Source organism: Coptis chinensis, chromosome 7 (genome assembly GCF_015680905.1).
Source record: "Coptis chinensis isolate HL-2020 chromosome 7, ASM1568090v1, whole genome shotgun sequence".
NCBI classification, from domain to species: Eukaryota; Viridiplantae; Streptophyta; class Magnoliopsida; order Ranunculales; family Ranunculaceae; genus Coptis; species Coptis chinensis.
The window spans coordinates 63,465,158-63,537,246 of NC_141462.1; the positions used below are offsets into that span (position 1 = coordinate 63,465,158).

General features: G+C 36.6%; 2 protein-coding genes, 1 long non-coding RNA gene and 3 pseudogenes across 14 annotated transcripts; 5 read left to right on the top strand and 1 right to left on the bottom strand.

Annotated features, from left to right (window-relative positions):
• The first annotated feature begins 3,035 nt into the window (after positions 1-3,035).
• On the top strand, positions 3,036-14,251 carry LOC147488360 (protein INCREASED PETAL GROWTH ANISOTROPY 1 pseudogene; annotated as a pseudogene). Of its 3 annotated transcripts, XR_015202043.1 has the most exons (5): positions 3,036-4,520; positions 4,885-5,045; positions 6,712-6,872; positions 10,472-10,510; positions 11,386-14,251. The product of XR_015202043.1 is annotated as a protein INCREASED PETAL GROWTH ANISOTROPY 1 pseudogene, transcript variant X2 (transcript). The 3 variants fall into 3 exon arrangements; XR_015202042.1 differs by lacking the exon at positions 11,386-14,251 and having other exon boundaries at positions 10,472-10,703; XR_015202044.1 differs by lacking the exon at positions 11,386-14,251 and having other exon boundaries at positions 6,712-6,839; positions 10,472-10,703.
• Positions 14,252-25,149: 10,898 nt separating this feature from the next.
• Positions 25,150-28,908, top strand: LOC147488361 (protein CLT2, chloroplastic-like). Of its 6 annotated transcripts, XR_015201973.1 has the most exons (6): positions 25,153-26,036; positions 26,690-26,835; positions 26,962-27,067; positions 27,132-27,169; positions 27,608-27,723; positions 27,833-27,944. XR_015201973.1 is itself a non-coding variant. In XM_086572410.1 (5 exons), the coding sequence occupies exons 1-5, from the start codon at positions 25,972-25,974 to the stop codon at positions 27,837-27,839; spliced, it is 369 nt and encodes a 122-aa protein (XP_086428536.1). In that variant the 5' UTR covers positions 25,150-25,971; the 3' UTR covers positions 27,840-27,938. The 6 variants fall into 6 exon arrangements, 3 of the variants coding, with proteins under 3 accessions (XP_086428536.1, XP_086428535.1, XP_086428537.1); XM_086572410.1 differs by lacking the exon at positions 26,962-27,067 and having other exon boundaries at positions 25,150-26,036; positions 27,836-27,938; XM_086572409.1 differs by lacking the exon at positions 26,962-27,067 and having other exon boundaries at positions 25,151-26,036; positions 27,833-27,936.
• LOC147488362 (uncharacterized) lies at positions 28,537-32,456 on the top strand (annotated as a pseudogene). The gene is made up of 13 exons (XR_015202819.1): positions 28,537-28,572; positions 28,877-29,073; positions 29,185-29,260; positions 29,356-29,439; positions 29,517-29,598; positions 29,693-29,832; positions 29,989-30,048; positions 30,138-30,188; positions 30,290-30,862; positions 31,131-31,477; positions 31,582-31,809; positions 31,964-32,106; positions 32,186-32,456. The product of XR_015202819.1 is annotated as an uncharacterized LOC147488362 (transcript).
• Positions 32,457-36,891: 4,435 nt separating this feature from the next.
• Positions 36,892-40,895, top strand: LOC147488363 (lactoylglutathione lyase-like). Of its 2 annotated transcripts, none has more exons than XM_086572815.1 (6): positions 36,892-37,044; positions 37,108-37,187; positions 37,271-37,341; positions 38,522-38,611; positions 40,027-40,150; positions 40,635-40,895. In XM_086572815.1, the coding sequence occupies exons 1-5, from the start codon at positions 37,012-37,014 to the stop codon at positions 40,125-40,127; spliced, it is 375 nt and encodes a 124-aa protein (XP_086428941.1). In that variant the 5' UTR covers positions 36,892-37,011; the 3' UTR covers positions 40,128-40,150; positions 40,635-40,895. The 2 variants fall into 2 exon arrangements, with proteins under 2 accessions (XP_086428941.1, XP_086428942.1); XM_086572816.1 differs by having other exon boundaries at positions 40,617-40,747.
• A 3,896-nt stretch (positions 40,896-44,791) lies between these two features.
• Positions 44,792-47,471, top strand: LOC147488364 (heat shock 70 kDa protein 6, chloroplastic-like; annotated as a pseudogene). Its single transcript, XR_015202555.1, has 4 exons — positions 44,792-45,022; positions 45,185-45,374; positions 45,508-45,906; positions 46,835-47,471. The product of XR_015202555.1 is annotated as a heat shock 70 kDa protein 6, chloroplastic-like (transcript).
• Positions 47,472-49,088: 1,617 nt separating this feature from the next.
• Positions 49,089-50,111, bottom strand: LOC147488365 (uncharacterized). Its single transcript, XR_015202192.1, has 2 exons — positions 49,683-50,111; positions 49,089-49,600 (listed from the first exon to the last, which is right to left on the bottom strand). It is a non-coding gene; the product is annotated as an uncharacterized LOC147488365 (long non-coding RNA).
• Positions 50,112-72,089: the final 21,978 nt, after the last annotated feature.

Consider the following 72,089-nt stretch of genomic DNA (forward strand, 5'->3'; position numbering starts at 1 on the left):
GTCCAACTAACTCCACCAACTCATATAACCACAAACAATGGGTATGTATCAAATCGAAAATTGGTTTCTATCGTATTTTCGATGTGCATTCCGTAAGCATCATTATGAGTTATAAGCTCGTTTATGTCCCAGAAAGTTCTGCAAATTCATATTTATGAAATAATAATTAAAGATAGAAGCAGTGGTGTGCAAATATTAAAACTTTGATTTATCCCAAATAAAATTAGTTTGGTTTTCATTACTCAATATTTGATAAAGTTTAATTTCATTCATGAAAGATATTGTTATGAGAATAGGACTTTGTAAAATATTATAGTTATCTGTTTTTTCAAGATGTATTGAGAGATTTAGCCACGGTATCACTAACGAATTTAAACTACGAACAACCTCACCAATGTGGAATTTGGTAGGAGCAAACCATCATAGAAATTTGTTTATTGTTTATGTCAGTGTATACAAAGTTGCAGGTGCATACCTCATGCAGTATGCACAGATGTTTGGTATTGCCTTATGCAAGTGTTTGTTGTAAACTAATAGTAAGTTCTTTTTTTGGTGTTTTTCGCTTTTGTAGTGCTATGAAGTTTATTGTGTCTTTTTGGATACTCTGATTGTGTGATGTATAGTGTGACATATGTGATAAGTGGTTTGATAGGTTCGTCATCATTTGGTGTATATTTATTCCATGATGGCAATGATATCTTGATTCAGATTGATGTGATGCATGATAGAAGTCATAAGTGCATAAAACCTTATTTACCTTACAACTATAATCACAAGGCGCACATGCCATGAAGGAATGAAGCACTTGCAGTTGTTCTTTTTCGAATTATTTTTTGTCAAATTGTATGTTAATAAAGACAATATATATATATATATATTTGTCGTCTATTCTTCGTTATTGGATAGTTGGTTAGAGATCAACAACATTTGATTTTAGTGTGTTTCATTCATTTATATTAATTAATGTTTGTAATAAAATTAGTTTTTGATGTTTGTAATGTTAGAGCACCACATTTTATTTGTGTCCATGGTCAGGGTATATATGCGACGAGTGGCAAAATTGTAACGCACAAAGAACTAATTTTACATGCATTAAATTCTAACACTAGTACATGTAAATACCTAACTCTCTAGAGATAGTCATGCAATATTTGAGATAAATAGAACTGTTAATCACCTTCTAAACAAAGGGAAGAGAAACAATTAAGTAAGAGAAAACGAGAAGAGACAATGAACTTAAACTTGGAAATTAATAACTTGAAAAAACAAACTGGTCGGTGAGCTTCTTGAAGTTTTCGATCGAGTTCGGTTCTAGCGTGTAGAACCAATCCCGGGCCCCGTCTTTCAAGCTCACTGGGAACAGGCGACATTGCAATTGATCCCACTCCTGGGCACTATAGAGTGCTAAACTTTGAATGTAGCGAAGTTATGTGCTGACCATAATACGTACTGCCATCATACATGGTGAACCGAGGTTGGATGAAATCTTGCGGGGAAGGTTTGCTGAGTACCTCTACTGTGAAGGGGGAAGCTCGGTACGTCTTCAACATTTTTTGCACGATCTGAGTGGCGTCGTGCTTCACAATACTCTGATCAATTCACTGGGAGAGCTCGTTGGTCTGCTGGTTCACTTCATTAATGTCATCCTCTGCGGTGACACCATTTGGGTTATGAGTTGCAACCTGATGTTTAAGTGCAATGTTTTTCTGTCGGAGAATGACTTTTTTTTTTAGGGTTGCCCAATCCAATTTGATGAGTGCCCAATTAAACTAACTTGTATTATATTAGACTAAAATACTACAAAGGGCAATGTACTATGTCCAGTTAACCAATTGGAACAATATACTATTTTTTGGACCAATTTATGCAATACACCATCTCAATTTGAGCAATTGACATAACGACTGTAATTCAGGCCAAATTAGATTGCCGGAGTGATGACGTGTCAAGTCAAGAAAAAACCTTAAATTAAAAAAACTTTAAATTAAAGGCTAAATCTATGGTGCGCAAACACAAAATTGTAAAGAGAGGTAAAATAAGATTTGAATACAATGAAAATGTGAAAACTTGAATTTCTTGTCAATTTAAATTTAGGGGTTGTTTGTTTTTTTTGAATTCAGCATTCAGAGCCTCTTAAACTTAAGTTTTAAGCATTCAGAGGCTCAAAATTTGTTTGTTTTTTTTAAGTAGTTTAAGCATTAAGTGGTACTTTTAGCATTCAGCATCCAGCATCCAGCACCAAAATTTCTTCTGAATGTTGAATTCTAATACTTGAAACAAAAAAGTCCCTTCTTGCCCTTTCTTAAGAACCCAATCTTAAGAACCCATCTACTTTCTTACCTTGACTTTTATGGTTTCAAAATAGGTTCTTCAAATTTTGATGTTGGCGTCACGGGTTTTTTCATTTTTTTTGGGTGAATGATATCCACTTTGTTAAAAATAGAATTACATATATATATTCTGAAAATAAACAAAATATGAAAATAAACCGTTAAAATATATTTGTGAAAGCATATTTTAAATAAATTTATTTATCATTTATTTTTTTCGATAATCCATCTCTTCTCCTCAAATATAATATATATTTTGTTTAACAAGAAATCAAGTTAGTGTTTAAAATAGATAGCATGAGTAAAATTGTCCTAATGATTTATATTCACCTTGAGCCGTGGTTATTCTAACGAGAAAACAAACATGTTTTTAATTCTTCTCGAAACATTCGAGAATGAGCCATTCAAAATTCAAAGATTCATAGTTTTTAAAATTGTCCAATTATTTATATTCAAATTTTCGTGAGCCGTGTTATTCTAAGCAAACATGTTTTTTAGAATTCAGCAATCAGCATTTAGCATTCAGAGGATGAGCCATTCAGCATTCAGCATTCATAGGCTCAGACAAACAAACGACCCTTAGGGTTTTTTTCAACTTAGGATCGGTTATCGGGTTAGCCCTACGCGTGACTATACAGCTGTACCTACTATTTTGATTTTGAGGCTTCTATTTCTATTTATTTCCGTTGGCGGGGCTCTAATAAATATAAGTTGTCGAAAGTCTAAACAACAGTTCACTTCAGTCTGAACCAAATTAAATATCGGCAATGGGGAAGAAAATTTTCTCTCGTTTGTCTTTTTCACGTCCAAAAACAGATATTGTTGTGGAAGAGTTACGCGACAAAGAAACTAGACTGCAAAAAGAGGTTCGAGATTTGAAAACTGATAAAGAAGATGAGCTCAAATCGAAAGATGCTAAACTCGAAAATTTTAAAGAGAGAATAAGGAGTTTGGAAATTGAGAATATAGAGTTGAAAAGGAAACGTTTTGAGGAAGAAAGGATGATGATGGATGACAACAAGTTGAGAAAAACTGATCACTGTTTCTCCCAATCACAAAGGTTTCAAGGTAAAGTGTCAAGCTTTAGGAAATCTAACAACATTGCTCTTTTTGTTGGGTCTAATAATCCAGAAAAACTCGTCAGTGTTGATAACCCAATACACACTCGTTCAACTTCTTTAGAACAAGTTTATGTCAGACCAAAAGTGGCTAGGCTCCCAAATCCCCCTCCCAAACCTTCATCCACTGTATTATTGTCTTCTGCGTTAAAAATACCACCAATGGCCAAATCATCTGCTCCGCCACCGCCACCGCCACCACCACCAATGCCGGTTAAAGGAGGGAAAGCAGTGGGGGGTGGTGACAAAGTCAAAAGAGTGCCAGAAGTTGTGGGATTATATCACTCTTTAATGAGGAGAGATACACAGCAGAAGGATTCTGGTGGTGTTGGAATGTTGTCTGTAGGGAATACTCGCGATATGATTGGTGAGATCGAAAACCGGTCTAGTCATCTACGTGCTATAAAAACAGATGTTGAAGTACAAAAGGAGTTCATTGAGTATTTAAGAAAAGAGGTTGACAATGCTGCATTCACTAATATTGAAGATGTGGTGGCTTTTATGAAGTGGCTGGATGAGGAACTGTCTTATTTGGTGGACGAGAGGGCTGTTTTGAAACACTTTGAATGGCCAGAGCATAAGGGAGATGCTTTGAGAGAAGCCGTGTTTGGTTACTGTGATTTGAAGAAAGTTGAATCTGAAGCTATATCATTTAGTGATGATCATTTGAGACAAAATTGTGGTTCAGCACTCAAGAAGATGCAAGGCTTGTTAGAGAAATTGGAGCATGGTGCGTTTCACTTATCTAGAATGAGAGAGTCTGCGACCAAAAAATACAAAACATTCAGCATCCCAACAAATTGGATGCTTGATAATGGTATCAAGGGGGCGTCTGTAAAGTTAGCTATGAAATACATGAAAAGAGTTTCAGCTGAGTTGGAATATGTCGGTGGTGGTTCTGAACGAGAAGAATTGATACTTCAAGGGGTAAAGTTTGCCTTCAGAGTACATCAGTTTGCAGGGGGTTTTGATACTGAAACTACGAGGGCATTTGAAGAACTAAGGAACAAAACAAGATCATGTCATATGCAGTGCCAAAACCAGCAGCAACAGAATTGAAGATCTTTTGTAGGTATACTACAACTTGCTAACCTGCATCAAATCCCAGCTACAGAGTTTGCTACCAGTTTTTCCTGTAAAGTTTATGAAAACATCATTGTATTATTGTTATCATGTTTATAAAATGCAATGCATGTTACTGTTTAATACAAATTCTTATTCATCCAAAAAAAAAATGTTAGTTTGAATGTTCTTGGTTTTTGAAGTGTGATTTTTGGTATCTTTCTATAAGATAATGGTTTGTTTATCATTACCTAACCGGTTTGTTTGTCTTTTGGTTTGTCTGGTTAGATGGTAGTTAGGGGCCGTTTGTTATTTTGATAAATCCGAGTTATTTAATTTCAGTTACAAATTCCCTTTTCCGTTCTTGATTACAGGGCGAATTAATATGTGGATGCACGAGCTATTTTTAAGTTGGGAGATGGAACTAGTTTTGGGGCTGCATACATGAGATTTCGGAGAATCTGGAGCAAGCACAGACTCTGGGTGCTGAACATCGTGTGTTGTTAGTGAGGCACTGAACATTGTGTGCTGATAGGTAAAACACAAAAACATTCTCTGTTTCTCTAATTCTTAAATAAGCACAAAACTCAGAAACCAAAAGTTTGAAAATTGAAGAGAGCTTCCCAAACAAAATTTCCGAACATCTCCCAAACCATTGACACCTAATTGAAGACGGGCACACAATTGTCGAACAAAACTTTTGCGTATACAAAGAGTAATATTTTTTGTTTGCATGCATGCCTTGGATTTGTTGCTTTTGTTGTTATGTTTTTTAGGGTGGGGGGTGGTGGTTGTGTGTGTAGAGATAGAGAAATGTGGGGGGCGCTGGCTGGCTGGCTTGTACCTTCTCTTTGGTCTCTAGTATCTTAAAAAACCTAGGTAGTATACTATGTGACTTTAGAGTAGTATATTGTAGAAGGCTTGCACTAACTGAGCGAGTTACCACAGTTGAAGTCATCTAAGGTGCAATTGTTGTGGAGTTCTGGCATTGGTTCTAAACGTTGCTACCTAACCCCTGGGGCATTGACTAACTTCCCTTCTTTGTTGTCAATGTCATTCATTATGATATATTTTTATATTTATATTTTGCAAAAGTGCAAGCTGTGGGTACATTACTTTGAACCGTGAAGTACAAGATCAACTCAGGCAAAAACATATACAGTTGGAGGATAGGAGCTACAAAAACTATCCACCATTTCACTCTATAATATAGTATTCCTAGCCTGTCTTCTTCAGCAGAGTTTTGTTGCCGAGAGCTCGTAAAGAGATTAAGCCAGTAGGACATTCTAGAGCAGCTAAGTGATCAACTACACTATTAGTTTCCCTAAAAACATGTATAACTGCAATTTGTTCATCGTATGACAAAGTTCCCATAATTGTCACTGTATTTTCTGGTATTCGATGGCATTTGTTGCTGCATTCTTGATGCCTGAAGCTACTAGTTACCTTATTTTAGCCTTCTTCTGTATTGATCTGCACCCTGTTGAGTATTGCTAATAGCTCCAGTTGTAGCACATGATTCAAATTAAAGATCCTAAAGTCAGCTTGGATTTCTTTTCTCGCATTTTCGGGATGTCGTACGTTATTTCCTTCAGCGAAATATTATTTGCTCAAATTCTTGCTTTAAGTTGTTGTTTAATCAATTGACGACGATTATGTATTCTAATAAAATTAGCCCAAGATAAAAACATCACGAAATTAAAGTCTCTAAATACTAAAACTAAATCAAGATAGGACAATTGATTTATATTTGAAATTTCAGTAAACACAACCCAAAAGATGGTCGGAAAAGTTTGCTAAAACTAAGATGAGAATCTTTTGTAGGCATATACAACTTGCTAACCTGCATCAAAGCCCAGCTACAGAGTTTGCTACCAGTTTTGCTTGTAAAGTTTATGAAAACATCATTGTACTATCGGTATCATGTATATAAAATGCAATCCTTGTTACTGTTTAATACAAATACTTATTCATTAAAAAAAATGTTAGTTTGAATGTTCTTGGTTTTTTAAGTGTGATTTTTGGTATCTTTCTATCAGATAATGGTTTGTTTGTCATGACCTAACCGGTTTGTTTGTCCTTCGGTTTGTCTGTTTAGATGGTAGTTAGGGGCCGTTTGCTTTTTTTTTTTTTTTTTTTTTTTATAATTTCCACGTTATTCAATATAAGTAACAAATTCCCTTTTCCATTCTTGATTTCAGGGCGAATTAATATGCGGATGCACGAGCTATTTTTAAATTGGGAGTTGGAACTAGTTTCTGGGCTGCATACATGAGATTTCGGAGAATCTGGAGCAAGCGGAGACACTGGGAGCTGAACTTCATGTGAGGTTAGCGAGGCACTGAACATTATGTGCTGATAGGTAAAACATCCTCTGTTTCTCTAATTCTTAAATAAGAGCAAAACTCAGAAACCAAAAGTTTGAGAATTGAAGAGAGCTCCCAAAACAAAACTTCCAAGCATCTCCTAAACCAATGACACCTAATTAAAGAGGGGCACACAATTGTCAAACAAAACTTTTGCGTGTTGTTTGCATGCATGTCTTGGATTTGTTGTTTTTGTTGTTATGTTAATTTGGGTGGTGGACGTGGTGGTGGTGAGTGTGTGTGTGGTGGGGGATTGTAGGGGGTTTGTATATTGTAGAAGGCTTGCATCTGAAGTGAAATACTTGTGGCCTTATGGCATTGATTCTAAACGATGCTAACTAACCCCCGAGGCATTCTATCCTGGCCTGTAAGAATCGAGGCACCCTCCATGTACAATGTTGTATGATAGCGTCCTCTGAGTTTTAGCGTCTTGTTCTTGTTTGAATCTTCTGTTGTTCCTAATCTTCCAGATCCAGTTCAAGGTTGCTGCTAATATAGCTTTAAATATTTCTGATGCTTGAGTCCCTTTTGTTGAGTAGTTGATAATCCATTTCCGTTCTTCTTAGCCAGTGCTGATCTGTGTATTAGCATGACCTAAGCATTCCAGTTTCTATGTATAGTAGTAGCATTGAAAGAAAAGGTGTCTAATATTTTGTCTGCTGGCACTGCAAAATGCACAATGATTCTTCCAGTATCTTGTGATGGACAATTTTATCCTTGTGTTTTCATGCCCGTGGGAAGACCTACCAGAAGAGAAACTTGTCTCTTGGCAATGCCCATTTACTCCATACCAATTTGTGTTTTTTACTGTGGTACTATATCTCAAAGCCCATAACTAATTGTACTTGCCTGAGCTAGTAGGAGTCATTTGCAGTCTGTCTTCTCTGGTTCTATGGTAGAGTTCAGTTTGTAATGTTGTTTACCAGGTGAGAAGGCAGATGTCCTTGAGATAAATCTCATGCTCCATTGCTAATTATTTTACCGACCCTGTCATGTTCTCCAATACCTGATGCTTCTTTGATTTGTATTGAACCATCTTGAGGAATCTCCATTTTCTTTTTATTTATTTGTTTATCAATTTTTCCCTCAGATTGTCTTGCTTGTTGGCTACTCTATACACTAGCCACAAATCTCTGCTTTGTTCCGTTGGTAAGGATAGTGATGCCTAACCCTCCAGTTATCTTGCCTTTACAGAGGATTTTACGGTTGTCTTGATGAATTTTCCTTTGCCTAGCTGGTCCAGCCAACATGTTTTAATTAGGTTGTGTTTAAACTTACTCATAAATTAAAGACTACTTTTCCAAATAGTGTCCAGCACCTGTCTGAAGGTGTCAGAACTGAAAAACCATAAAACAAATATGTATTTTTTAGTATCTGCCATGTATCCGAAGAGTATAGTCTATGCCAGTCTTAGGTTCAGGCTCACCCTATCTCCTCAGGCATCCTAGAATCTTGCCGAGCCCCATCTCCTACCTAGCGCCATTAACTGCGTAAGCAGAGAGTATAGGCGTAGCATACATGTCTGTCACAGATATGAGGACGTCTAAAGCGATCCATGCTTCCTAAATGATAAATTTCATATTTGCTCAAATGTTATAGCAACTGAAGTTTTTTCTTAAGCAACAAGGGTAAATGGTCCCTTTCTCTCTACAAATAAGAACCACTGGTTTTATGTCTTAACTATATCTTATTTTAGGTCACTGAACCAGGGTCATGTTTTTGGTGGTTTATGCCTTAATTGTTAGATGCGTTTTGTTAACTGAGGATTCAAATTTCTAGTATCACTTGAATAACTGCGCAGCAGTGGAGAGAAAGAAAGAGAGGAGTTATTGAGTAGAAGGAAAAGGAGAGATTTGAGTTTGGGCAAAGAAATGAGAGTGTGAAGAAGAAAAAACGAGATAGTCAGACGAACATGTGACAATCTGAACCCCCTAGGGGCCCGAAAACATTCGCTCCGCACTTGATTAAATCCATGTATAATGACTAAGATATTTCATGGGAATATCATTTGAGTTTGAAATGGGTTCGTCCTGCCTACTTGTCAACATCTCCATTTCAATATCTTGATATCTTTTTTCTGTTTTTGCTTTTTTTTTTTTTTTTTTGGAAGATGATACTGCTTGGGCATACATGGTCTAATCTAACATGGGATTGTTTAACAATTGTACGAAGATGCTGCTATGCTGCTGGTGAGTGGTGAGTGGTGATGATTTTGATTTTTGTTAGTTCTTACTTGAAGTGGTAATAACTGACTCACATGATGGACTGATGAAGTTTAGCCATCTGATGTTCCTTACTGGTACAAGAGGAAGTTTTTCAGGCCAATGACATCTCAAATTCTCAATGTAGGATGTGGATCATTCACAAAATATATGGATGTAGATTCAGTCCATTTCTTGTATATGAAACGTACTTTTGTTTTAATCCGTGAGTGGTAGCGAACTCTTGGGTTGACTCGACAACTGTCACTTCCTTTCCGACTGTCTCCCCCCCTTTCCATTTTTTACTTTCAATTCTTTTTTGGGTTAAGTAGTATTACAACCACACCCCCCACCCCCCCACACTAGATGAGCCAATTAGGATTTCCCCCCCACTAGATGGGAAATTAGGGTCCCCCCCCCAAACACACGGTCAACTTGGTTTGACTGTTAACTTTTAGGTCAAATGACTGGAAATGACACAATTGCCCCCACCTAATTAAAATTGAACATTTTCTTTTTGAAAACAATGAGGGCATTTGTGTCATTTTCAGTTGTTTTACTTGAAAGTTAACGGTCAATCCAAGTTGACCGTGTGTGTAGGGGGGATACCCTAATTTCCCATCTAGTGGGGGGGAAATCCTAATTGGCTCATCTAGTGGGGGGTAATACTACTTAACCCTTCTTTTTTCTCTTCCAAATCCTCACTCACTCATCTATGCAATGCTGATGCTCATTTCTTCTCCTCTTCCTTCAACATCACTTCCATACAAAAACTCAAACATATCATCTCATTTCCGCTTCTACTGTTGGTTTTCCACTCACTAGTGAAACCTTTATACTTCTACATGGTTGAATTATTCCCCATATATGTATTTTCTTTTTCTTTTCAATATTTTATAGTATGTTAAAGTACTGCGCTGGTTGTTGTTTTTGCGAAACCAGGTTGTCGGTATGGCATATCTGTAGATTGTGCTGTTCTGGTTTTGTAGGTGAAATAGGCCATATTTAGAATGTTGTTAATTGGGTAGTAAATATATGTACGTTAATTGTTTGAAAGGGGAATTCTGTTCTTGTCTGTGTACGAAAAGGTTGTGAAATTGGTTAGTCGAAAGTGGGGAAAGAGATGAGAAAGTGTGGACTGTATTGTATAGGTACTTATGCCTCTATGCCGTGTAAGGGTTTTTCCCTCGATGGGGTTCATCTGTGGCTTTGGTGGATTGTGGGAGGTAGAAATTGAATGAAATATGTACTAAATGACGTAGGTTGAATAGTTTTTTATACGGGTTTGCATCAAATTTGTCATTACTTCATATTTCTTTTTGCTTTTTGATGAAATACTGATTCCTAAGATTATATTTTAGTTTATTTACTTTTGTTTTACATTTCTTGAATAGGTGGTTCTTGTGGTTTCAGTCTAAGTAAATTTGGCAAAGGTGAGTTTCTTATATGTTGATCTGCCACACTCAGAATCTCTGTTACCAATGCAGTATGTAGTCTCTCTATTACCTCTTATTTTCATAACTTCAATTCACATAGCTTCAATCCTCATATGTTATCTTTTGAATATTGTGTATTCTTTGTTTTCTTTTTATTGCTGTGATTTTAAATGAAACTGTTTTAAAGCCATGCTATAGTTATAGTTGTTTCACGGCCAAAATCCTGCAAATGCATAAAATCTTTTGTATAATACAAATCCAACGGGTTCTGTAAGAGAAATCAAAGGTTTACCATACTCAGTGGTACTTGTTAGTGATTCGGTGATGTTAGAACTAGACAGAATTTAGACGTTGAGTGTAACGTAAGCTAATTGTAGTTATTTAGTGGGCATGTTCTGTGTCGGTTAACTGGAGCCATTGGAGGTTATCTCTGACTGTTAATTTCTAGTAGATGTCAAATTCAACTACTGAACAAGTGCTCAAATTTGAAATTAGCTTGGGCTTTATGGAGCTGCAATTGAAATGCAAGTCTACTGAACGATTACATGTTACCCTGCTCTCTTCTTTACCTTTCTTAGCATCATGTATATATAGGGCATGCAGAGGTGCTTGTTGTCAGATAGAAGGTTTTATCGGCAAAGGCTTTTACAACTAGATCAGACTATATTTACCCTGGTTACCAACCCCACATTGGACAATTTGATCTTACTAGATTGACTTACAAACCCCAGTTTGGTTGGTCTATATGTGCATGCATCTAGAAATATAAAACTGGTGCATGGCCAACTTAGTCGTGATATTAACATAACAGCTTACTGCGTATAGTTGTGCTGATTTTTTTTTTTACGGGTCTTATTTTTTGGACATGCCAGAAATCTGGCATTTGGTATTGGACATCCAGTCGGCTGAAGCACCACTTAGAGCACGTTTCTGTCCAATTTGAGTTGATCACGTTGTTTCATGACTTTGTCCAGTTCAGTGTTTGGTTTTTGGTTTATCGTTATATTTATTTGCTTGTTCTCATCTTTTGTAGTATGGATAACCAACAATAGTGCCAGAATTGAAACCATTGTCTGTTAAGGTATTTGTTATTGACAGACCCATATTGTGTTGGGCAGACCCAAAAAAAAAACAATTATTACAAGTGTGTCATTGGTCCCAAAAAGTAAAAAAAAAAAAAAATTATTACAAATGTGTTATTAGTCTTAAAAAGTTGAATTCGAAAACTCCAAGCGTAAACGACTCGACTAGGTTGTTCATTGTGCAAACTCAACGATATGGCCACACCGTTTGGACTAAGTCTTCAACAATATGGCTACATCGTTTGAACTAACTCCCAAATGACTTGGCCATACCGTTTGGGACTTAGTCCAAATGATGTGCCCACACCGGTCAAGAGGCCAAGAAACAGAATTTTATATTTTTTCAAAGTTCAAATCCCAAACGGTATGGCTACACCGTTTGGACTAAGTCTCCAATGATGTGGCCACACCGTTTGGACTAAGTCCCTAACGATATGGCTACACCGTTTCGACTAAGTCTCCAACGATGTGGCCACACCGTTTGGACTAAGTCCCTAACGATATGGCCACACCATTTGGGATTTGAACTTTGAAAAAATATAAAGTTCTGTTTTTTGGCCTCTTGACCGGTGTGGGCACATCGTTTGGACTAAGTCCCAAACGATCCAAACGTTGTGGCCATATCGTTGGAGACTTAGTCCAAACGGTGTGACCATATCGTTGGGTTTGCACAATGAACGACCTAGTCGAGTCGTTTAAGTTTGGGGTTTTCGAATTCAATTTTTTAGGACCAATGACACACTTATAATAATTGTTTTTTTTTTTTTAGACCAATAACACACTTGTAATAATTGTTTTTTTTTTTTTTTTTGCCCAACACAATATGAAGTCCATCAGTAATAGGACTCGTTGTTAATAACACATATTAATACTAGCCATGCAGCCAGGCCTGTTAATTTAAGGTCTGTTACTTTATGTCTTTATGTTGGGTCTGTTATTTGTGGGCCTTTTTTTTGCAATAGTTTGTACGGATAGGCCTGTTAATTTAAACTCTGTTAATTTGTATTTCAACTTTTTATGTGGTTGGGTCAACGACTTTCTGATAGATATAGCCATATAGTGCATGCTTTTATGTATTAGATAAAGTAGGTGTTAAGATTAGATAAGTAAGAACAATAAAACTATTAATAAAGGGTTCATCTCCATTTACATCCTCTCAAGTGATCGATGTGTTGCAGTTCATTCAATGTGTTACATAAGATATTTATACACCTAATTTGCTGACTTCAACCTCAGAAAATAGGTTCACTTTTATGTATTAGCTTAAGTTGGTAAAAAATATCCTAAGTTTTCTCGTACTAAGCCCATGCAGATGGGGAAAAAAATGTATAAAATAGTTGTCAAATAAAAGGCAATCAGGACGATGCAATCATCTCTATGACTAAGCCTATGCCCAAAAAATCTCTATGGTTAAGCTAAATAGGCCATTAATCTAAATTAAGATGCGAAAATATCTAACCATATCTATTATATTCAACATGATTTTGGTGTAATATGTTTCACCTCTGCATTTTCAACTTAAATATATTCTTTGATATATGTTGTTCTAACCTTGACATATATGTTATTACTATTCGTTGGAAACTACTATTTAAGCCACAAAGAGCAAAATCAATGGGTAACCCGGCCAACTTTCCTACTATGTGAAGGTATTATAAAATTTAGTCATTTATCTACTTGAATCAATAAGAGAAAATATGGCAGATTGCACTTTAAAATCAATGTAATAGAAATGTGTTGTCATTAAAAACAATAGTTTTAAATCCACACATACATATAGAAGAACACTATAAGTGAAACATCATTTTTTGAAATATAATATAAGACATAAAAAATAAACATTGGTCGCACATATGGCAGACTGGCCTGCATGCTATTCCAGCAAGAAAAGTTCACAATTGTCATATGCATTGTAATTTGTACATCCGATATACCAAATTATTATGTTTGCCTATTTTGGCCATATATATAATATAAGTTACATTCCAAGGTTTCAATATCAGGGAATTGGGTTTTGAGATTACATCACACAATTGATTGAAGCATTGCTATACTAACACGTAATAATAAGGTTAATTCACTTGGATGGCAAAAGAGTGAACATATTCATATAGGTGTGTAACTTTTTTTTACTGAAATTTGATCAATATAATACAGTTTCCGGTAGCAAATCAAACACGTCAACTTCCATGGTTTATTAGCACCTTTGAAGGCTAGCCAACGCGCACCAACCCTAACTATGAATTGACATATTCATATATCAAATCTGGTATGCATGACATATGACCAATTAACCAAAACATTCTCACATTAAAACCGACATAAAAATCAAAACATGAGTGAGCATTAACTAACTAATAAAGATCGAAAGGATGACGACCACCTAATATCCTCAACACACGTATGTTCACTCTACTTGGTGTAACATTCAAATCTTATAAAGAAAGAGATTTATCATCCCCGGCCACTTGTCAGTAAAGTCCCAAGCTCATCATCTAAAGGATGATTCTGACTGTGCCCTCCAGAAACAGTGCTACTACCACTAAAAAAGTTATCACTGCCACCTCCATTAGTGACACCATACTCTCCACCGCTTCCACCATAACCACCAGCAATAGCACTTCCATCAAAATTGCTTCTACTACCATAGACACCACCTCCATCTGCTTTGCCACCACTTCCACCACCACCACCATAGTCTCCGAATTGAATTGTGTAGTCCTCCTCCCAATCAAGGCAAAATTTACCCTTATCTTTCTACTATGATGTTCCTGTTGGTACATGGTCCAGATAACACTCGGCATTCTCATGAGATCGTGACTCAATGAAACCAAAACCTCTGGACATGCATAGTCTCACGATCCATGATAATTCTTGTGCTTGTTCAAACAACTAACACATCGAATATCAGTTCTCACAGTGATAAACCAACAAAAAAAAAATCATAAAATCAAATAAATACCCCAGAGAAAATGATAAAAAATATATAACTGCATTCATATCATTCTCTTTGACATCAATCAAATTAGTACAACTCAGCTTACCCATATAATTTACACGCTCTTTTATAAGGTAAGTCCCAACTAACCTAATGTGCAAATAAAAGCTTCTTTGTGCTTTGTCCAATGTCTAAACAATTCAACAATGAATTCCAATCACAAACCAATATCATTAGTTCATTACCTTCGTAGATTAATAACAAACCCAATGCTTAACTTAAAGGTGGATAAATGTACCAATCTTCAATATAAATTTTCTAACAATGGCATGAGAAAATCAAACCTTCTCAAGAAATTGTAACTCCTTCTTTCGTTCTTTTCAAGTAGTTGCCTCGTTTGCATTATATGTGCACTAAATGAACGATATAAAAAATAGATTAAGGTACTGGTTAAAAAAAAAAAAAAAAACATTCCTTGGTACTGTTGAACGCCCATGATCAACTACAGTACATTGCCATATAAGCTCTTGTAAGGATAATGCCTACAAACTATACTTATAAAATGTATGAACATGTTTAGACTTTAGACACATACATCAATATACACTCCATACTTATAAAATGTATGAACGGGTTTAGACTTTAGGCACGTACATGAATATACACCGGTTCCCACTCACGACCCTATATTGATTCTCACCATTAAGCCTTTTCTTGATTATCAACAGTTCCCACCCTACCGTTATTGTCACCATTATCCCTTCCTTGATTCTCACCACGACCTCTACCTTGATTATCACCATGAGTTCTTAATTGATTCTCACCACGGCCCTTCCTCGTTCGTATGGGGTATGGGTAGATAAACTTAAGAACATTTTATGATGCGATACCTTTTTCACTTTATCGCCTTTAGAATTGGCATCCTCTTTCCGCTTTGCATCATCTTTTTTCAGACCACAGAAACCACTATTCCATTAGAAACCAACCCCGATTGATGAAGTTCTCGAAAAGTGACAAAATGACAAAGGCAGCCAAAACAAAAGTACATACCAATTTCACGAAAATTTCATGATTTCCTTTCTTGAGAAGCTTCATAGATTCAAATCCCTTAGAGTCAACTGTTCTTTCCTCAGTAGTTTTCGTTGAGAGTACTGGTTTCTGCATCTTCTCATATTCGTTTAGAGTCATCACCTGTTCCAGAGGACCAATGAAATATTAGCCAAGGATATATAAATAACATGCTAACATAGACTACACCTAACAGAATGACACAAACAGATAGAATAACTTGAAAGAATTAATTTCTGTAGTACTAAAACAATATGTAGATAGGATGGGTTAAAATTAAAATGTGATGAGCGGATTTAATTGGAATTAGAGAACAAATAGGGGCGTTAATTACTCTTTCTGATGACAGGAAAACATAGAAACCCAAGTAATATATATACGACATACTACAAATAAACCTGAAAACACCCATAATATCGCCTACCATGACTTAGATTTCAACTTTCTAATCAATAGTAAGAACAAAACTGTTCTTTCCCTTTAACAGGCAAACGATTTGGTAAAAACTAAGAGAACAGAAGATCCTTTAGAATATGCATTCTTCAATCTTTATCAAGCACATACATTGAGTAAGATATGTTGAATGCACATTAGAGAAAACACGCTTGAAGGAATCATCAACATATTAACATATACAACTCAAACTAAACATGATAGCCAGTTCATACTTGATAGTCTTCAATTAGGTTACTTGTGGTCTTCTTATGAATGACGATGATTGGCGAAGGTTTGTTAAAATAAAATCATTACCTTAAAGTTCTTTGAAAGGAAGACCGGAGGAAAAGGAAAATTCTTCAAATTAGGTGAAAGCTATACGAAACAACTACCTTTCCATGAGACAATGAGAGTAAGGTTTTGGCTTTGGAGGAAAGAGATGAAAATTTGAGAAAAGGGTTTCCATGAGGGGTGGGATTGACAATGGTTTTTGCTCGGTCATTTTATAGTCCTAACCCAAGGGTTTTCAATTTTTAGGTTTGTATTAAACGCGAATAGTAGAATCATGCGTGAGTTTTGTTTTTTTTTTCTCAAAATATTTGAAAAGACCAAAAAATGTTTTAAGAAATTACAAATTACACCAATATTAAAGTTAGTTTGGTAATTATATAGTTAATTATTTTTTAAATGGAAACTATTTTAGAATTTTGGCTGAGGTGGCACACTATGAGCATCCTGAGAGAATGGATATTAATGTAGGTAGGATTTCAAACCTATGATGCACGGATACTCCTAAAATGCCATTGCTTCTGTATCGGTCGGGTACAATACCGATATGGGTACTGAAATCCTTGAAATAGACTTGATCCGATAGTTTTACTCCATTGAAATATAAATTGTTCTTGAGGCTTCAAGCTATATTGACTTTGACATGTGTTATAATAGTTTTTCACATATTCCTGACTAACTTTACTCAAAGAACTACTAACATAATTTTTAAAATACACATATTTTAAAATAGGGTTAAAATACACATAGAGCACATATTTGACAACGTATTTGACAACGTGATCTGGCATTTGGTATTGGACATCCAGTCGGCTGAAGCACCACTTAGAGCACATTTCTGTCCAATTTGAGTTGATCACGTTGTTTCATGACTTTGTCTAGTTCAGTGTTTGGTTTTTGGTTTATCGTTATATTTATTTACTTGTTCTCATCTTTTGTAGTATGGATAACCAACAATAGTGCCAGAATTGAAACCATTATATGTTAAGGTATTTGTTATTGACTGACCCATATTGTGTTGGGCAGACCCAAAAAAAAAAACAATTATTACAAGTGTGTCATTGGTCCCAAAAAGTCCAAAAAAAAAGCAATTATTACAAGTGTGTTATTAGTCTTAAAAGTTGAATTCGAAAAACTCAAAGCCGAATGACCCGACTAGGTCGCTTCATTGTGCAAATCCAACGATATGGCCACACCGTTTGGACTAAATCTCCAACAATATGGCCACATCGTTTGAACTAACTCCCAAATGACTTGGCCACACCGTTTGGGACTTAGTCCAAACGATGTGCCCACACCGGTCAAGAGGCCAAGAAACAGAATTTTATATTTTTTCAAAGTTCAAATCCCAAACGGTATGGCCACACCGTTTGGACTAAGTCTCCAACGATATGGCCACACCGTTTGGACTAAGTCCCTAACGATATGGCCACACCGTTTGGGATTTGAACTTTGAAAAAATATAAAGTTCTGTTTTTTGGCCTCTTGACCGGTGTGGGCACATCGTTTGGACTAAGTCACATTTGGGACTTAGTCCAAACGATGTGGCCATATCGTTGGAGACTTAGTTCAAACGGTGTGGCCATATCGTTGGATTTGCACAATGAACGAATTAGTCGAGTCGTTTAAGTTTGGGGTTTTCGAATTCAATTTTTTGGGACCAATAACACACTTATAATAATTGTTTTTTTTTAGACTTTTTGGGACCAATAGCACACTTGTAATAATTTTTTTTTTTTTGGGTTTGCCCAACACAATATGGAGTCCATCAGTAATAGGACTCGTTGTTAATAACACATATTAATATTTCAAACCTATGATGCACGGATACTCCTAAAATGCCATTGCATCTGTATCGGTCGGGTACAATACCGATATAGGTACTGGAATCCTTGAAATAGACTTGATCCGATAGTTCTACTCCATTGAAATATAAATTGTTCTTGAGGCTTCAAGCTATATTGACTTTGACATGTGTTATAATAGTTTTTCACATATTCCTGACTAACTTTACTCAAAGAACTACTAACATAATTTTTAAAATACACATATTTTAAAATAGGGTTAACTAGTATTACCCCCCCCCCCCCTAGATGGCGAATTAGGGTCTCCTCCTTTCTAAACACACGGTCAACTTGGATTGACCGTTAAATTTCAAGTCAAGCAACTAAAAATTACACAAATATTTTCATTATTTTCAAAAAATAAATGTTCAATTTTAATTAAATGGGGGCAATTGTGGCATTTTCAGCCATTTGACTTAAAAGTTAACAAATCAAACCAAGTTGATTTGTGTTTGGGGAGAGACCCTAATTTCCCATCTAGTGGGGGTAATACTACTTAACCCTTTAAAATATTCATATTAATTGTTCGCACTGCATTCTAATATTTTTAAAAGGCATATCGCACCCGCATGCGGTACCTATACCCGTAACCGTGCATCATAGTTTCAAACTATTATTTAAGAACTTTAGCTTGGTAGATTTGTTAAAAACCTATTTTATGTTTTATCATTTTCTTATTATGCTATTTAAAATTCTGATGCATTCCTTAACTATCACTGTTTTTTCTTATTGTATTTAGAAAATATTACCACTACACGATTTTTTCAACATGGGTTTCTGGATTTGATAAGGTTTTGATCAGTGTAAATTTGATAATCATAAAACATTTGGTTTCTGGATTTGATAAGGTTTTGATCAGTGTAAATTTGATTAAAGTAGCATTTTTGTATATGTGTAAATTGTCTGTGTATATATTTGTGTAGGGGTCCCTATAAATAGAGGTGCATGATCTTTCTTGATTATTTGTCGTTCTCATTTATATTTATATGTGAAGTTGGATAAAAAAAACTGCCTTGCTGAAGAAGCTCTTGTTGACTAGGCAAAAATGCAGGTCCTGGAAGTGAGTCTACTTTCAAAAATAGTTTTTGAACTCTTAAAAACATGCGCTTGTAGCTCGATGGCGCACAACCTTATTTATCATGTTTTTACATATTTTTGTATACGTGGCCCTTCAATGAGCATTTAGATTAATGGGTTATTTAGGGATTGGTCCTACTTATTTAGGGGTATTTAGGGATAGGTCCTAAAATTATCGATTATTAGGGATTGGTCCTACTTCTATCGATTAACCTTGAGTCGCCTCAACGACCGTGGTCAACCCATTTTATAATAATAAAATTTTCGTTTTTATCAAAATGGCCAAACTACCCTTCACATGTGCTTTGCATGTGACTTTAGAGAGACGTTTAAAATGGCCACGTCAAAAATCAAGCATTTGATCCAATGGCCAAAATTATAGAGTCGTTGGAAGTTGTCTCTTTTGTTGTACTATAAGAGAAGGCGCTCAACACTCACACTCTTCACTCAACAACCCTGAACACAAGCAAAAACATGGGTGGAGCTCCCCGCTCAAACTTTCATTGTACCAAAGGTATGAAATCAACTTAAATGGTAAATTCACCAAAAGTATTTCACGAAACTTAAATTGAAACTCCTTTAATGGCGTAAAAGTAGGATGAAAGCCTAATTAACTCAAATACGTGAGAGGGTTAAATCCTTAAAGACTAATTCTATGTTGTATCAAATTCTAACTTTTTTTTTTAACTTGGTTTATTGACAGATCATCACCTATGTGAGCAAAAAGGCCACAATCGCCCAACTTGTCCCTACCTTAATAGGAGATGCAGGGAGGATAATTGCAAGGGGATCATGTATTTGTTCAAGAGTTGGGATAAAACAACGAGGCAAAGTCATTGGAATGTGGTTGCAATGCTTAATTGGGTTGGATGTTTTAGTAGAGAGATGCAATACATTGATCGCAACCAACCTATCTTTGCCCTCAAAAAACAAGACTACACTTGTCCTAGATTGTAATCGTGTGGCAATGAGTGTTGTTGTGTTATTGAATAGGGTATCCCAAGTGAGGTTCTATCCGATGTAAGGCCTCATTGAAAAGGATTCAAATAAAGGTTCTTGGTTATGAAATAAAAGTTCTTGGTTATGAAATATAGATTTACCTACAACAATTCAAATCTTAAACTCAGCAATGTCACTCAGACAATATTCACAAGGGTACCAAAACAATGTCAGCATCTGATAACAATCAAAAGATATATATGGACACATACATAAACCTGACCCAAAATGAACAACATCATATAGACCATTTCTCAAGTATATGTAACACAACATAACCCAAACAACAAAATATGGACAAATATTCACTGACAATCCCCAAAAGGATTCAAAAACCAACTATTGTGTAAGTAGCTCTCCTGCTCCCTGATTTGCATTCACTGGAGGAGTTGATGGAGTTTCTACATTGTCATCACCAAACAACAAGCCATACAAGCCAGAGAATTCTCTACTCCTTCCCCTTCCATTCCCTCCTCTTCCCCGCCTCCCTCTTGGTCTTCCTCTCCCTCCCCGCTTTTGGAGCTTGTGGTTCTTGACCGAGCTACCTCTTGCACTGGGGCTCCTCTTCCTCTACCTCCCTCTACCTCCCCCCCTCTCCTTCCCTACCTTGTCTTTGGTGCCTCTTGTTGTTGTTGTACTTGGGGTGGTGGCTTTTGTGACTTACTTCTTGCTTTCTGTTTGGGCACCTGCTCACTTATTGAATTAGTGTTTGCATAAGGTAAGGTTTATGCAGTCATGCACTAACCATACTCATGCATTTTGCTTTCAATATTCAACTAACATACCTTTACTTTTCTTCCCTTTTCTTTCTTTGCATTGGAGGTGCATCTTCTTGCATTGGAGGAGCTTGTTGTTGCATCGAGGTCCATCTTGCATCCGAGGTCCATCTTGCACTTTCAACAGTGGACATCATGAGTATCATTAGACATTGAAGGATACATCACAATCACATTATAACCAACTATGACATCATGAGTATCATTAGACATTGAAGGATACCTTTTCTTTTCTTCTTCTTGCCAAATTCTCCTTTTTTCCTTGCATCACATGATCCGGAATTGTGACCTTCTTCTTGACACTTTGCACGTTCTTTTTTGACTTGGGCATTTCATCATCTGCCCTCTAATTCTCTGCTTTCTTGGTCTTCCCCGGTTTGTGTGGAGACTTCGGGCGAGGCATGCAATTCTTTGTCCAAGGTCCGTTAAGAAAAATACATTACAAATTACATACAAATAAAATAAATAAATTGCTAAATAACAAAAAGTATTAGGAAAGGGGCATCACTCACTATTTCGCCAATCCTCTATATTATCAAGTGGATACAAATAACTTGCGTAAAGTTGCTTTGAAGGCCTCAAAGACTAAAATAAGGACTACAATACCGCCATATAATGAAAAAATGTAAAGAAAGTACCCCCAGAGAATGCACATATAGACACAAGTATAGACACAAGTGATTTACCTAGACCATGATTCCTCCTTGACTGAAAGTCTTTTCGCATTGCATGCACACACGGGGCACTCTTGACATTTTGCCACTCAATGCAAGAGCATTCTTGCTTTTGGATTTCCACATTATACTTCTTCCCGGTTAGGTGGCTTATTGCTAAATCTTCGAGTCTCCCGCCACACACCTCGATCTCATAATTGTTATACCCTCTCTCTCTTAATCATGTACAAAACATTTGGAACAACACCATGTTCAAAAGACTTCATTGACAACATTCTCCTATCATAGATGGACTTCAACAAAAGCGGGTTATACATGTCTATAAACCGGACCAAAGGTTTATCTCTTATTTTCAAAATCCATGAGTTGAAAGACTCACTGAAATTGTTAGTCAACTCATCACACTTTGATGTCCAATCAAAGTGTGCTCTAGCCCAACACTCCCTTGGCTCATTATCTAACCAATCCAATGTTTGCACTATCGGTTTTGTTTATGGTTCCTAAGATCCTAGTCAATTCTCGGTAGCTTGTATGTCATTCGCGAGCTTCCCAAGCAAGACTCTCCCATAATTCACTGTGAAACTTAGCTTTAAAATTTTTATACATATGTCGAAACAAAATCTGCAACAAGAAATACATGTACAAGTTAAAACAACATTATAACAAAGTCTGAAACAACATTGCAACAAGAAATACACATGTCTGAAACATTAGATATGGCTTGATGAGATTTATAACAAAATACATGTATAAGTTAAAACAACAACCTGTGATTAGAATCGGGAAGTATTCTCAAATACCGGTACCAATCCCTTTTTTCACTAAATGAATGTCAACTTTTCCTTGTGCTTGATGAGATGTGGCTTCAATTCGCACAAAAAAGCCTCCATGTATCTTTGTTCTCACCTTTGCACACATAAAACCAATAGGGAAAAGCCCATTCATGGCATCCAAATCCTATAGCAAATCAAACAACACCCACCATACTTACCTTTGAGAAAACAGCCATCAAGCCCAATCACCGGTCTACACCCAAATACCCACCCATCCAAATAACCCTTGAATGCAATGACTACACCAACAAATGTCCGATTGCTATCTTTCACAAACCATTTAACAAGGCTACCGAGATTGGACTTCTCTATCCGCTACACATCTCTGGGGACTACTTGATACCCAACTTCATAATTTCCATTAATTTTTTCTAGCATCAAAACTCTACTAGACCAGCAAATCCAATAAGATATACTAACTCCAAACTCACAAAAAATCTCTTTCAGATATCCCTTGGTTTGTAATCGGGATGATCTCTCATTTTGTCAACAAGTGTTTTAGCTACCCATGGTGATGTAGCTGTGCGTACTTGTTTTATCATCACCTCACATGTATCTTTGGTCCAAAACTTCCTAAGAATGAATGTGTGATTGTCTCTTTTTGGTAGAGAGGCACTTACTTTCCACGACAATTGAAATCTTTACATTCTAAAATGAGCCTCTCCTTGTCATTCTTCGGATGTCTATAGCTAAACTTCTTTCTAATTGCCAAATTTATGAAAAAATCCCTACAAGCCTCAACCGTTGGCCAAGACATTTTAGGCTTCAAGTCAGTCACACAAAAAACATTCTCAACTTTTGGTCCCCGCAAGTTTAGCCATCTCCTCCGCCTCAAATATGTTTGTCTTGACCCCCTCACAACACTAGAGTCACTACCTTGTATCTCTTCTTCTAAATTTTGTACTTCTTCCTCCATTGGCTCCATGTCACCCAAGGCCTCATCATCAAAGACACCACATACTTGAGTAGTCACTATCGAGAAGGATTGTAGTTGTAATCTTCTTCATCCTCATCTTCAACACTCCACTCATCATTATTTGTGATGATTACCAAAAAACTGGTCCAAAACTATAACCATATTTATACATCTTGTCACCTCCATCATCACTTCTATCCTTGTCATCTAATCATCACCATCACCATCCGTAAAAAGTCTCACCTAAAGTAACCTCATCAAATGTTTCTAGATCAAGTGAACCCAATACATGTTCCCAATCATCCACAACATCATTGGGATGTAAGCAACTTCGGGTTCAAAGAACTTCCACAACATGCTCAACTTCAACTATTTTCTACTTCATCATCACGGAAGACACAAGGTCCAACATCAAAGTCTCTCCATTAGGGCTCATGTTGGTTGGTTTCAACTTCAGAGCTACCCGACCTTCTTAAAGGTTTTTCTTGCTTTTGGTAGGGGTTTCACAAGAGGGTTTCACACTAAGGGGTTTCTCGGTAAGGGGTTTCTCAAGGTTGGACATTATTTGAAGAATTTTGGTTGTCTACGGGGAATCTGGGTTCCCTGAGGATCTTCTAACTCTAACCGCCTCACCCATTTTATACTTTTGTTGGGGTTGTTGGAAGTACAAAAGGGTGATAGTCTTACTTGGTGGTGGTGGTATGGGACTTGGTGGTGGTATAGGACTTGGTGGTGGTATAGAGTGGTGGGAGTAAATCTAGGGGATTTTCTAACACTAGCACTTACTTGGACACTTTTCTTTTTAGGGGTAATGGGTATTGGGTGGGCCTTTACCGGTGTGGACTTAATCAGTGGGCCTTTACCGGTTGAGCTTTTACCGCTAGGCCTTTTTACTTGGTTGGGCTTTTACCGGGTTGGGCCTTTATGGTGACTTCATTGGTGGGGAGATCATTGTCGGGGCGATGGTGGGATTATAGGAGCTCTAGTGGGTTTAGAAGTTGTTGGAGCCGGAAAGACATACAGTGGTATTTTTTGTCTCTATCGGGTTTAAGCTCATGCCACATATGTAATAGGTGTTCATCTTTTGTTAACCCTCGCAAATATACCCTTTGAATGATACTTGCCATTTGAAATTCAACTCCCACACCAACCAAGTTTTGCACATCCTTTTTCAAATCAAACATACGAAATTCATCCCCATCAAATTCCATAGATCTTGCTTCTCCTACCACCTTTGTAATCACTACCCTTTAATCTTCCTGGGGTAGTTGTCCCCAAGAACCCCCATAATGTACAACAAACTGTTTTTACACCTAGCACCGTCTTGGCCATAGTTCATAATAATACTGGACATAACAAAGCAACAAAAAATGCTGACATTATACACTTATCACAATAAAATAGTCCTACTTTTAAGAACATGCAATAACAAGCACTACACCATAATAGGATATTTGCAACACGCACCTTTTTTGCTTTGCAACGCTTATTTACCGTTAGTAAATTGCCAACGCTAAATAAGCGTTGGCAATGTTGTAAAAGCGTTGGTTTATTTGAGTGAATTTCCGAATTAATTGCTAACGCTTAAAAGCGTTGGAGAAGTTGTTACAAATCCAAAACCAAAACAACTTCGAAATTTCAAAAATAGAGAAACAAAAAAGAAATCGTCGTCGGTATGTCAAAATAGAAAACCTCTCTTTCTCTCTAACAGCCGCTGGGTTAGGTTAGGGTTTTCTTATCTTTATGTCCTTTTCAACAAAGAGAAACCTTCATTCTATTTTATAGATTATAGAGAAACCTTCATTCTATTTTCAACAAAGAAAACACACTTGTGTACCAGAACCACCATATAGATTATAGAGCACGATGAAATGGAGAAAGAGAGACGGGGTTTGGAAGCCACAATATGCAATTTTACCACCCCTTTTTAGTTCTATTTTATAATTTCTAAACCTAGGGTTAGGGGGTTTAGTATATGAGAAATGGGGTTTCTTGGTTTTACTCTATGTTGGCCATTCAATAAACTGTTTCAGTGGTTAATTTTGGAGGAAGTCGTGGTATGATTATTCTCATCAGGTATGGATTGAAAGAGATGAAAGTTCGACTGCACCTTATCCTTGCTTTACTTGCACTTTCAGATCCTGAAAAATAGTGGATTTGTTCAAATTTGCTCAAGCTCCGTCCTTTCTTCCTAACTTTTCAGTTCTCAAGGTAAGACCTTTTCAGTTAGTTTATTTGTTCATTTTTATTGTTCAAGCTCTCACTCACTTGCTGTAGCCGCTGCCTGCTTCACTCCCTCTCTCAAATTCTCTGATTTCTCTCCTAAATAGTAACAGAAAAATCTAACCCCAGTCAGTAGTGCCCATCTTCCTATTATGTTTTTTAGGGTAAAAAAAGTTTTGAGTTGAAGAGGGGTTAGGGCTGAATTCATCTATGATCTTTGTTGCTTTGATTGCACTTTTGGGGGTTTGATTTCTACTTCTAGAATTTCAAATTTGAGAAATGTGCCAAGAATCTTGTTGGTTATTATGGCGATGGATGCGAAGAAAGCTATGGTTGCTGAGATTTTGGCATCAGATCAAAACGGGGCCAGGTATGACTTTATTTTTTGATAAATCGTCGTCGACCCTTCTCCCTCCTTCTCATAAACACTTGCATATAAATAACAACTCCATTTTTCATAACAACTCACACTTTCCACTCATCTCAATCAAACCACCTCAGAACTTCAGCTCAAAACTCTCTCTAACCACACCATTTAATAAACCATTTACTGTTTAATAAACCATTTCATAGTAAAAGAGTTGAATGTTTATCATCATCAGAAGAATCAGGAGGAGGAGTTAGTAGTGAGAGTATTAAGGGACCAGTCATTGTTGGTTCTGCAATTACCGTTGTTTTCACTGTCGTGAATTGAGTTTTATATAAACTTGCTCTTGTTCCTATGAAGGAGTACCCTTTCTTTCTTGCTCAATTCACCACATTCGGGTAATCTGTTTACGTAATTGTTTTTTTATTGTAGTGTAAAAATTGTTTGTGCACCAATGTATATTTGTGCTCATGAGATTTGTTTGAGTTTTGGGACTTGGGTATTTTTCTTTGGTTGTGAAAATTAAGTTTGAGTGTATTTGGTTTCATAGACAGCTAGATTGTACAAAGTGTATTTGTATCAAGGTGGGAATTGGAATGTTGGTTAAGATAAATGTTGCACTGCCCTTTCACTAATGTTTTACTTCTTATATGCAGGTATGTTGGTATATACTTTTCCATCTTGTTCGCAAGATATTGTGCTGGACTCGTGACGAAGGAAATGCTATCCCTTCCCAAATCTTCTTTTGTGCTAATTGGTATTCTAGAAGCCCTTGGACTTGCTGCTGGGATGTCTGCTGGAGGTATATCTGAAACTTAGATCGTAGTTAGTATTACACTTAGGCGAGGCAGTTACGATTAAGTAGAGATCATTATTCAAATTCAATGCTCCGGGACGAACTGAAATGTATATTCCATTTTGTTCCCAGGGTTTATTGATACAAGTGAAACTTTGCTTTTATATAAGTCAGATATCGAGCACCATAAGCAAAGACTGTGTTGTTCTCCTTTGTTGAGCTTTTAAAGGGTGGAAAGGTACAATTAGTTGGTGCATTATTAATTTTTTGTGTACTAATGAGTTTTGCATACCCCTTTTCAGCAATGCTTCCAGGACCAGCTATACCAATATTAAGTCAGGTGATGTTGATTTGTAAAGTTCAATTCACTTTCTTCCAATTTGCAAAGAAGACTTAGATAGTAACATACTCATTATGACCGTCAAAGAGTACCTGAGCTCCATCTTCATTTTATGTTTTTAGCTCTTAAAAACTGGCATAATTGTTCATACTCTTACCTGATTACGAAAATGAACAAGTGTTACCCAATTATACGGCCATAGTTAGACTCAAAAAAGTTAGTTATGTCTCGATTTATCATATAAAAAACAAATGAATGAAACCTGGTATATCTTTCCTGTACCAAAAAATTGTTGAATAAACTTGGAATCTGATTGCTCATTCATTGCTTACTCCATATAAGTGTGATGTTCTATCTTTATTGTCTAATGGGCCTTGTTAGACCAACTTGTCATATATTGGTTTGGCATCCTCGTCATTTTGTTTTCTTACCTCGCAGACATTTTTGGTATGGCAACTGCTGCTCTCTACAGTGATTTTGGGAAGAAAGTATACGTTTAATCAAATTGTCGGTTGCTTACTTGTGGCAGTTGGTGTAGTTGTTGCAGTAACAAGGTATGCATTTGGATCTCTTTATATAGGCATTCGTGATTTTGACTGAAAAGGCTCTGAAGTTTGAACGCATTTGCTTTTCCTGATTTTTTTTTTTTTGGTGTGATCAAAGAAGTTAATTCACGAGTGAACTTGAACCTTGAACTCCTGGTAATCACTAGAGCTATAGGAGCTACCAAAATAATCTTGGTAATATTGTGAATTTCTGTAGATAGTGCAGACATAATCAGTTGATTCAAGTCATAACCAACCCCCTCTCTTTATCTACTTCTTCTTGTATATTCTTTATTTTGTTACCTCATTCTTTTGGCTTTTGAGTATGTTTGAGAATTATAGCGACATATCTGGAACATTCTTCATTTGAAGCATTTAAACTTAGTTGTATGATATTCCTAAGGTGTCGTTCTTGAGTAGGTGCTTCAGGCTCTATTTTACATCGCCTAATTTATTATCGATTTTGGGTTTGCAAAATGCTGATGATGATAAGAACAATACTTTTTGTTAGCTACATTACTTGTTTGTCACCTATATTTTATTAGTTGTAAGGCTTACAAAATGATAAAGTTGAGAAGAACGATATGTTGTTGGATATCTCATTTATTGTAGATCTTTGTTTTTGATTGCACTCTATTAGGAACATGTCTAATAGAAAGTTAGAAACTAATACGTCGGTGTTCAATGTGATTTATACGGTCCAGAGACCCTCATTCATTGTGTTGGGACTTGGACACATACTGTAACTGGAGTTTAGATACCCAAATCCCACGTTTTAACTGACAAGGGTTTTCACATTTTTGTCTGGAGTAGCTTCTGTATATGCCTGAAAAGGATAGCATGGACACGGCCCTGAAGGTTTAGTTTATCTTCAAACTGTATTAATATTGCAAATGCCATGCTTCATTAGAATTAGTATCTGGTGTAGGAACTTTCAAATCTGTCCTGCCCTGTAATAACGACTTGAACACAAATTGTTGGGATTAAAAGCAATCATGGATCGTGTCTACAATTCTTGTTGTGTAGTATCTTGACGTGTTTCTGTGATAAATCATAACCGAAGTGCCAATAACACATTTCAATCCTGAAAAAAAAAAAACAGCAATTTCTTTCATTCATTCTCTACTTGTCGCAGTAAAAAAATTCCTTCTTTGCATGTTAGATAGACAGGTTTGGACATTTCAAATTATGGCATGGTGCAGGATCAGCTGTAGTCGCTATTTCATTTTCTTCTGTGTTTGGTGGTTGCCTTCCTTGCAAAATCTTCGGTACAAATTCATCTATAATGCGAACGGTTGGATACAGCGTGTTTTCAGCAATTTTCAATGTGGGTTGGGCTGCTGCACAAGTCTCACATATGTACTGGTCCTTCATTCCTTGCAGTTTTAAATCAATCTGTCTGTACATTTTTCCTTTTTATGTTTTTTCTTATCAGTAATGTTATTTAGTTTGTAATTCAATACATTGAAGGTCTATGGTGAATTGCATCACACTAAATCCAACAAGCAGAGTTGTCCTAGCTAGCTGCCGTAATGCTTTTACAATGGTTAGCACATCTTATTTATGATTTTAATTGATTTTTTTGTTTGGACATTATAATCAAAGCCACTAATGATCCTTTTTGTTTTGTTCATCGAAAAGGTGGCCAATCTTACCCTCTATGCTGTTGCTTTAGCTGTTTTCAGTGCTAGCAAGTCTAGAACACGTATTGACATTGAAAATGAGGTATGTTTTTGGTGAACTTAACATATTTAGAATTCTTATCATTAGGTTTTAGTCTTACCCTTTTGTGAATTGAGCAGTACCGTTGGATAGCATACCTGTCAATTTTTTTCGGCTGCTGTTTTGTGGGCATATTTCTGATTGGAACAAAAGAACCAAGGTGTGTTTACTATTCTCAATCGTGTTCTCCGTTCTTGAGCTCTTCATGAACAAGCATTTAAGTAGTGAACCAATTTGATTAAGTGTGAAAAAAAAGTGTCCTTTTCATAGGTTGAAACAAATGTTCCAGGGAAAGTTCGTCAAAGAATTTCATGGGCCCATTGGTTCAAGAAAGTTTTGTACTACCAAGTTGCCGTGCTTTATATGCTCACCCGACTAGTGACCAACGTATCACAGGTAATAGCTCTCTTATTTTCATATTCAAAGATGAATTAAAACTTATTTGGTATCAGTTTTTCTGTGCAATTACTGCAGTTGATATGGAAGAGAAATGTAGTGAATAGGTTTTTTCAAGTTGTCTTTGTGCATTAATGCTACTACTTTATTTCACAGGCACTTCTTGCATTCTATGTCATTAATGATCTGCAAATGGGTCAATCATCAAAGGCTGTTGTAAGTGCCTATATGTCATAAACTTGTTATTTACAATCTTTCACGTCTTTCTTTTGTGTCCTACCTTACCATTTAACGAATGTGAGTAGGTACCTGCCATCATATACATATGCAGTTTTGTGGTATCTGTCATTCTACAGGTTTGCTTTTCGATTTCAATCCTTTCGTTCAACATTTTGTTCTTATGTTTTATGTATCATTTTTAATCCATTCATTAACCCATTAATAATACACTTTGTAGGAGATGACGTGGACTGGTAATCGTCTCAAGGTCTTCTTTACTGCTGGAAGTGTTCTATGGATATTCTCTGGTGCAGGGATCCTCATTCTTCCCAGCAGCATGCACAATATAATGTACCTTTTATCGGTAACTATTGGTGTCGCCAATGCATTGATGACGGTAAATGCTCTGAGCTGAAAATTATAATTATGCACACACGGATCCTTCAATTTAAACTCATTGGATTGTTTGAAAAGGCTACCGAGAAAGAATGAGATGGTATTTTTTGGAGGAAAAATGAAATCGATCGGATGAAACTAAAACACTTTATATAACACTTGTGTGGGATACAAAGAGACACACAGATTGAGAAGATTTGAAGTTATATTCTCTTATCCCACAAAGAGGGAGGTAGAAGAAAAAAGAGGAGGAAGAAGAAGAAGATTTTGGTTCTTGTATTTCTTCTTCTTCATCATCTTCTGGTAATAATAATGCTGTTATTAATCATCCTTGTTCACTTAAAACTCCTGTTTCTGGTACTAAAAGACCTGCTGCTGATCCACCTGGTTCTTCTTCTCCAAATGGCGGTGTCAGGTAAACTCATTTTCCATTATTGGTTTTCTTTGCTTGTCAAGAGTGTTACTTTATCATCTGTATTTTGCTCAGTGTTCATAAATTATTCTTATTTTTTCTCGTCTTGTGTGATTTGTTGATAAGATATAATAATTTATTTTTATTTTTGTTTTTGTTTTTTTTGCCTGTCTGAAATTTCCTATTTTTGGTGTTTGAATGGACTTTTTTTTAGGGTCTATTGGAATTACTAGTATTACAATATTAAAGACTCTTAATTTGTTGGTAGCAGTCAGGTTGTGGGGTGGCCACCTATTAGGACTTATAGGATTAACAGCTTGGTTAATCAAACCAAGAATTCCTCGGTCGATGAAGACAAAATGGTCATTGAGACTAATAAAAATAAGGATGTTACAAACAAGAAATCTGATGAAAGAAACAACAACAATGGCAATGTTCAGAAGAAAGGTCATCTTGGGAGTTCTCTGTTTGTCAAGGTTAACATGGATGGAGTACCAATTGGGAGGAAGTTGAATTTAAATGTGCATGCCTGTTACGAGACTCTTGCCCAAACATTGTAGAATATGTTCTTCTACACAAGTACGACCACTGCTGCTGCTACTACTACTGACTTCATAGGTAAGTCATTGTTGTGGCTTGTAACTGTGAAATTATTATGCTGAATCACTAAATTGCTAGCTCTGCTAGTTTTGATTTTGAGTTGTTCTGTTGCACCATTTCAGCCTGGTTCCAATAGGCCAACCAGTGTATATCCGGAGCTTTCTCTGCCGGGTTGCGCCCTGCATCCTCATGGACAGCAGTGCCCTCATGTACCACAGAGCCCTCATGGACAGCATCAACACTGCCCTCATGCTCGTGCTCAAGATCCTCCTGATCCTCAACCACAGCGCTAAAATTCGCAGCAGCCCCCTCATACTGAAGCAACCCGTGTGGTTGTTTATTCCACACGGGTTAGTATGCAATGTGCAGCACGTGGTCTGTTTATAGTTACAAAATTGGATGCAGTGAACGTTATTATGGAATTGCCTGTAAACTACTTGAAGTCATGTTTGATTTATGGCATCTTCGTCTTTTTTCATTCTTTTCATTGTTATCTTCCTGTAGGGATCCTTCAACAGTACGGGGTTGGTGGTCTCTTCGAATCTACCAAGGTATTCTGACCTATATACTCTCAGAATTGCCAGTGCTGACCCTAAATCTGTTTCTGCTAAGGAACCAGTAGAGTTTACCAAGAGTGTTACTGGATGGTATGTTATATATATTGCGCATCTTTTCTTTGTCTATATTTCAGGGCAGTCCAAGACTTTCTTTGGTAACATTTTGTAGGTTTACGAAGGATGGAATATTGGTGGAAGGTTTGTTCTGGAAAGATGTGGAGCGACTAATCAGTAAGTATACAGGAGAATCAAGAAAAAACAAGTAATCGGAAGCCTTCTTTAATAGGGCACAGGAGAGGCCGGTACAAATTTGATTTCTTGTGACGCTATACGGAGCAGAGAATTCTCGGTATTATGGAGATTGATTTCTAGTTGAACCTTAGAATTTTGACTGATATGATACAAGATTTTGCAACGTGCTCTATAAACTAACTGCACTAGAATTTTTTTTTTGGTAAAAAACTGTACTATATTCAAGTAAAAAGTACAGCGAAGTAAACTACTTGAATTGGCGGGAACTGAGATATCAAAACTTAGAACTAATGTTCTCAAATTTCAGCAGCAGAATCAGCTACTTGCTCAAACAAATGCACAGATAACAATAGTCAGTATGCTTTACCCCTTCTTTTTACTATATGTGCTGGATTACTACGTTTGGCGATGGATGTAACTCTACTTTTTATTTGATTTTGCAGGAACGCACTCGTGATAAAGACAGGGTAAGCATTTAATGTTCTAATTTCTCTTTCTTTGGATCACATGCTTTTAAGAGATGGGTTTATTAATTTTGTATTTTTCATTTACAGATAAAAGTTCTCCAGCATGAGCTTGGCTGTAAAGGAGCTTTGCTTATAATAAAGGATGTGGAACTTCAGGTCAGTCTTGCTTATTATACCCCTCTGTTTTATGCTTTTCAGGATCACTGCCAATATTGTGTAGTCCCATTAACATAGAATGCTTGTTTCACAGGAGAAAGTAAAGAAAGAACCAGGTCAAATGCCTCAAACAGCTAAGGTATTTGTGATTTTAATAGAAATTAAAAGTTGCAACAGCTACGGGGTCGATATAAACACTGGTGGAATCATAGATACATTTGCCAACTTTGTATGGGAACCTACTGTTGTTAAGGTATTCAATGTTCTTTCCCATGTTGTTTTGTTCAGTTTCTTTTTACCTACATTGGTCGTGATTGCAAATGTCTCAGATAAATGCTATAAATGCGACAACAGAGGCAGCTTGCCTAATTCTAAGTGTGGACGAGACCGTGAAGAACCCGAAGGTAAGGTTTTCTCCAGCTAGTTGTATGGCGTTTGTAGTGTTATCTATCAAACATGTTACACTCGGCCAAAAGTTCAGTGTCTTCATATCCCAAGAGTTCAGTTGTTCAGCCTTCTGTTATTTCTTTTTTCATTCCACTGTGCCATCCTTGGTAGTCATAGTGTTTTTAATTTTTCTTTGCATTGTTATTTTCTAATGGCTATTCATTGTATTGATAATCCAAATGGAGAGTGCACAAGGAGATGCTACTTGCTAGAGCGATGGGTTGAGGGCATGGCGGGGCAGGTTTCTGTGGCCGTGGAAGGGGAATGCGAAGGTGTTGAGCTTTTTGGGTTTGAAGATGCCAAGGACTTCCTAGAGTGAAAGGAAGATTTTGAAAGCAAGGGTGGTTTGTTTCGTGGGAAGTTTGTTTCTGTCCTTAATTTTGTTTGTTTAAGTTTGGAGTGAGTTTGTAGCTATATATATATTTGTCTAAACCATTCTTGTATTCATTGGTTATTGTAGGTTTAGCTGGTCTCGCTACAAAATATGAGAAATTATTTTTTTTTTTATTAGCAACCCATCAGCAACGGTTTATAACCGTTACAAATGAATTTTAAATTATTTTTTTTTAAATTAATTAACAACTTTGCAACGGTTACAAACCGTTGGTAAAAATTATTTCTGTTTGCAACGCTTTTTAAGCGTTGGAAATTTCTGTTTGCAACGCTTTGAATTTCTGTTTGCAACGCTTTTTAAGCGTTGGAAATTTTTGTTTGCAACGCTTTGAATTTCTGTTTGCAACGCTTTTTAAGCGTTGCAAATATTTCCAACACTTTACCGACGCCATATTTGCAACGCTTAAAAAGCGTTGCAAAAATTATTAGCAACGCTTTTTTGCCGTTGCAAATAGCCTGTTATGGTGTAGTGAAGAGTACCCTAAGAACAAAATACATGCATATATATCCACCCAACCATCCACACAGCAATCTTCTTACAAAAAATGTTTTTTAAACATAGGGTTGAATCAATACAAACAAATAATGGAATAAAAACACGATTTTTATAAACAATCCTAAAGATCCATGCTTTTCACTTTAAAAACGCATGTTTTGACATGTAAACGTACAAAGTTTGAACTGACTACAATGAGCAACTCCAAAAAAATCCACGACCACCACAAGAGAGATGTCCACGAACAAAATTCGGCGACCCGACTAGCTAACACTCACAATTCCAGGTTGAAGTTTTTCAAACATTTCCAAATGAAGTTTTTTCAAAGCAAACAATTACAGTTGAAGTTTCTTTCTAAGATTAGGTGAGTGAAGATTAAAGCGTTTGGTAGCAAACAAGAGAGATCTTCAAGTTATCATTTTTAATGGAGAAGATTAAGACTAAGATTAAAAGTGGAGTGAAGACGAACTATTGTAACTAAGATTAAGTAAGTGGACAAAATGGGGGGAGTGCGTAGATTTTTCCCCCTCTATCTCACTTATTTCCTCGAGATACGAATACGAAATGATCGAAAGACTTAAATTTCATTCCTCACTGTTCGACACATGGTGTTCACAAACAATTCAATATAATGTAGCGTGTCAAGCACGCTGAAGGGTAGTTTGGCCATTTTGATAAAAAACGAAAAATTTATTATTATAAAATGGGTTGACCACGGTCAACTGAGACGATTCAAGGTCAATCGATAGAAGTAGGACCAATCCCTAATAATCGATAATTTTAGGACCTATCCCTAAATACCCCTAAATAAGTAGGACCAATCCCTAAATAACCCTAGATTAATTGAGCATTCAACTGAGTAACTATTTGATTTCAGCCTTTTGTTAGATTTGCGATGTCATCCGGCTCATTTGCAGTGGTTTATTTACTTGTATTTTCTTTGTGAGGTTGTCTATATGCTCTGTTTGGTTCGTGCACAGACTTGCAAATAACAAATAGTTGCAAATGGTATGTGATTGTATTGCATGCATTGCATCTAAGGAAAAGTCTTTAGCAACACACAAAATGAACCGAAAATTGTGAACACAATGACGTGGCACTCATCAGGCAGGGGGTGCGTGTGTATTTCTCAAAGAAGTACTGCAAATCAAGGTCTCTCTGTTTGCCACGTCATTGTGTTCACAAATTTGGTTCAAAAGTGTGAGTTGCTGTAGAAACACTCTTGCATCTAATTTATTAGTGTTTGGTAAATCTAAGGCAAAATGATGTAAAGTTGGTTACATTATCCCACTATTTTTTTTCACATCTTATAAAGTTGGTTATATTGTCTCACTACTTTTTTTCACATCTTAAATAAGAGAGCACCTCTATTGTGTTTGCATTTATTTATACAACTTTTTTGGCTGCAAGTGGATGTCATGGAAACTACTTATATAGTGTATATAATTGCAACTTGCCTATATACATTTTGCTACCAAACACTGTTTTGTAGGGTGGTTACATGGAATTAGGTGCATTTACATTTTACTACCAAATACTATTTTGTGGGTGGTTACATGGAATTAGGTGCAATTGCATCTAAATACATCGAACCAAACAGAGCATATAGTGTAGTGAGGGCATCTCCAATGGGGGGTGTAAACCGTATAGAGTGTAAATTTTACACCTCAAATATAAAAAAACTCTCTCCAATGGGGGTGCTAAACCGTAGGTAATAGTCTATTAGCTAATAGAGAGGGTGGGGAATTCCCCTCGCTATTAGTTAATAAAAAAGTCCGGACGCCACTTAAAATAACGTCTGTTTAACTTAAAAACTCGGACGTCACTTCAACACACGTTTGAAGCTTTATTTTTTTTAACTTCGGACGTCAAAGCCGCCGACGCGTCAGGTTTAAATTAAAGAGGGACGTCACTTGGAGTGACGTTCGAGTTTAAAATCTATTTTTTTTACACTCTTCCATTGGAGAGTATAGAGTGTGGATATTTATGAGTTATACAATACTATACAATTAAAGGTGTAAAATCCTAATGGCACCTACGTGGAGCCTAGGTGGAGGTGTAATTTTACACCCCCCATTGGAGATGCCCTGATAGTACCAATGTCAGATGTTAAGTTATTCATTTGAGCGTTCAAAAGTCATTGACAAAAGGAAGGTGGAATTTCGATATGTTCTATATTCGTTTCTTTCTTATTTTCACCATCTCATGAATATTTCATTCGGACAAGTGTTCCATAAATTTCATTCGATATATTCAGGCCGTGTGCAATTGAATTGACGGCTTTTGCAACACGTGATAATGATAACAGTACTACTAATCAAGCCAACAACATTACTCTCTTCAAAATTACATTTTTTTCCTACTAATAATAAAACCAATTTCCTCTCTCACAAAACAAACGTCTCTCATTTACGGTCATATTGTTGTTCAATGGCAAAAGAATCTGTTTCTAACAATCCGGGTCTTGTTGCAAAACCGGATGAAGCTACTAAAGGATACTTGATGCAACAAACTGTAAATAATCATTTTTTTTTTGTTTATTTTTATATATATAATAATGTATTAAAGAATTTGAATATTATTAGTGTGTTTGGATGTAACAGATGTTTCGAATTAGAGATCCTAAAGTCAGCTTGGATTTCTATTCTCGCGTTTTGGGATGTCGTGAGTTGCTTTTTCTTTGTTCAAAATTCAAATAAAATTAAAACAAAATCAAGTAAGGTCCTAATTGTTTCCTATGTTCCTGGGTAATTTAGGTTGCTTAAGAGGTTGGACTTTCCTGAAATGAAGTTCAGTTTGTACTTTTTGGGATACGAGGTAATAAACACACAAAATTATCCTGGTGTGGGGAATTTACTTATCTATTGCTCTTTGCTGTAGAATACAGAAGCAGCTCCGGTAAGTCCCTCTGAGAGAACTGTCTGGACCTTTGCTCAGAAGGCTACAATTGAACTCACACAGTAAGAAGTACCATCCATTTCTACGAATTTGTGGTTTAAATTATTGTTTTGTTCCTGCATATTGAATATTCTTATTCCAAAAGCAACTGGGGTACCGAAACTGATCCTTCATTCAAAGGCTACCACAATGGGAACTCAGAACCTCGTGGCCTTGGTATGTATCTTTCTTTCTTCACTTGCAACGGTGTAGCTGAATCCATGAAAATGCCTGACTTAGATTTCATCTTTAGATGGCTTAAATATTTCTGACGTAGCAAGCAGACTATTCTGAATTGTACAAAGTTAAACAAATAGTCAAAGAACTTCTTATGTAGGAAATCTCATCTAAACTATTAATTAATTGTATTCTAGATTGCTTCTAACTATTTAATGAGAAGTAAGGCATTAGTATGTAATTAAACCTTTTGAGGTCCTTGATGCACATAAGCTTCATATTGGTTGTGTGCTATGTTGCAATATTATTTATGTGTCTCAGTGTCCGTTATTCTTGGTTCATACATCTTATAGTCTGTAATTCATAGTTGCACTGATATTTGTTTGGGGGTTAGCAGCTAGGAAGCACGGATACCAATACGCGACGGATCACCTTCACACGCAGTTTTCAAAAATATAGGACACGGATCGTCATGGACATGTTTGAATAATATATATATATAAATATTATATAATTGAGCATTTTTCACCAAATTCAAATTAAAATGGCAATTCTACTTCATAAAATGACCAATTCAAACACATTAAGCAGCCACTTACATGTATAACTTGGATTCACTTCATCTTTCTTCTCTTGCATCTCTTCTTAACTTGGATTTTATTTCACTTGTTTTTTTTTGTTGAAATTCCAAAAAAAATTCTTGTATGTGTGAGATTACTTTCCCCGTGTATCCCGCTTTGTCGGAAATTAAAAAATTAATTATATAATCGGATACTCCAAATCGCGTATTTGACACGTATCGGATGCGTATCGGGGCGTATCCGTGTCAGACACGGATACTTCACCCTTAGGGACGTATCGGTGCTTCATAGGTCAGCAGTACTTGTTTATCCCCTGATGAGTTATCATTTGTAAATGGCCTTACATATTAACACTGACTTCGATTTGTAGTTCCAAGAGAATGCAAAATCCTGATGATTATGTTTCTATCTTGGCTTGCTTATTCTGGTTATATGTATAACCACTCAAGAAAAAGATGAAATATATCTAGGCTGGTGCTTGCAAACTTTACAGTGGATATGCTACAAGGCGTTTTATAGTTAGTGTTGTGTTTAAGTTTAATATATCATTGAAGCACTCAATCTTGTCAGCTGATTTCAGTCGTTGCTTTCATTTTCAGGTCATATAGGCATCACTGTGGATGATACATACGAGGCATGTGAAAGATTTGAAAGTCTAGGGGTGGAGTTCGTGAAAAAACCTGATGATGGTAATTTCTCTTGCTGAACTAGGGAAAATGATTGAATATTGTATTGTACTGTACTTACTATATTATCATCAATATAGTACTTAACTTGCCTGGCGAAAGATAGAAATTTCTAGCTTATGGAAGAAAGTTCTATCTTTTTTAGGCAACTGAGAAAATAAAACTTTTTTTTTTTGGCTTTTATAAACAGTCATAACCTGCATAAATAATACTAACTAAACTCTGTTTTGTTTTTTGGGGATATCTAAACTATGTACGCACGCAATTAACTAATTATTACATATTTAATGGAAGGCTTACAACCGCCTGGTTGTGAATAGACCACTCTTTTCATAGTATGTATACTTGCTCTAATGCCTTGTCATTTTCTTATGCTTTATAGTATGTACACGTGACCTCGGCTCCCTTCTGGCGGCCGGCACTACCTTAGAGGCCATGTGTCAATAGTTAGATCTGGGGACACTATTTGCTTTTGTGTGGGAAAAAGAAGTGGATTTCTTTAATCGACAGTTAGATTTTGGTGTGGACCAGAGGGTGAGTAGAGTGTTCACCATTAGACAGCTCTTCAACATCGGGTATTTTGTGATGTGATGTAGGGCAGAGTGTACTATTTTGCTTGTATTGTTTAATTATTTTTAGCAAGTCGGTTTTACTCAAAACAAGTAAATCTCATTTTTAATGTATATGCATAATTTAGTAGCATCTAGAAATCGTCGAATAGGTTTAGAAGGTTGCTAGTATGTTTTAAAAGGATTATATGTTGTAGATAGCTTAGGAGACCAAATTTTTATTGTTCTAAGGGACAATTCCTAAGGGGATCTAAGGGCTGCGCCTAACTTTTTAGGGTGTTTCTATTATGTAAACCCTACTACTTTCTTATATGTAGATGTGTGAGAGAAGGCCGAAACTAGTTAAGGCAGTATTGTCTTTTCTCTCTTCTTCTCCAGATTTTCTTCTTATCATATTCAGTCAAACATGATTTTACTGTTATGAACGAGTTATCTATTAAATCTCCACTATTATTGTTTAAAACTTAAGGTGTGTTCTTGGACTTTGCTTTTTCAATTTCAATTCGATAGCTTCCTCTAGGTTATGAAGTCACCTAAATGGGGACTCTTTGGTCCTGAAATTGATAATATTGTTTAAGATGGAGAGAAGGTTTTCCACATTGCTTTCCGTGACTGCTGCCTAGGAGACTCTTGGTCTAGTAAAATGTCATAATATTCCTCAGCTCTGAGAAGTGAAGTAGACATGCTAACCAATCAGTGCATGTTTAAGGAACTCTAATAGTAATATTCTTGAGAGTTGTATCTCATTTCAATTTGATCCTTTCATATTCGTTTGTTGCGTTAAGTAATTTGATTATGTTTAAGATACCTTAAGTTACAACTTACAAGGTTTTATTGACCCAAATGCAGGTAAAATGAAAGGGATAGCGTTCATTAAGGACCCTGATGGATATTGGATCGAAATCTTTGACCTTAAGAAGATTGGAACTGTGACGGCCGATGCTTCTTGAGCTAAGCACTGCACCATATTTAGGTAACTTTTATGACCAACATGTCTAAATATTTTCTTCTAGGTTCCTTATTTGTTGCTAAGCACTGCAATTAATATATTTTTCTTTCTTTTTATGGGAAATTAATATTCATAAGCATATGTTGCTAACGTGCTATATAAATGGGCTTCTCTGATAAAACTGAACAGCGTGGAGACAAGTTTGTTTTGTCAAAGCTAGTAGCGCTTCTCATAATGGCGTTCTGTTTGTATATGCTCTAAAAATCTTTTAAGATGGGTCAAATTGCAAAAGTCGTGCTAATAACCTTGCTGTCTTGCTCTATGTTCATTGAGATAACCTTGCAAAAGGCTTTTTTTTTTTTAAAAATGCAGCAGAAGCAATACTACAAAAATCAGTGAGTAAACCAAGCCAGCTCACTGATTTTTGTAGTATTGCTTCTGCTGCATTTTTTTTTAAAAAAAAGCCTTCAATAGTATCTAAATTCTGTAGGATTTTGGTTTGATGCAGGGAACTTGTGTTTAGAGTTACCAGTCAGTTGCTGTTTTAACAGTCTTCCAAGTTAGTTTTACGCTTCTACCGTGAAGATGTTGGTGTTCGTTCCAACCGTGTATCAGTCAAACTTATGTGAAGTTTTCTGTTGGCATTTCTTTACGGAGATTGGCATGGAAAAACTTTGCCGAACCTATTTTGTGGTCATACACCCCTATGTCTTATACAGTACTTGTTGTAATTATTAAATTAATAAATAAAGCATTTTGACATGGAAAACTTCCTACTATTTTGTTTAGGTAGCCACGAGCCAGTATCTTGAACTGATCAAACGAGTCGAACATATATGCAACAAAACCTGTCAATATCTGGAGAATCTCATCATAAACAGTATATACCCTAATCAGTTTAATATTGATGTTGGGCCTTGCATTCAAGTTAGTCCTTTAGCTCGTGGGTTGGCCCTTTATACCTGAAAATGCCTGACTATATTTCATCAGTGTTACACTGTTACTGTCGCTGTTGTCAAATTTTAGATGGCCTAAATATTTCTGATGTAGCAAGAAGACTATTCAGATTTGTGGGAAGATAAACAAAGTTAAAGAAATTCTCATGTAGGAAATCTCGTCTAAACTATGAATTAATTGTATTCTAGATTGCTTTCTATATATTTAATAAGTCATACAATTAAACCTTTTGAGGTCCTTGATGCATACAAGTTTCATATTGATCGTGCGCTATGTTAAGTATGCTATGTTGCGATATACTTAACGCGGTCTGCATTCTTGGTTAGAAAGCAAAATGTTTGTTCATACGCCATATAGTTGGTAATTCAAAGTACTTTGTTTTCCCCCTGATGAGTTATTATTTGTAAGTGTGGCACGACACATTAGCGCTGACTTTGATATGTAGTTCTAGAGAATGCAAAATCCTGATGCTTACGTTATATATATTGGCTGCTTATATTATACTAGTTAGTTACTTAGTTATGAGCTAAGCAATTAAAATCAATTTTCGAAACTAATTGGTTGAGTAGCGATATATGGTTATATATAATAGTATAATCATACCAAATATTTCTAAATAAATAGTGATCCAAGATACAACAAAAATATCAAATTCTCATAATTACATTTAACTAGTTCAATTTTGGAGTAATCTGAGATGTCAAACACAAAAATTAAGTTAAATATTTAAAAGAATAAAGGAAGAGAGAAGTGATAATATATATTAGAGAGATAATACAATAATTTGTATATTTAACTTTTTTTTTAGAGATGACGAACAATGGTGGAGTTTTAAGCTTTAAACTTCACAATCAAATTAAAGACAACAAACCTCCTTCTATCCATATTTCGCTCGTTAACAAATATGAATTTTCTATTATTAATTGTTTTGTTAACAAATCTATAATATTTGGTTTTGATGGTGGTGTGGGTTTGTTGGGGTGAAGACTCCTCGAAATTATAAGGTAAAAAAGTAGGGTTTTTTTATCCTACTATTACTATGGTAATTAGACTTTGGTTTAGAAATGCTGAAATATTAGTTTTTGGTTATATTTCTGCTACTTGACCGTCAATCAACTTGATTGTGGTCATGCTATTTGTTCTTTTGAAATGGTAAAAATGCCCCTGAGTGTGCGTCACAAGCGCTCACATGTAAGACTAAACTTTAATATCTAACTTATAATAAGGGCCATGCCCTAAACGATGACATTATTACATGGGTCAAAATCTAATTTATCTTTAAGAGTGAGAGAGGACAATGGTGTATCATATCTAGGTGATTTTTGCTCTTCATAAAAACTGGGTTATGCTCTTCATAAGATTCTGTGCTATAGTGGATCTAGGTGTTTTTTGGGTTAGAACCCTAAAACCATTATTTATTACATGGACCAACATAAGGAGCATAGTTTTAAACTGATTTGAAGGTGGGGTGGACTGCATATGACGATTTTTTGCTCAAACAAAAATTGATAGGAGTTTAGTCAAAATAGGTTATAAGTTATAACAGAAAAATTACTGATCATGTTCGGTTTTAGTCACAAGGAAAAAGTGGATGGGGGTAGCTGTTTTAGAATCTAGATGCATCCAGTGGTGTAAACATGCATCTCATTCCGTGTGTATTTTATATTAAGCTTTAGTTTGTCAAAGACTTATGGGAATGCATATATAGTTTTGCATGTTATAGTTATTGTAGATGTGAGTCGTGGAGGACTTAAATGACCTGACTATAGCTTTTTGACCCATCATGAATTATGGATTATATTTTGATTGCTCATTTAAAGTGAATTTAAGTGATAGAGCGAAATTGGTTGAGAAGCATGTGCAAGAAAAGATAAGTTGTACAAGTCAATACTAATTAAATGTATGATTAATATGGATCTTTATGTAGTAAGCTTCCATCAAGAATCCCCATTCTTTTTTCTGTAAGGCTTTTGGTCTATCTATGGAGTAATGGAAGATACACATTGTCTTAACCATCGTCCTCTCTCAATCTTAAATATAAGTTAGAATTTGACCCAGATAATAATGTTATCATTTAGGACATGGTCCTTATTGTATGTTAGATATTAAGCGTTTAGTCTTACTTGTGAGCACGTGTAATGCACACCTAGGGACATTCGCCATTTCAAAAGAGCAAAACAACATGACCACAATCAACTGAGTTGACTAATGGTTAAATGTAGTAGGACCAAAAACTAATATTTCAACATTTCTAGACCAAAGTCTAATTATCAAAATGGTTAGACGTATCAAAATTTGCTTACAGGCTTTAAAATTATCCAACAGTCCAAATATTTCAAATTTCAAAACAATTTTTAACCAATTGTTTGGGCTGATTTTTTGTAGGAAGTTTCTCCATTATTAGAATGCTATATTCATAAAAAAAAAATAATAAAAAATAAAAAATAAAAAATAAAATAAAAAATAAAATAATCAACCCTCAATTCATCTTATAAATCCACTTTTGGTAGTGAAATTCATATATAACGGGTTCAATTGGATAAACTTGAAATACAAAGGCAAAATGTGGTTTACATAAGCATTATATATCATTATATGGGGGATATTAATATATAAACATTACAAATATTAATAAACATTACATATTGTGATTACTTGCGATTTATATAGATGACATTAATATCTTTGGTCCGGAATCTCCTTTAATGAACCAAAAGTTTACATTTATATAATTTATATAATACTTTGGCCATGAACTTCATCGATCTTTAAAGCACCCACCCATCTTCAAGAATTGTTCTCACTAAAAGTCGATACATGATGAAAAGTACTATAAACTATAAGGCTTTTTAACTTCTAGATCGAAAACTTTAGGGAAACAGTTATGTACAAGGTCTTGTATCAATGATACATGGTCTTGTCATCTGCTTGCTATATATATGAATCATGAAATGTACACAATAAATTGCAACGAGAAACATAACATTATTCAGTGAACACTTACATGCAAAGAGAATAAAAATGGATTGAAAATCCCAGATGAGCTTTGTTTCCTTAATTGAACTGAAGTATTCTCATACACGTAATATGTTCATTGAAAAATACACCCAGGGACATTCTGGCCACTTCAAAAGAGCAAGCAATACGACCACAATCAACTGAGTTAACTGATGGTCAAATAGCAAAAGTAGGATAAAAAACTAATATTTCAGCATTTTTGGACCAAAGTCTAATTGCTATAATAATAGCATGACCAATGTCTAAAAAATTTTATATAATATTTATTGTTTCTAATATATTTATTTATTTCTACTTTATATAACATATGTTAAAAAAAACATGTAAACAAACTCAAAATCGTTAGGGTATTTATAAGTTTTAGATTAACCTAATTTTTTGGGTGATTTTGGACATACCCAACAAAACACTTCCATACTCCATAACTAACATAATTTTTTGTCATACTCCAATAACTGCCTAAATCCAATATTTTCCATAAAAGCAAAAAGATTAAAAAAAAAAAAGAAAAACAAAATAACTACACGTCCTATTTGTACCTTTTTATTAGAAAAGTTTCTTTTCACATTCTTCGTCATCCTTCCTAAAAAAAAAAAAAAAAAATAAAATCGATAGGGTGTAGTAGCATTAGCCAATCATAATACTCCAAATAAACAACTAGGATTATTATTACCACCTGCAAATCCCATACTTCAACTCCAAACAAAATTTAAAGTCTTAGAATCCGGCTTTCGTGCATGGCTCGCTAAACAATCATTACCAGTCGAAGCCGCCGTAGTCACTGCCACGAGTGCAGTCCAAGGCGCTGCTATTGGTGGATTTATGGGCACTCTCACTTCTGATGTTACGTCTGCATTTCCAACTCCTCCTCCTGAAGCTGCTCTTAATCCTCAAGCCATGGCTTCACTTCAGCAAGCCCAGGTACTTGCTACTTCTTTTGGTTAAAATCAACTAGTTCAGGTGAATTTTGAATATAATTGATGGGTGAACCATTTTTTGTATTGGATTGTCATTGGTCCCTCTGTTTTATCGCTTTCATTGAGGTTGTACTGCATTTAATTTAACTTTTGGGTTGTTTTGTAGGGTCAAAACACTAGTCGAGAATTCCTTAAGGGATGCGAAACTCTCATTTAAAGACTTGGACGAGGTAATCCTTGTTGGTGGATCAACACGTATCCCAGCACATCAGGAACTTGTTAGGAAGCTGACCGGAAAAGAACCCAATGTCACTGTCAATCCGGACGAAGTTGTTGCTCTAGGAGCAGCAGTTCAGGTCAGTTTCATTATCATTCTTTGACAAGTCACCTAATTTGATATCTTTTTCCCATGAACAAATCGAATTGCTTGTACTAAAAACTATTCGATATGAGTTTTATTAATATATGCTGTTGTAATTCTTGCATTAGGCTGGTGTCTTGTCTGGAGATGTTAGCGACATTGTGCTCTTGGATGTCACACCATTATCTATTGGTTTGGAGACTTTGGGTGGTGTCATGACAAAAATCATTCCTAGAAACACAACTTTATCCACTTCCAAATCTGAAGTGTTCTCCACAGCTGCAGATGGACAGACGAGTGTCGAGATTAATGTCCTTCAGGGGGAAAGAGAGTTCGTAAGAGATAACAAATCTTGAGGCAGTTCTGGTTGGATGGTATTCCACCGGCTCCACGTGTTGTCCCTCAAATTGAAGTTAAATTTGACATTGATGCAAATGGTATTCTTTCCGTTACTGCTGTTGACAAGGGCACAGGGAAGAAGAAGGACATCACTATTACTAGTGCTAGTACTTTTGCCTAATGACGAGGTACATTCTCTTACAGTCTTACCTTCTTTTTCTTTTGTATTTTAATTTGTGTTTACTTTTGGTTTTACTAGATACCTTGAGCGCTACTTGTGTTATTGAGTTTATACCCTGATTAGTCAAACTGTTCACTGGAATAACTTAGGTGTGTTTCTTGTGAACTCAAATTCAAGGATCTGCATCTTGAGGTGAATTCATAAGTTGAGGCCTTGATGTTTATAAATTAATGCCACTCTTAGTCCGAGTGATTGGTGGATTAGATAAAAAGTTTATCCTATATGCATATCCAAGGAGTGAATAAGTAATTACACCTTAACATGATTTTAACTGGAAAAGCCTTTCCATGGAATTGCTTAGATTCCACAACAGGGTTTCAGCACGATATGGTTTAGTACGATTCATAGCCAACCTATCCAACTCACCTGCATACTAAGGCACCAGAAAGCCAGTTTTTGAGGGGTTTTGCCCTCACTTAGTTTGAGGAAACAATCAAGTCCCTGCTTGTTGTGCAGATGCACATCCCTACATTGTCAGCCTTGTCCATACTGTTGAGCACCAATACAGTAACATATCCTTCCTAGGCCCAGAAATTTTGTCATTGTGTATGGGTTTGCAAAATTTGGGAATGCATGTTGCTTACATATGCCTATTTGCTTCACGGCTTAGATCATCGTTATATAACATATGCATCCTCACACTTTTACCCTTGCATTTGCCAGTTTTATCTGGTTTTAGACTCTTGGCTATAGCACGTGTTTAAAAGTTGGATTGTATCTCATTTTCTGTGGATTATATATCCATTTTACCCTTGTTCCCTTCAATTCCTTGACCTTGATTCTTCTTCCTGTGTAAGCAACAGACGTTGTGTTAGCTGTTGTTCCTATTAAAACTCATACACACCTTACAATGGTTGATTGAATGATATATCCAGGTGCAAAGGATGATAAGCGAAGCAGAGAAGTTTGCGAAGGAGGACAAGGAGAAGAGAGACGCCATAGATACAAAGAACACAGATTCTGTTGTCTACCAGACAGAGAAGCAGCTCAAGGAGTTGGGCGACAAGGTCCCTGCTCCAGTCAAGGAGAAGGTTGAAGCTAAGGTTGGAGAACTTAAGGAAGCCATCTCTGGGGGATCAACACAAGCCATCAAGGATGCCATGGCAACCCTCAACTAGGAAGTCATGCAACTTGGTCAGTCCCTTTATAACCAACCTGGTGCCACAGGTGGTGCTCCTGGTGCTTTACCTGGCATTGATGCTGGGCCTTCAGGAACTACAGGATCAGCTGACAACGGCCCTGATGGTGATGTAATTGATGCCGACTTTACTGACAGCAAGTGAGAGATATAACTTTTAGAAGTCTTTTTTCTCAGGTCTCGTCATTGACCTGTATACATTGATTTTCCAAGAATGGAGTACACCATGGGAGTGGTTTTGTTGTGGCAGATTTAGCGGAGAGGATAAAACAATAGTAAACAAATAGTATTACCATTCAATGTTGGAGGTGTTTTCCATTGTGTTAATATACACTATCTGCTTTTAATATAATTGATGGGTTTGGGTTTGGAAACATGAGTACAAACTTTGCAATGATAACCACAAAACCAATTTCTCTCCCTAGCTCTTTGCACCAATCAACAAGGTCTTTTCGATTTTCAAATATCTGTAATCATTTTGTTATAGATTGTATTACATCACCATTCGGAAAAACGATATACTAAATTTATAAAAGTGTTTTCAAGTTCTTACTGTTGCAGTTGTAAATGCGTCGGTCGTATCCGGACAAACAAAATTAGAGTTTTCTGTCAAACTTTCTTGCTCTTCATTTTCTGACTCATAATTCAGTTGAAGCAAAGACAATGCATTTGGAGATGCACTATTAATAGGATGAGGCTGTTCAAAGTAAAATTTTATCAAAAAAAAAATTGTTTAGGTTTCTTATACTCAGTATGCACCCAAAAAAAATAGCACTTTGTTTAATATTGCAAATAAACTCACATTTTTGTTTGGTGTTTGTATCTGTTTATTATAGTAATCCAAAGTATAATAGTCTTTTGCGTTCTCCCATTCGTCAAAATTTGATTTTGAATTTTTTTCTTCATCCTCATTCGGTTGCTATTCATCCTCATTACTTTGGTATGATTGATTCAAATCAAAAGTGGGTATTTGCATGTTTATTGATGAGATAAAAAAAATAAGAGATTATTGGAGAAGAAGAAAAAAAAAAAAAAAACCTGGTCTTTTTCTTCTTAATCACGTAGAGTAAATAACTTGTTTTAGTTAATAAATATTTTGGGTACGTCTAATAAAAAAGAAGGGTAATTTAGGAAGCTAAATGTGTCTAAAATTATTTTTATTTATTTATTTTAAAGTTGGGGTACGGGAGTGTTTTGTTGGGTATCTCTAAAATCACCTAATTTTTTTTGTAGATATGATCTCCTAATTATTCTAAACATTGTCACAAAATAAAAAATTTCTAAGCTATAGTAACTTCAAAAGTATAATAATGAAATGATTTTCAAGTTGAAGCTGCTTACTCCAACAGAGAACCACATGAAAGCTACGACGACTTAATGGCCTATAGGTATTAATTTCCCCTCTGTTGTGTCACAGTTTTCCACATTTTCTTTATTTAGGTTCTAAATTCCACATAAACATTACATGCATGATTTATAATTATCATTAAAAATTGCTCTCACCAAGACCTAGAGAAAGTGGATATATAAACATTACATTTGGTGTTATATGATGAACTCCACTTACACGAACTCCAAAAAACCTCTAGTATGAAAAACAATGAATTAGAAGCTGATTTTTCATGGAGATGTTCTCCCCATAATATAGATCATTATTAGAAAAAAATAAAAAAAAAAAAAATAATAAATAAATAAAAATCAGCACAATTGAAAATGTCTAGACGTATCAAAATTTGCTTACAGGTTATAAAATTATCCAACAGTTCAGATTTTTCAAATTTCAAAACAACTTTTAACAAGGTTAAACATTTTCGTTTGGGCTGATTTTTTGTAGGGGGCTTCTCTATTATGAGAAGGCTATATTCATAAAAAAAAAAAATCCATTTTCGATAGTGGAGTTCATATAACGGGCTCAATTGGATAAACTTGAAATACAAAGGCAAAATGTGGTTTGCATAAGCATTGTATGTCATTACATGGGGACATTAATATATAGGCATTACAAATATTAATAAACATTACATAATGTGATTACTTGCAATTTATATAGATGACATTAATCTCTTTGGTTCGGAATCTCATTTAATGAACCAAATCTTTACATTTATATAATTTATACAGTACTTTGGCCATGAACTTCATCGATCTTTAAAGCACCCACCCATCTTCAAGAATTGTTCTCACTAAAAGTCGATACATGATGAAAAGTACTCTAAACATACTCTAGGGCTTTTTAACTTCTAGATCGAATTGTCATTGACCTCAAACTTTAGGGAAACAATTAAGTACAGGGTCTTGTATCGATGATACATGGTCTGCTTATCATTTGCTTGCTATATATATGAATCATGAAATGTACACAATAAATTGCAACGAGAAACATAACATTATTCAATGAACATACAAAGAGAATAAAAATTTATAAAAGGAAGAGGATGGAAATCCCAGATGAGCTTTGTTTCCGTAATTGAACTGAAGTATCCTCATACACGTAATATGTTCACTGAAAAATATACATGTGACCAAATATTTAGGCAAAAAACCTTTCATGAAATTGAAAATTTTGTAAAGAGTCAATCACTTACCCAATCAGATACGGTATGCCTGTACGTGGCAATCATCCCTCCCAATCGTCACCAAGAAAAACTTGTAATCTAAACTGAGCTGCTTCCAAAATACTCAGCAGCCTAAACCCTGGCCACTGAACTCGATCTACATTAGCTGCTCCAAGGCTAATGTTTTCGTACTCCCCATAGAAAATAGTTTGTTTTGAGCAAGGTCTCTAAGTCCTATGAGATCTATCCTGCTTAGTTAATCAACTCAGCTAAGAAGGATCTCATCACGACAACTCTTGAGTCTTGAGTATCACTGTAATAGAAACCCACGGTAAGTATTGTTAGCACCGGGTTGAGACTCAACCCTACACTTATATAAAAAAAAAAACACCCCGTGGTAGACAAATGTCGTCAATTTCTCCCTTGAGAAGTAACCACACTACCAGTCTTTATTTCACTATCTAAGGGGGCTTACAAAATATTACAATTTTGAAAACCCCAACAATCAAAGAATTATTGTCATATATCCTACAGTTTTAAGAAGTGACACCCCAATAAAATTATCATGTTGGCACAAATTCCTCTTGAAAGCATGGCCCAAAATATCGTCGAGATATCCGATATCTTGCCGATATATCTTGGTAAATTAGTACACCGATATCGATATTTCCGATATATATCCACCGAATATTGAACCCCTTTTTTTCCGAAATATATTGGAATTTCCGATATGAAACTTTATATCGCCGATATAATCGATATTTCCGATATAATCGATATATATCAGTTGACTTTTTTACCATTTTTAAATATAAATCCAATATTTCCAATATATTTCCGATATTATGTCTGATATATCTGATATTTATGATATTTTAAATAGTTTGGACTGGTCACCAAAAAAACCGATATATCCAATATATCTCGGTTTTTGGGTACACCGATATATTAACCGATATCGAAATTTTGGCCTTGCTTAAAGTACATTTGAAAAAGGTTACATACTGTTAAAATCTATAAAACCTTTGGATACGAAGCGTTACTCAGCTTTGGACCATATTTTTTGGGTTGGGCATTAATCGGCATTATACGTCACATCAACCATATTAATTTCGAGGGTTTAGAATGCATTTGGGTTTACAAACCGGTAATTCATTCATTAAGCCCCCACATAGTAACAACCTTTCCATACAAAGAGCCTTAAAAATGACAACAAGATTTTCACGGGCAAAAGAAAGTTAGACGGTTAATTGTGTTCTAATAACGTATTAATGAGTGTTATTTATGCACAAAACTGATCGATGCCCATGTATCAATTATTGATTGGGTTGTTCAATTAATACTATTGTGTGTTTTTTCTCCTAAAATTTAATCCAGTCCCAAAAGCCCACTTCAAACTCAAAAAGATCTCTGCTGTACACGTGTCCCCCGCCCTCTCACGTGATCCACACCGCACACTAACACCTCTCTCCAAAAACCGCTATGTCTTATTATATAGACTAGTGAGTGCCCGTGCCTTCGGCACGGATTGTTCTAGAATTGTATTGACGTGAAAATAGTAGTATGGATTTTAATCAATTTTTATTAGTCTTCTCTTAAGAGAGAAGTTTCAATCACATTGATATCTACCTATTAAATAAATAAAAAAAAACAAAAACAAAAAAAAAACAACTGCGAAAGGTGTTATTTCAAAAGTGGTGCAGAGTCTGATCTTATGCACACTGATTCATTGAAGAGAATCCCTTGCCGTACTGATTTACCCACCCACATTACAATATCGTCAATAAAATAGAATACATAGCCACAGAACATAAACTAAGAACAAACTAATCAGGCGATAGTAACATGTAAACCCTCCTTCGAGAAAATGTGCTCTATCTATGCAGTTGACACTGTCATGAAATATAAAATAGAAAACATTGATTAAAACACACACACAAAATGGTGGTTAAGGGATATATTATTTACTTAAGATGAACAAAAAAACTGTTTCAATACATACACATGAAATACAATTGGCTTATTTCTAGCATGAACTAACATAACAACATTTAGCAATATACAACCTCCTAGCACGTTCCAATGCTAATTTTACTCACACGTTCGATTAGGGAATTAAAGAACAAAAGAATAATCTGACTCTGGTACACACAAATGCTCATTTTAAGCCCATCCCTGGCGGCCATAGCTCTGCCATAGAGTTAATCATTTCTCCAAATGGGGAATCCATATGAGATGGATTGATTCCTTATGGGTACTCAAGCACTTATTTGACTTACAAAGATACTATTAGTATTAACAATTGCATAACAACAAATATAGTTGAATGAACTGAAATTCAACAGCGAAGTTTACTATTTTTAATCCACACCTATAACATATTATAAAGACAACTTAAAAGAGTACGTAAATCCATATATATATATATTTCTACATATAAATGAAAATAATTAGTTGAATCGAAAACAAAAAGTGGTGAATGAAGAAACTCGGATCCTTTAAGGAATGTACCTAGACGTAACGGAGTTCTTAACTTGATCTAATGTTTTATCTTTCATTATATCATTATCATGCTATTTTGTTGCACGAAAATCTTAGAACACCTATTTCGTAGTAACAACGTATGTCAACAGAAGGCATATGAATTATTGTAAAAAAGCTAACAAAACCTTCAAAAGTATTCTTATGACCTATAACAAAAATATAGTGAGAGATATCTTGTCAATGCATTAAGCTAGGGCAAATCACCCATGATTAATGTCAAGTCACTCATTATTATTTTTTATCTATTTTTTATTAATTTTTTGATTCTTCAATTTTTTAATTTACAAACTAATTAACATATACAGAGGCCAAGTGAGGGATCTTGTTATACCTTAGCTCTCATATGGGGACCAGCAAATTGGGACTTCACCAAACCCTTGATTTCCCACCTGCAAGGCGAGAATCCACATGATGATGCAAAAGTACAAACAACAATGGACTTCACCTAGCCCTTGATTTTCCATATGCCATCAAGTAGGAATGTAGGACCCTTGTAATATGTGATTACACAAAATGTGATGAGCGGTAATATTGCCGCCGTAAGGAAAATGAGATAAATAGTATTTACACATTATTCAGGCAAACTTTTTTACAAAACAACAAACAATCACTAAATTTTAGTTTTTCTTCCAGATGCAATAGAAGATAGCATATAAATATACAATCAATAAGTACATGAATACAAAAAAAGAACATTGCAAAGGCTTGCTAAATAAGAAGCATACCACTAAATAGTAAAATATCTTAAATTTGTGGCTTCTCGTTACACAACACTTATTAACTGAGATTAGTAAACAAATTCAAAAGACCTAGTCTTTTTAGGATAAAAATATACATCCTAAGCATTTTTCTTTAAATCCATCTCTTACGCCAAATTGATTAGCACTAATATCCATCCATAAATTTATAAAGAGGAAAAGTGACAATGTAGACGGTTCCCTAAATTTCTTGCATCAAGTTTTCTGTATATATGCTAGCGTAAGATATAAAAACCATGTGGGGGGGGGGACAACATGTGTTATCATATGACCTTAATCCTAACATCTTCAATTTTTAACTTTAAAGAAAAAAAAAAAAAAAAAGGGGATCTACAATGACAATAATCCCATAAAAAACAAAACAACTATACCAAATTGAAATGCATTATTTCAGAACAATTCAAGGGAACCCATTTAGTCTGTTGCCCCACCCCGCTTCTCTTTTGGTAGAAAGGAAAAATGTGGGTATTCTTTGTCCATTGAAACAATTCAATGAGATATAAGAAATTTTGCATTCTCGTTAGGAAGACCTTGTACAATGCAGGGGAAAGGATTTATTATACATTCTTTGATACCTTTTCAAGACAGTCAAAGGATTGGAATAAGAAATCGTAATAGCATATCAAAGAGCTTAGAACATGATGTACCTGAAAGATTAGATTAAAAAGAGCTCGGAAAAGCACATCGAATTGGGTGATTAATAGTAGAAGGCAACCGATTAATAAAGGTAGGAGTTACTACATAGAATCCATTTCAATAAGCAACAATTTTTTAATTCAATAGAATAGAAGGTCGTATAGAGTTTAAATAAAGGTTAGTACAAAAGACTTCATTTCTAAATGAAAACTATTTCTAAATGAATGCAATGTACGAAAAGGAATGACATGCATAAAAACCAAATCAAATTTAGAAAAAGCAGTTGACAATTTGAGCATGCAGAAAATCCACATAGACTACTACACAAAATTCATTTGATTGCTTGGTAATACCTGCAATATGAGCATTTGAAAAACATATTAGATATATCAAACAAATTATCCCAATATCCACAGTTAAATTATGACCAAATACCACTCCGCATACAGACAATAGTGCTTACTTTTCACTACATGCATATACCTTAACTTTCTAATATATACACCTCTGGATGTGGAGACCAACACTTTGAAGGGAGCTCTAACAAAGAAGTGCAACGCTCAAGCAAACCAAATGACGATGGATCATCACATTTGAAATATATGATCGAAAGTACAAGAACAAAATGCAGTTTTCTTTTAATGCAATCAAGATTTGTGCCGAAAAGGAAAAATTAGATAAATACTATCACAATTCTAAGCAACCGGGCTACTATTGTACATTGTAATAACTAATAAGCAATTGGTTAAGTCACGTGGCATCAATTAAAAAAAGCGGTATTAATATTTGCAACGATTTAAAATTGGTTACTTACGTTACACTAAATACCCAAAAAAATGCCCATTCAAGCAATTTGTTCTCTACTTCTTTGTCGATCAATAAGAATGACCCATTTCGTGTTACAAAGATGGAGTTTCAATAAACCAATTAAAATTTTCACATCCCCTGTTAAATTAAACCTGTAGACATTCAAGAAGTAATCCTAAAATTTCTTCAAATTTAAATACCCAAGTTTTAAAAGGATAAGCTATACCTCAATTATAAGCCAATAGAAATATTGAGAACTGGCGATGGATGTAAAAAGAGTTTGTAGATTAAAAGTCCAGCGAGAGTAACAGGTTAGAAGAGTTGAGATTATAGGGAACAAAAAAGGGAAAATCAATAAATTTTCCTCATTTGGTTCATAGTACATAATCCATAGAGGCAAAGAAATATGTTAAAGGCAGAGAAATAAATCCATTGAGGATGCTGAAGGGTAAAAGTCTCATAGCAATCTCTGTAATTTAGAACACCATGACAATGATTTTTTCGATTATTATCAGTGTAAGCAACAAAAGTAGGGTATTTTAATCAATCTGAGATAAAAGAAGAAGAAGAAGAAGATGTTGAATAGTGAAGATTGCTTACCAGCACAAATTTCTGGCGGCACTACTAATCAATGGTGAAAGAGTATAAGGAGAGACCCACACATTTTAAGAAATCTAACAACCAAAATAGGGTGGAAGAAAAAAAAAAGTAGTGAATCGCTAATTGTGTGAATAAAGGATAGGTTGTTGTGTTTTTCCCTCAATCAAACGACAACTTTCTTAGAGCTTCTTTGAACACTTCGACATAGTATTGTCTTTCTATTAAATAGTATATAGACTATATAAGATGATTGTATTAGATGGTTTACTTATTATGCCGTATTGTTCAATATATAGATGATATAAACAAATCAAATTGATATTAACATTGATTCAACAATGACCAAAAAAAAAAACTGCATCAACTAATTATAACTCATAGCTTAAAAAGTATCAAAGAAATAACTTAAAAAAAAAAAATTGATTCAGTTAAATGAAGTTCAGGTGATAGAATATGGAGGTGTACAAACCTTCCTTCCGTGATTCGTGGTTTTGCCAATCTACTACTTCCGTTGCTCAACTACAACGAAAAACAGAAAAATAAATCCCAAATTATGAAACCGACAACACATTTTTTTAGCAAAAAAAATAGAAAAAAGCGGCCAGTCTTCAACGAAGAATGCAAAATAAACAAACAAAAAGAGGGAGAAAAATGAACACGAAAAGACCAATAATTCTCCACACCGTACCATTGATTCTTTCTCTCAATACGTCAAAACTGAAATGGATTATTGATATAGGGGTGGGAGAAGAAGAAGAACGGAGAAAATAATACCAATTGTGACTAAAGAACATGGTGGTAAACTAAAGATACTTGGCGCTCAATTTGGTGAAGAAGATGACACCTTGTCCCTTTTAGATTAGAATTGGGTTATCTTGGAGGCGGAGAGAGAAGAAAAAAGAACAGTTTTTTGTTCAATGGTTTTTCATTTCTAATCGCAGTCATGCTGTAATCAAGGAAGAAGAAGGAGGAGGCAAAAGAAGAACATATTGGTTTCTTCTTCGCTTCATTTCGATGAGAACAGATGGGATGGGAGAGCGAACGAAAGGGTTTCTTCTAATAAAGGTTTTCACGATTAATATTCCATGATTAATATCCCATTTATTTTCTAATCCAACTCACACGCTTTGGTGGCACTATTGTAACCCTCGATTCTATTGGCTTGGGGAATTTTAAATACGGTGAACAAATTCATGGCCATTTGATGAAAACGGGATTCTTTTAGTATGTTCAAGTGGGAAATGCTCTTATTAATATGTACACCAAAATCAGGCACTCTTGAAGACTCTGAGATTGTTTATGAGAACATGGAAGAGCTAGATGTGATTTCATGGAATTCCATTATCAATTGCAAATGCTCAAAATGGATATAGGGATCAAGTCTTCGATACTTTTCGTTGAAATGCAGCAAAAGGTTTTTCAGCGGACAAATATGTTTATGGGAGTGTTCTTGGATCATGTGGACATAACAACAAGGCACTTCCTCGCTCAAATATATAAACCGGATGTAGTATGAATGTTTATGTCATGATCGCTCTTTTAGACGATATGCAAGTCTTGGGAATCTCAACGATGCATACCTTGTTTTCGAGGGGATGTCCGAGGAACATTGTTGCTTGGAACACCATGATATCTGCATATATAGAGAACTGATGCATAAAAGAGGGATCAGTAGCTCTTTATGCAAATGGGTGAGAATGGAATTTCACCGGATAGGTACACCATAGCCATCATGATCAAAGCAATGACAGTTCAATCGAAATAGTAGAGTGCAAACAGTTTCATGTCATTGCTTGTTAAATCCGGATACTACGGATCGCCAATTGGAAATGCTTTGATCACCATGCACGCTAAACATGGAAAAGTTAGCTACTCGTCGCGTGCTCTCAAAATGGGAAATGCCCCGATTGGCGTGATTACACATAATTGTGATAATGAGAGAAATATTTGGACTGAAATATTGGGGCACTATACCGTAGGTGGGGAGAAAAAACATTTGTCTACTCTACGGCTTGTGACTGTCTTCATCTCGCCCCTGCTCTCCTCTTCTCCGAAAAGAATAATCTTTTTTCATGTTTATTCAGTTTCTGTTGTTTATTTTCCTCTGTTCTTTTTCGATTCCAATGAATTCCTGCGGCATGGTAAGAAAGATTTTCATATACACAAAGAGAGAGGTGAAGAGGTCGCTCCCAAGGCCAAGCTACCCACGGTCGGCAATGAGATGAAACCAAGCAAGCCAGATTCTGACATAGGTGTTGGCACTAAGGACCAATCTTCAGTTGTGGGTCCAGGTTTTTATGGTACATTGAAGCCTATCTCTTCCACTTTTCACTTCTAACAAACCCGACATTGATTTGTTTGATCCCCAAACAAATGAACCGAGAGTGTTGGCTTTTATAAGAAAGTTGTATGCATCTCGTCCCAATTGTGATCCGATCTTTTCTGGTTGAATGGTGCTTTGCTGTTATATTTGTTTTATATTAATGCATAACGCAGCATGATTGGGTATGGAGGTCTTGATGTAGGAATTGTGTGCTAGGTGGGGTGAGCACCTAATTGATTGAGAATATCGCACACTCGCACCTCCAACTTTTGAGAAGATCCCGGCTTGTCACTACTTTTGTCGGAGTTATCTCAAGAAGCTGGTGTAAACTTAATTTATTACAACTTATGGATTTTCCTCTGATTACACCAATCACCATTACCTTGAGACGGTGATCTTTCAGCACACAATTCCTTTTAAGAAGTGGAGAACTTCCATGTAAAGTCCTGAATTATTATTAAGGGTATCTGTGTAAATTTCATATCAAATCTAGGGTCATTGATGTAAATTGGTCGTCGGGTTTATATTTCAAACGTACGTAACTTAATGAAATTTAACTCCGACTCATAAGTCACGTTAGGTAAGTGAACCATAGGCGAAAAATTTGACAAAAATGTCGGTTAGCGGCTTTTCCGCGTCGAAGCTGGCACGAGTTAACAGCTTACACGCATGAGTGGGTTATTGTCATAACCTGCGGTGAGATAGAATATAGCAGATTAAATTTAGCGGAATAGGCCGAAAAATAATCAAGACGCTAAGTCGAATTAGTGGGGGTTAGCGTTGATTAGGACCTTAAGCTTAATGTATTGGGCTTGGGCCTAAATATATCGGCCCAACTAGAGAAAAACGAAAATCGCGAAATAGAAAACCCGAAATCGCGAAATTGAAAAAAATCAAAAATCGGGCAAAAACCAAAATCGCGAAACAGGCAAAAATCGCACCTCTTCTTCTTCCCCAATTCGCACTTTCAAAACCCTAGGAGAGAGAGAGACCTAATCCTCTCAATTTCCATCGATTCTACCACAATCCTTCACACTCCCAACCTAGAAACACTACACTAAAGTAATCTACTGGAAATTTGAGCGTAACCAAGCGAAACTGAAGTGGAATCGCGGCGGCAGTTGGGGTAGTTCCTCTTCAATCAATTCAAACCCACGAATTCGAACAACCACTCACTAACAACAGTGAATTCAGGTGTGGAGACTCACAAAAATTCGGATTTTGCCCGTAACACATGGAAGGTGAGTTTTATTTTCGTTTTAAATAATTATTTGATTCGAATTCAATAGCTTGAGGTTGCATTTGATGAGAGATATTGAATGGGGGCATATAATTCGGCAAGAGCTATTTGGAGAGGAATGGCTTAACGAAATCAGTAGAAAATCCTTGGAGCGTCGTGTTTTCAAAGTGAAAGGTTAGTGAATTAAACTTAAAGTAAATCATTTGAACTTCGATTTTTATGTAGTTGGTTGTATTGAGGAAGTATAACTGAAATGGGATGGGTTTAATATCGGCAAGAGTTTCGGTTTGGAGAAGGAGAGTGCGATTTTGGTGGAGCAAACAAGCTAGGAACGATTTTTATTCTTGTTGGGTAAGAATTTGGTTATTCATTACAATTTCAATGAATTTATGTCGATTTATAACCTGTATAAGAGTTGATTGAGTAGTGATCGAGGGATAAGAACACCCACCCATTTTATTAATAGAATTAATGTTAATTGAGAGGTGTAGAATGGGTTGTAGTTAAAATTTGGAATTGGAATTGGGATGGGATAGGATTAGTAGATATGAGGGCTGCCATGGCTGAAATAGCCGTAGAGAGGATCTGTCGAGTAACAAAGGCGAAATGGCCTCAGCTCTGATACGGTAGTTTAGATGGAAAGTTATCCTAAACCCATTCTTAACGCCGAGAATTCTTCTCGACTTACACTAGATAAGAATTCCTCGTTGTTCGATCAATTCTAATAATCGACGATTTGTATATGCTATTATAGGAATGAATTCGAAAGTGGATTGGGTTAAAGCGGGATTGATTCAGTTGAGTGGGCCGGAGGAGAACGAGCTTGCTAAGGTAGGAACCTACATACCAATATATAGCCCTTATTTTCATGCATGATTTGAATTGTTTAACTAGGAAATAGATAGTTGTGTATCAACCATGCATGTATATAGGATATTCATGTTTTGCATTGTATTTTCTCGCTATAAACTATATATATAGATAGCTTTTCGCGTGAAATGGGTTTTCTCAGAAAATCGGGGCTTAGGGATTGTTTTCTTTGTTAAAAGTGAAAAAAAACTGGTTTTGGGGAAAGGTTCGCGTCTCTTGTCTCCGATGAAGGAGACGATGGATTTTTATAACGCGGGGAAGGATTTCCGTTGTTTGGAATTAGGTGCGAGGTTCTTTGATTTTTCCTGAATGGTTGTGTTATTTTACGATGATTCGCCGTTTAGGAATCATCGGTTGTTATTTACTACGATCGTCCGTTTAGGGAGTCATAGGTTGTTCTACTCGATTTCGAAATCCAGAACTCACACCTATATAATCAACAATTTTAAAAAGAAAAACTAGATATGTAACTAGAGTATTTGAAAACAATCGAATAATAATGGTATATATATATATAGATATTACTATGTTTATCACGGGGGATTTAGAAAAAACCGTGAATTCTATAAAGAAGGAACTGTCGCATTTCGAGACGCGGTTAAACTCTAGATTCAAACTGGTGGTGTACACCTTTTCGAGGTGGTGGGCCACCTTTAAGGGATGCATCCTTGGATGTAATCGGAATTCCTTTTCTACTTTTCTAGATAACCATGCTTGTAGTGTCATTTGTATGGTGATTAGCTTGAGTGGGGTTACATGTTACCTCGATGTAATGGAATCGAGAAGGGAGGTTAGTCGCGCTGACCCTTTAGATCCTTAGGATATCCGCATAGGTGGAGGTATTCAGCGGACGGCTCGGCAATTGATATAGGAAATGGGGTCGCACTAGTGACTCAGGAGAACACTCGGATTGAGCTATCTATGAAACTAGGGTTCGCGGCTTCAAATAATGAGTCGAGTATGAAGCGGTGATATTTGGACTAGACTTGGCCAAAGATCTAGGGTAAGCGAATTGTCTGTTTTCGATTCAATTTGGTAATTTGTCGGTCGATGGAGGGTTCTTGTTTCATTGCTCAAGGATGGCAAGGTACCTTGAGGTCCTACAACGTAAAGCAAGCAAGTTTGACAAAATAACTTTTGCCCCTTAGGCCGAGGGAGAATAGACACCCCATCGCTTTAGCTATGTGGTGGCGGTTCTTCCCCGGTTCCCCAGGGGTTGGACTATTGAAGTTAGGGTTTTAAAGCAAACCCGATTACATCGAAGGAGGGTGGGGTTTGGCTCACCTAGAGGAATCGGGTTGGATGGAACCGATAAAAGCTTTCTTGAAAGGAATTAGAGATAGAAAATAAGCAAGAGAGGCATAATAGAATAGTTGAGTCCGAGGTACACAATCTTTGGGGATGACCTTCTGAAAAAATTTGCATGGGACCATTGTTAAAAATGTATTGGTCCTTAGCCTCATCAAAGTTCGGGCTGAGGTACATGAAGGTGATTGCGGGAGTCATTCCGCGGGGCAAACAACTACTCACAGGTTGATATCGCGAGGGGATATTTCTGGCCCCATAATGAAGAGATGCCCACGAATTACACCCAAGAAATGTGAAATGCCAAAGGTTTGCACCTTTCATACATGCACCGGTGAGCCCTTACATAATGTGTTCAACTCTTGGTGGATTTTGCCATGGGGATTTGGATATTGTAAAGGCCTCTACCCATGCGAGTGGAAAAAGGAGGTTTATGTTGAGTCTAACTGATTATTTTACCAAATGGGTGGAGGTGTGGCCTTTCTGGCGAGGTTAAAGGAAGAGAACATGAAAGGTTCTTATGGGAGAACATCATTTGTAGGTTTGGGCTGCAATGCGATTATCATGATAACGGAACACAGTGTCTGAGGAAAGGTCGCGAGGAAGTTTCTTGCGTTTAAGGTGAAGCAGGGTCACCGGCCCTTACAATCGAGAAATGGACAAAAGGCTGAGGCATCGAACAAAATCATAATGGATAATTTAAAGAGAAATTGGAGGGCGAAAAGCATGGGGCGGATAGGTTAATTCGTGTTATGGGCTTATCGTACTACACCATGAACATCCACTAAGGAATCACCATTTGCAATAGCATATGGAGTAAGCCGATCAATACCCGGTTGAGATGATAGTGTCCCGACTAGGACCAGTTTGGAAACCGGGATGAATGAGAGGATATTAGCAGGACTTGTAGTTGATTGAGGAAAGAAAGAAGTAGCCCGTATTAGGTTGGAAGAGTACCATAGAACTTCAGAGACGATTATAATAAGCGGGTAAAGCCCGATCTTTCAAGGTGGGTGACTATGTCCGAGGGGAGAGTTACCCCGGCCACAAGAAGGAAAACGAAGGAAAGTTAGGTCCAAACTGGGAGGAACCTTACATCATCGAGAGGGGGAGCGTATGGGTTGCGAGGCTGCTTGAGGAACAAGATAGAAGCCATGGAATATTAGGTTGTTGAAAAAATTCCATGAGTAGGGTATGTTAACAATTACATTAAACACACGAATATCGTGGTGGCGGTTATGAAGAGGCAGACAAATGATGTTCATGTTAAAGTTTATTTTGTCGATAAATAAAGAATACAAAAGGTTTCATGTGTATCGGTAAAAGAAGGTAGAAAATCAAACTTAGGGGCAAGTGCATTACCCATTGAGGCTTCTGAAGCGGCAAAATTAGGGGGACGCAGGCCTTCATGGATCACATGTCGAGATCAAACATGGGGGGCAAATTGGGTTTCCCATCAGGGTTTCACATCTGCCCAAAAAGGCAGCGGAGGGGAATGAGCCCTTGCGGACCACATGTCGAATCAAACATGGGGGCAAATTGAGTTGCCCTATCAGGGCTTCACAGCCGCTTAAAGACAGCGGGGGGGGAAAAAGCCATTCAGCGGACCAGTCCGGAGGCGGAATCACACATGGGGCAATCGAGTGCCCCATTGAGAACTCCTGACCCAAAGACGGCGGGGGGCGAGCCGCCCGTGGACCATGCGTCGAGAATCAAACATGGGGGCAAAATTAAGTTGCCCCGATTTCCTCCTGACGCCAAAACGGCTGGGGGAGGAGTCCGCCAGCCGGACCCATGTCGAATCAAACATGGGGGCAAATTAAGTTGCCCCATCGGGCTTCATAGGCGCCCAAAGACAGCCGGGGACGAACCCGTGGACCACAAGTCGAATCACACATGGGGGCAAATTGAGTTGCCCGTATCGGGCTTACCGCCCAAAGACAGCGGGGGGATGAGCCCTTAGCGGACCACATGTCGGAGGGAGATCAAACATAAGGGGCAATCAAGTGCCCATCCCGGGCTTTGCGGCCGCCCAAAGACATCGGGGTTGTTAAAAACTTTCTTGGAAAGGATAAGTCAATCGGGAAACAAAACTGCACTAAACCTACTTCCAAAACTTAACATAAACCTAAAGGTACAATTTGAAATTACACTTCTTAAAGAGTTTACAATTGCCCACTATTAGATGGAAGGAACCAAACAAGCGGTCGATTGAAGACACGCTAGCCATGAAATCGGGCAAAAACATGTACACCAATTCAAATTTCATCAAACAAATTATGTGGATTGCAAAAGTACAAAAATACAAAGGGCAAATACATTCAAACAATGTAGGCGGCATATTCGTTGTTCTTCTACTGCGTCTTCTTTGAGGGAAACTTCATCCACATCCATAGAAATCGGGATCATCATCCACGGATATAGGTGAGGTAGTCTGACTTGGGAGTGGGTAGGGCTAGCTTGGTGTAGCGAGCTTCTATTGGGGAAGTGACTAGTGTGGGAGCTGAGATTTGAGTTTCAAATCTTGGAGCTAGAGGAAGAAGAAGGCCGCCGCATGATGAGCTCTTCAAGCTATTGTTTAAGTTCGCGGGCAATCTTCTTCTCCACTAGACCACGGAAGTGATCGCGACATCATTCATGGCCTGGTCCACGGCGGCACGAATGGCAAGCTTATCCGCCTCCTTTTGGCTCTATTTTGGAAGTAACACCCGTACATAATCCACGGTGCTTGTCATTAGCTTCTTTGGAGAGCTCTTTGGGCCTTCACAGCTCACGATTCGAAGATCATTCCGGTCCTTCTCCGGTGTGGCATACACGCCTTTCGGCCGTCGAGGCCCAAATTCTGCCAGCGACCTCAAAGATTCTAGGGTGTCTTTGTTAAGGCAGCGCTGACATACATATAAAACATCCGGACTTAGGCTGAAAATAAAACTTGTTACAAAGGTATGTAATAAAAGGATAGAAAGAAGATAAGAAGCAAACCTTTTCCTGACCATGGTAGATAGATGCTCTATGAGAGGCGGTGAGCTAGAGTCACCATAGGGCAGTCTTGGGAAAGATGAGAGTGAAAGAAGAGGGATGCGGCGACCGGGGTTCTCAGGCCGAGTCCCAAATAGTAATACGATCTCTAGCCTTGAACTGAGGTTGCCACACATCCCGGTGCTTGGAAGATGGGGGCCCCAATGGGTGGGGGTCTTTCCCATGATGGCGCGATGGGACCCGTGGGCGCTTATTACCTTGGTGGTTCGTGAGGGGTTTAGTGGTGTGGTCTAAGCCTTCTTGGTACAGGGGGCTTTATCTGCGCAACCCGGTGGGCTCATCATCTCTCCGAGTCATTTGTCCCATAATTTTAGCTTGTTGGGGGCCATGGCGGGGTAGTAGTAGTAGAGAAGGCGATGAGCAAAATCATCTTCCCGATCCGCTAAAAGCGGAATCTGAAAGGGGTGATATCTCCGGGACAATTTGGATGGGATTGAAGCGGATCGTCGGGGCGGCGGCTTAGGAGTGGTATATTTTGGTGGTGTACTTGAAGGACTTGTGGGCCTTTCTCTTAGGAGTAGGGAGGATTTGGGATGTCTTTCTTTAGGAGGTGATGGGCGATATAGGGTCCTTGGTATTTACCAATGTTTTTAAAGCGAGGGATCGAAAGAAAGGGTTACCTTTCTGCGGATCGTCACGAGAACTTCCTTGCAGGCAATTCCCAAATCCGCGGAGTCCTTAAAAAGATCTCGGAGGATATGCGGTGTAAATTTGGGATCGCAAAGTGGTCTCCAACCTGAGTCGGAAAAGAAAAGACAAATTAAAATCAAGGTTAGAAAGCGACATCGCAGCGGATCAAAAAATTTCCGCGTTACCGCGTTTAAGGAAGCTGAGATTCTCGGAGAAACTTGAGAGGAAGGTCGTGGAGATAAAACTACTCGACACATACAAAGGATAATAGTGCTAGACCTTATCGGAAGTGGTGATGTGGAGGACAAATGACTTTACGTGGGCCAGCGTTCAGAAGACTGGTACCCTATACTACCAAGTTTGGTGCTCTTTTTATATAATAGTGAGCTATCATATCACGGAGTTGGATTTTCGGAGAGTGGGTTTCATTGTAATGACTCACGGCATAAAGGATATGCGAAGTTACCTATGCCTTGGCATGGTGGAATATTGAAGTGGTTGCATGCCGACATCAAGAAGGGTTAGTGGAAAGCGCGAAAGCCGACCCGCTATCTGCCTACGGTAGCGATAAGAAAGCGGGCCGGCTTTACCAAATGAGGGAATTGGGTGATGCCGGCACGTGTTCAAATACCCGTCAGCGGGATACCATAAGAAGCTTTAACTGCATCTAAGTTAGGCTCACGGATTGAATACGGCCCGGTGGGGAGGAAGAGTGGTTTTCCTTCCGAGTAGAGGTTTGCAACCCGAGGGCTAGTAGAGCCGAAGTCAGGGATTCGGATCTAGCCACGGTCGACCGCTAGATGCACGGGAGTAGAGGACTCGACCCGGTGGATCTAGTGGCTGAGGTGCTCCACGATTCAGACTCAACATGGCCGAAATAAATAAAGAGAGGAACCTGGCTGAGGCGACAATGGGAGAACAAGATAAGAAGGGAAAAGGATGGAAAGTAAGCGCCAAATGACTATAACGGACAACAATTGATGGGATAGAAAGGAGGGAGACAAACACGGAGATGCAAGGCAGCAAGGGGTAACAAAGTGAAGTAGAAGAAAGACTTGAGCGAAGGCTGGAGAGCCCACAAAAATGGAGAACATTAAAGGGAGTAGAAGAAGCTAGAAGATGAAGTGAGAATAAAATATTGGAGTGGGGTTTTGAGGGAAGAGAGATGTTTGAGCGGGATTCTAAGAGATGGCGGCAAAAAGGTAATCTCAGAGAAAAATGACCAAGAGGAGGAAAGTGGCGTGGGGCCCCGAAAATTGGAAAGGCAGGGGTCGATCTCTGGCGTGCGTTTCGAACAAGTGTGAATAGTAATGAGCCGCGTGCCAAGAGGGAAATGAGAGGAGAGTGGTTCGGTTCCGTTGGCTGTTCAGCCGGGACCATAGAAGGGCCGAATGCCAACAAACTGAAGGGGCATCTGTATAGGGTATATCCATGACATGAGAGTTTGGTGGGTCAAGTGGGCGATGCAATATAGGAGATACAAGATCGGCAAAACATGGGATCCCGGATCATTTGTAACCTAAACTGTATGGAAACCGCAGCGACATGTGGAAAGACATGGGGATGCTAGATTGAAAAGAAGGTCAACGGACCACAATAGGCGGTTAGAGAAAGAGAAAGAGATATAAAGAAAGTGGTGAGAAAAAAAGGGAGAGAAAAAAAAAAAAAAAGGGAGAGCAATTAAAAGAGAGAAAAGTAAAAGAAGACAAAGGAACTTCATAGGGTGTAATAAGAATATATACAAATATAATATGAGAGTTTGTAATGGGAAAAGCTTGAGCGGTATGATAATGAGAAGTTAGCATCCTCCAAAAAACTTGAACCGCGACATATGACCACAATAGGTATGAAACAAATCAACTTCAATGTTTGCAAGAAATAAGCATAACTTGTACAAATTGTAAGAAATAAATCTTTGAGTAGTCTAATAGTTTGGTTATGAGGGAGCTTTAATAAAAGAGCAAGAAGAAGACTCAAAGCTACCCAAATTTTAATTCATCTTTCAAATGGTCTTTGTGCTATTCCTAGATAGAATGGAATAACGTTTCGGGCTACCCATATCCGAAATCAAAGGAAATTATGCTATACTTATATGTAAACTTGAGTCCCAAACCAACTCAAACTATATCTGACATATCAATCCATTTAAAAGAATCATGTAGTCTAGCACCCATCACATGGAATCTAAAAGGAATAGAAAATAATTTGACATGCTTTAAAGAGGTTCTCACAATTTCAACAACATGCATAATAATATCAATGTCAAACAACCTAACTTCCCTTGTGAGAAGAGGGTTCAATGATACGATAAGCACCCAAACTGTAATATTAAACCCCATTGAAATATAAATTTAGTTAATTATGTATTTAATAATCATGAAATAAGTATATTTTTGTACTTTTCTGGTCTTGATGATAAACATGAAAATATTGGTTAAACTGCGTTAAAGCACGGGGGCGATGTATATATGAATTTTTCCAAATCAGCCATGTGAACCTAAACAAAGGCGGATCAAAGTAGGGGACTCAAACATGACATGTCGAGTCGAGAATGGGACTATGTAAAGAAAAGCGTAAACTTTCGGAACTTCATATCAGCGTTAACACTGGACTCGATTTTGACAAGTAAGTCGCCTAAAATGATCGAAAGACGACTAGCTCTACCTTAGGCGAGAAATTGCAGAAATTGACATCGGACCCACCAATGGACATAGCACATGGACCACTTTTCGAGCCCACAAGAAGAGATGAGTTACCAATCATGGAGCATGTAAAACACAAAAGTGCCAAATTATTGGTGCAAAGTTGACACCTTGCATGTAATTAATAATATTAGGTGTTAATAGTGAAAAAAAGCAAGGTGTCACTTTGTTTTAATGTGGTGGATAAAAGTGAATTAAATGTGTGTGTGTGTTTTCACGTGCGATGAGGGGGAGAATTCTAAAAGAAAGGAAAAAAAACAAAACAAGGGGGGATGCACTCCATTTATTCCCTTGACTTCTTTTCCTTTTATCATGCATTATTTTTTTAGTTCCTTAGTAGTTTTTAGTTTTAGTTTTAGTTTTGAGTTTTTATGAAAAAGCTTGTAATAATTTTAATGGTAGAAACTTTTGTGTTCTTGTTCTAAATAAAATCTAAACTTCTTAATGCAAGTGAGTTCTTTTATTATTATTCTTCTTCTTCTTTCCCATTTACATATCTATTTGCTTCTTTCATTTATATCCCTCTAATCATGAGCTAAAACCTTCCCTTTGTGGGGGGTTAATGATGCTCATGTGAGGGATAACCTTTGTGTTGTGATTTTAGTAAGTTGTTTAGGAAGAACAACTAGACCTACATCCTATCCCAAAATGGTAGTTGGTGTAGAGTCTAGTTAGAAATCAAGGTGATGATCTTTGAGATAAATCATTGCTTTGGTTCTACATGCTAGCAATCACTACAGCATAACAACACTTTTGTGACGGCTAGGAGGCGTCAGAAATATTTATTGTGATGCCTACAAGGCGTTAGAATTTAGGCGTCGTGTTAGTGTCGAAAATATTTGTGACACCATTATGCAAATCACAATTCACATATTTCTTGGCCTTTGTATGCGCGTCACTAAATGTGCATTACTAAAGCCTGTATGACGTCACTAAATGTGCATTACTAACGCCTCTACGCCGTCACTATTAAACTTTTGAATCGCCTAAAAAACTGGTGCTATAACTTGGCACCAAAACAAATTAACGCCTTAGTACCGTCAGTAATCATAAATTTGTCTTTTTTTTTTTTAAATGCTTACTGACGGCCTGTCAGGCATCACAAATTATTATTTATTTGAAAAAAAATAATATTTGTTTTTGATTTCCATTCTTATATTTATATTTTTTCCCCTGAAATCGCCTGCATAAATACAACCACATAAGCCCCAAACATATAATATTATTAAGACTTGACAAGCAATTATACACAACGATAATCTTGGTAATAACCATCACCAAAATTTGACTAAGTATATATATCACTAAATGAATAACATGTAAATTAAAAGATATAAATGTATGGATATAGCAGAATCTACCAACATACTATTTCAATATAATCCCTATACAACAACTCAATTTCACATCCTAAAAAGCAAGAGCATGGGGTCCTTGGCGATTCTCTTGGCGGTCTGGCTCTAAAAACATACACACCTGGACCAAGTTGGCAGCTACATATCTTGATTGATGTGTATTTTTCCTTCATAAAAGCAAAAAATTCATTTCAACTAGACCTTAGTCAATACAAGCTAAGGAACCACTAAAACAAGCTATTAATTAGTCAATATACACAATTTTTTTCACTAACAGAAAGCGATCTTGACATAATATGCTCTTCCACATGCATGATTTCACAAAAATGAAGTTTACTTTGAAAGTGGGTATGAATTGCATATTAATGTATATATACATACAAATGGTACTTGTTTTGCATGGCTATCTCTATCTATCATTATAAGTGTCTATTGTTGCATGTTTAGTATTTTCTCGATTATAAAGTACCACGGTCTTGTTTAATAAGTCGATTTTGTCAAGAAAGAGGAGAACATTCCAACGAGGGTTAAAATCTGAGTTGGGTAAGTTGTTTCTAAAATCCTACGGGGTAAAAGCTGCTCTCTATATGACACTTTCGCAATCTCAATGAGTATTGCGAAATTGAATTATTTACGCCAATACAAAAGTAGTATTTTAATTTATGTATAATCGTTGCATGTTTAGTTTACGTTTTGCCTTTGTCATATATATATCTACATACGTATAGTATCTTTGCATGCTAATGTATCTAGATACATATGAGTGATTACAATTTGCATGTTAGTGTAGATATACGTATACGAAATATGTATCTACCTATTTGCCTACATCTACATTATTCTTGATGTGTATTTGCAATGCGTGTCGAAGTATTTATTGATGATACAACATTGCCTATTCATATTGCTATACGTATGAGTAGAGTATCTTCACATGCTACTACATCTAGTATTATATGAGTATGTCGTATTTGCATCCTTGTACTTTCTCCCTTGCATAAACTTCTAAAAAATAAAATAATAATAATAATAATAATTAATTAAATTAAAATTAATTAGGACCTTGCATAAATTTTAATTCTATAAATCTTAATCATATTCCAATCCGATTGTCTAGGAAACTTGAAAGATTGAGGTTACTTAATTAGAATCATGCTTGCATGGAAAGCCTCCCTCATATCTCTCTTTATGACTGGGCTGTTGGTTTATGCACATGTATTCCTAACTTCATTACTAAGTTAGCGGCGGCTTAGGCCTCGTTGATCAACTCTAATGCTTGAAGATAATCATAAAATGCAAGAAATAATAAGTTCCTTATGTCGATTAGATCTAATTTTATGCTTGCATGAGATTAAGGTGCGGTTTTACTAAACAATTTGAACATACTTATCGTAGGAGAAAATCACGATAAGCATTTCGTAAGTTTTCACCTCCACAAAGTTCTTCATCTATTAATCCAAATCAAAAGATTCGTCACCATTCCCATCATTCATTTATGGTGACCAAAATCCATCGGTGAGAAGCCCCTTTCGAACTTCTATCTGACATTACGGGGAAGGACCTTCTTCACGCATCAAAACTCGAGAACATTGTCGGTGATTTTGAATTCATGCCAAACATTTTTAGTTTGTTACTTATGTATCATGGTTTGGATCATGAAAAACCATACAATCATCTCCGTAGGCTTCAACAAGTGGCCACAACATTTCACCATCTAGCTGTCTCTAAGGAACAACTCTTGCCGCAGCTGTTTCTATTCACTTTAGTGGAAAAAACGTCAATTTGGCTAGCATGACAACAATCACAATCCATAGATACATGGAATAAACTTGTTCAAGCCTTCATGCTTCAATTTTATACTCAGAAGAAAACTACTTAAATGCTTCAGAAAATTCAATTCTTTCGTCAAAATCCTCATGAATCCTTTACGGAAGCATGGATTAAACTTTCTTGATCTTCTTTTAGAATGTCCTCATCACCAACTAGACAAAGCTGTCCTTGTTCGTTCATTCTTTAATGGACTTTTCGATAATTAAAAGAAACTCTTGATATAATGAGCGGCGGTTGCTTCATGGACAAAAAGTTCTTGAAGCATATACTTTTTAGAAAAACAAGGTAAAAAAGGTACACATTAGGGTAACTTTGATTCTTCTAGGTCATCTAAGGATATTGTTACAAAAGCTACGTCTATTTTGAGGTTAAACCCGACCCCAAATTAAAATATTTGATAGAACCCTCACTAAAAAAGTAGATGCCATTCATAGGTTCAAGTAAACGATCAACTCCCAAAGCGGGTCATGAACATTGACACATCCCCGTGTGTTCTTTGTCGATCATGAACATCGATATTTATTGTCCCTTGTTATATGCCTCACCTTCTCAACCATCGGGAAGAGGCATGTGCATTCAACATTCCTAATGCACCTTGGCGACAACATCCGAATTTCGTTTGGTGCCACCTCCACCACATATGGCTCCTCACAGGTTTCGCTAATCCGCTGTTCGACCACCCAACAACTTTATTCCATACCGCCAAGGAAATAATCGGCCAATACCAACAAAGTCAAAATTAATTTCAAAATAATTCCAATGCTAACTATCAAACCAACCACGACCTTGTTCCAACCAATCTAAATCCCAGCTATAATCAACAACTTCTCAACAATAATCGTGAACTAGTACATGTTGCACAACCTGCGCCCACTCATTATGGATAGGACAAGCGAGATGTTCTTAGCTTACATGAACCAACAATCTCAAATTTTAACGTCTATCCAACAATCACTTCAACAATTGAAGAAAAGAAAAGTCGAGGAAAGTATTTCTGGACAAGCGGTTCAAACCCTAAGCCGACAAAAACGCCTTTGAACTCGCCAATGCACTGGTACAAGTACTCCAAACCAAGGTGAGGTGCTTGCGAATCACTACTTTTCGATCCGGCAAAACTGGTAGACAATCAAATCATTATGTCGGATGATCAACCAAAGGTATCGAAGGTTCAATGAATCTATTTCAATAATGAACCTGGGAGGATTCACCAAATCCAACAAAGTCAACATCTCGAGAAATTAGGAAGCGAGCAAAGCGGACCCTATGCCAAATTCGGCCTAAGGCACCGTTTCTGCATGCTTGGCAAATAATAAACTGATGAGAATTTTGATGAAATTCGAGAAACTTTTCAGAATTTGACAATCAACTTACCTTTTCGATGCCACAAAGCTATTGCCCAAACATGCAAAATTTCTGAAAGATATGTGCACCACAAAAGGAGAACTAATGTTCCTCGACAAGCATTCCTCACCGAGCGGTTTCCATCCATCACCGAACACAATGGCATAGTCAAATACAAGGACCCTAGTCCGCTGACAGTTAATGCACCTTAGGTGACAAATATCGACTCTTCTATTTACTAGACCTAGGAGCTAGTGTGAACTTACTTCCATATTACTTATTTAAACAACTAGGTCTTCATGAGCTTAAACCTACCACCATGACTCTACGGTTAGTTGATTGGTCCATTAAGTATCCAAAAGGAATTGTGGAAAAAGTCTTTATAAAAGTCAAGACTTTTACTATCATGTAGACTTTGTTATTTTGGATCTGAAATTGCATGTGATTCCATTCCTAT

Coding starts and splice junctions, on each gene's coding strand:
- LOC147488361 (XM_086572409.1), top strand. CDS start 25,972: ATGGCGATGGATGCGAAGAAAGCTATGGTTGCTGAGATTTTGGCATCA. Junction 26,037..26,689: donor TCAGATCAAAACGGGGCCAG/GTATGACTTTAT, acceptor TCTTATATGCAG/GTATGTTGGTATATACTTTT. Junction 26,836..27,131: donor TGCTGGGATGTCTGCTGGAG/GTATATCTGAAA, acceptor ACCCCTTTTCAG/CAATGCTTCCAGGACCAGCT.
- LOC147488363 (XM_086572815.1), top strand. CDS start 37,012: ATGAAGTTCAGTTTGTACTTTTTGGGATACGAG. Junction 37,045..37,107: donor TGTACTTTTTGGGATACGAG/GTAATAAACACA, acceptor TCTTTGCTGTAG/AATACAGAAGCAGCTCCGGT. Junction 37,342..38,521: donor CTCAGAACCTCGTGGCCTTG/GTATGTATCTTT, acceptor TTTCATTTTCAG/GTCATATAGGCATCACTGTG.